Source organism: Panthera uncia (assembly GCF_023721935.1).
Source record: "Panthera uncia isolate 11264 chromosome A3 unlocalized genomic scaffold, Puncia_PCG_1.0 HiC_scaffold_11, whole genome shotgun sequence".
Classification (NCBI taxonomy): Eukaryota; Metazoa; Chordata; class Mammalia; order Carnivora; family Felidae; genus Panthera; species Panthera uncia.
This window is the reverse complement of record NW_026057578.1, coordinates 26,829,401-26,899,723: the sequence shown is the minus strand read 5'-3', so window position 1 is coordinate 26,899,723 and position 70,323 is coordinate 26,829,401. Positions and strand designations below refer to the sequence as shown.

The following is a 70,323-nucleotide window of genomic DNA, read 5'->3' as shown; positions in this document are numbered from 1 at the left end:
GCCCTCCTGCAGGTTGCTGCACCACCCTGACCCCGTTTCCTCTTCTGGACAAATGGAGTAATATATTTCAGGGGGCACCTTGTTAAATGCTGCTCACCTCGAACTTCATTTCACCCTGAAGAAGGTACTGTTATCATTTTCATGTTATTCATATTGAGAGAAGAGTCAGGGTGAAGTGAATTTGCTCAAGGTCACACAGATGCTCAGTGGTGGTGGTGCTGGGGCTTTTGAGCCCAGACGATGTGGCCCGACCCTTCTTAATTCTCATGAAGGGCAGGGTCAAACGGGCCCCCTTGGGCCAGGGATGCCTGCGACACTTGTTTCATTTGGTCCACGAGGATTTAAAGAGAATCGTGTCAAAAAAATGAAACAAATAAAAATAAATAAATAAAGATAACAGAGTCAGCTTTCATTTTGTAGTTGAGATGTTCACAGAAACATCCAGATTTCTACCTTCTCTTGAAAAACCAGGCCACCGTGGGTTGCCTTCCCACAAGGTCACAACTGGCGGGAGGAGAGCAGCTGTCCCCGCAGAGTGTCTACCCAGACTCTCTCATGGACATTACCTGCCTGGCCCTGTGGGGAATGAATGTGTCACCCTTAATCAAGACCAGGGAGTCCTGAGACAGAGGGAGACAGAGGCCTAAAGGGGCCAGGTGCCTTGCCCAGCGACCCCCAGCTCTTTCTGCACATGGACTTCAATCTGGCAAACTGTCTGGGGGAGGGTTGAGGAAAGGCACAGACATGTAGAACCACAGGGCAAGGTCGGGGCAAATACACTTTATTCAGTCCTGGCATCAGACTGGCGAAGTCCTGCTGTGGGTGCCAGTGCCCCAGATCGGGGGACCCCTCCCCTCAGCTACTAGACTAGTTCTCCAAGACCACAGACAGTGACATCTCTTCACTCACATGACGTTTTCTGGGTTTTTTTCATTGTCTTTTTGTTGTTGTTGTTTTTCTTAAAAAAAAAAAAAAAGAGAGAGAGAGAGAGAGAAAGAGAGAAAGAGAAAGACAGAGAGAGAGCGCGAGAAAGGCCCAGAGCCGGAGCACCAAGCTTAAAGGAGGCAGCTGGTGGCTTTGTCAGCGACGGGAACGCGTGGGGCAGAGACCTGCAGAGACCCTGGGCAGGGGTCCAGGAGGACTCTGGGACCGTTTGTTCCTGAGATTTGTGTGTGTGAATGAGAGTGTGTGCACACCCAGGAGGATGAACACACGCCGGTGAGATACAGGTAGTGAGGGCAAAAGGGGGTATGGGGAGGCCGGAGGGGCGGGACTTGAGCGGAGAGTTGGGGAGCAAGAGGGGGAATTTGGGGCAGGGGTCCCCGAGGGCACCTCGAACCGGACACAACCTCCTCCGACAGCAGCGCTATCCAGATTTTTCACACGGAAAAACAGGCGCAAACAGCACACCTCCACTACTCTGCCCCTCCCTTCGGTGTCACTGGCCCAGTCGATGGTCTCAAGCCAGCTGTTCAAAAGTGGGTCTCTTCTTGTCACTCCGTCTGCTCTCATGCCTCAGTCTCAACACCCCCGCCCCCGTACCAACGTGCCTCAGCTTCTCCCACTGAATACGGTCACTGTGGGCACAGGACTTGAGTGATAGAAAAGGGCGGTGGGCTTAAGGGAGGAGTCCAGGCTGGGAGTGTGCCTTAACGTGAAGGGGCACTTGGGATGGGGGTGGAGAGCAGCAAGGCCCTTGTCCCCAAATAGACTGATAATTGCCTTGGTTCAGAGCTTTCTTGGGCGGTCCTCTCGTGGTGCAGTTCCAGATGAAGACCCTATTCCCAATTCCCGGATGGGGGAAAGAAAAGGCAAGTTTCTGGGTGCCAAGGTAGACTGTGGAGGCAGTCTAGCGGTGTGTGTCTAGCAGGCGGGAGGGTGCACGTCAGTCTGGGTAACCCCGCAAGGAAAAGGGGTTATGCCACTTAGGGAGAGTTCCAAGCGCCAAACCCAACCCTTCCGGGCCAGCTAGTCTCTTTCTCCCCTTTCCTAGTGCTCCTCCCATTAAGGCAGAGACGCCCCGTCGGGTTGAAAGGAAGCCGCGGCTCCCGGATCAAAAGATTTCTTAGGATCGCTCAATGCCCGCCCCACTTCTTCCCGGAGCGGGCCACAGAGGCTTGCGGTTCAACTGGGACCGGCCCCCTCCTCCTAAGAAGCATTAAGCATGCGCGAGAAGGGGGCGGGCCCCAGCGCTCGGGGGAGGGGAGCGAAGGGGTTTGGGAGGAGCGCGCGGTGCCGCCCAGCCGCAGCGCCCCCCTAAACCAGAGAGGAGGCGGGCTGGACGAAGGCGGAGGGATCGGGAGCAAGGGCAGGGGCGTGTCCTCCGGCCACGAGGAGGGGCGTGTGCGAGGTGGGGGGAGGGGTGCAGGTCTGTAGGAGTGGACGGGAGGTGTAACGGAGGGGGGCTGGCTGCTGGTGGCTGTGCGGGAGGGGGCAAGACGGGGCGGGGCTTGGACGTCAGGGAAAGAGTGGGGGTTGGGCTGCCTTGGGGTGTGTCTGCGGGGGAGGGGCATGTCTGGGTTTGAGGGGGATGGGCACGTCTGGGAGGGGGGAGGCTGCGCGGGAGATGGGGTGCCAGCCTCGGCCTCCGAGGGGCCCCAATACCTGATTCCTGTATGTAAACAGCTGGTTTGGGGGCGTGCGCGCCCCGCTGACGGTGGGCTCAGTAGGTGAAAACCAGGTCGGCGATGCTAGACGGGCGCCAGTCCCCCGCGATCATCTCGGTAACTTCGGGGGTGCAGTAGTCCGGGAACTCGAAATGCGACGTGCCCGAGGGGGGCGGCAGGTCCGGGTCGCGGTCCAGGGCGCTGCAGTCCAGGCCGGCGGGGCCGGGGGGCAGTCTGGACAGAAAGCCCAGCGGCTCCTCCCCCGACGCCACCGTCTCCTCTTCGCCTTCCTCCACCGCCGCCGCCTCCTCCTCTTCTTCCTCTGGCTCCTCGTCCTCCGACGGAGTGGGGGAGGCGGCGGTGACAGCCGCCCCCTCGCCCGACGGCCCCTGGGCGCGCTCCGCGGGTCCCCGGGCAGCCCGCCCCGCTGGGACCATCCTCCACAGCTCCCTCCCTGGGGTCTCGACCAGGCGCACTTCCAGCAGCTCCTCGTCTTCGTCCTCGTCGTCGTCCTCGGGCGCCGCCGCGCTGCCCCCCAAAGGCCCGCCCGCTGCTCGGCGGCCCCCGCGGCCAGGCAGCTGCGGCCCGGGCTTGAGCCGGCTGCCGCCACCACCGCCGCCGGGGGGGCGGGGCCGCGCCTTGGCGGGCGCCCCCTTGCTCTTTTTGCGCGGCCGGTACTTGTAGTCCGGGTAATCCGCCATGTGCTTGAGGCGCAGCCGCTCCGCCTCCCGCACAAACGGGATCTTCTCCGAGTCCTGCAGCAGCTGCCAGCGGCGGCCCAGGCGCTTGGAGATCTCGGCGTTGTGCATGTCGGGCCACTGGTCCATGATCTTCCGCCGCTCGTGCTGCGACCACACCATGAACGCGTTCATCGGTCTCTTAATGTGGCCGCTCGGCGTCTTGCACCAGCCGGGCTCACGCGCCCCCTCCTCGGCCGGCCCGGGCCCCGGGGGCGGCGGCCCGCCGTCCCGCTTGGCCCTCGCGCCCCGCTGCTGCACCATCGCGCCTGGGCCCGGGGCCGCTAGACGCCGCCGGGGGCCGTCCGCATCCTCCGCGGCTGGGGGTGGGGGAGGAGGCAGCAGCGACGGAGGGGCGGCCCCGCCCCGCAGCTCGGCCCGGCCCCCGCGAGCTGGGGAGCGAGGAGCTGGGCGCTCGGGCCCAACGGACGGCGGGGGGAGAAGGTCAGCGGCGCGGTCTCAGGCGGGCTCGGCGCGCCCCCGCCGCCTCCGGCAAGTTGCGCCCAGCCGCACGCTGCACATTGTTTTGCGGGGGCGGAGGAATCGCACCCTCCGGCCCCCGCGGGCTCTCCTCTCAGTCTCCTGCTCCGCCGCGGCCCGCGCGCGCCGCTCCCCGCCCCGCCGCCTTCCAGTGTCTTTCTCCCCGCGCGGCCCCGCCGGCGCGCGCGCCACCCCTCCCCCTCGCCGTCTGCGGGCCGCTGCGGCGCGCGCGGGGCCGCCCCGTGTAAACACCGAGGTGCCCGCTTGGGCTGCGGCCGGGCCACGCCTCGCGCTCAGGCGGCGCGTCACCCGTTGCTGGGCAGAGAAGCTGGTATTTGCATCTCCCAATCGCTGGCTGCCGGGGCGGGGCGGAGCTCGGGCTGCGGGGCTGGGCGGTCTCGCTGGGTTGGAGGGTGTCGGATGAGGTTGGTTTCTTTTCTTAGGCTGGGGACTGGAAGGAGGGTGGGGGAACGCGGAGCGTGCTTCCCATCTGCCTCCGAAAGCTCCCGCCCCACGTTGCCTTTGAAATTTTAGCTTATTCTGTGACACCTGCCGCCAGGTGGGACGTCCGCCCCCTCCTCTTTCAGGAGCGTCTTTCTGCACAGTCCCAGGACAATGTGGGGGCACTCAGGCTCGGGAAAGCTCAAGAGTACAGTGTCATCGTTTCAGAGATGTAGCCCCTGCCTACTACACATAGGGTCCAGCCACACAGAGGCTCGACAAATGCTTTGGACTCAATGAACGAAGCGCTTTCATATTATTTTAAACCTCGTTTGAAGCCCCACAAGAGTCCTGAGAAAGAAAGGAATAGGACGCCTATTTTCCGGATTCAGAACAAGAAAGACACGCAGACTAGTAAGGTTCGAATCCTAGGCTCGCAGTCCCTCCCTCTCTTCCCAGCTCAGCGCATCTCGCTGGAGCGAGTCGCTGGATCATCTCGCCTACCAGCCAAGGGTCCTGAGCAGGGCTGACTAACTGATTTTTCACAGTCCTCAGGCGAGGTTCGAGGATGCGTGAGTGTCCCATCCCCAGGTCCCAACCTACACAGCCACCCGCCGGGTGCGGACAAGGGCGCGACGCCCCTCCTGGGTCTGGAGAAGCGTGCGCGGGCACGGGGGCGGAGCCAGCGCGAGGGGCGTGTCCGCGACGCATGCTCTAGGCGCGTGGCGGGGAGGGGCTGCGCGCTCCCAGTTCACCACGTGTGAGCCGGCTCGGGAACCGCGGGCCCTGTGCTGCCCCCGGGGGAGGTCACCTTCACGGCGCCATGGGCCTGGGCGATGGGAGGGGGCGCGTAGGCCTCGCCCCTCAGGACTAGGAGCTGGGAGGGATCGGGACGAGGTCCTCTAAAGTGTCTTTCTGCTGGGGCGTAGTGGGCACTGTCCGGGGCGGAGAGTGGAGAGCCTGGCGACAGACCTCACCCACCACTGGGCGGGTTGGGGCAGAGAGCCCAGTTGGAGGGTGTAGAGCAGGGAGGAAGGGCTGAGGTGCGGCTCCGCAGACGCGGGGGGCGGGGTGATGCTCTGGGTGCCCGGGAGGGAAATGGGAGCGTGTGGCCGGCGGGAGGGGGCGATTCTTAAAGGCACAGGGCTCTGGGAAGGAGAAGGCCGCGCTCCCGACCAAATGGTCCTTCCTCGGATTTACTGGACGCTGAGATTCGGAGCTTCCCTGAGTTTGAACCTTCAGAACTGGAGCCTGGCCTGTTCCATCCTCCATGGAGTCAGAATTACAGTATTCGTATCCCGATTCCTCCTCCTTGTCCTTGAAATGGAGGAAAAAACCATTTCTCCCTCATATGGTTGTTTTTTACAAGTTAAATGGGGATACTGGCTGTGAACAAATCTGACACCTAGTAAATGCGCAATAAATATTAGTTATCTGGGACTCTGGGCACCAACAACGTAGAGACACCAACATAATTTTTTAAAATTGGCGAGGTGGGGATGGGTTTATTTCAAAAAGGGCATCCGGGCACTTGGGGGGGGGGGGGTGCACAGTTAGTTAAGCTACTGACTTGATTTTGGCTCAGGTCGTGACCTCCGGGTTCCTGAGGTCCAGCCCTGGGTAGGACGCTGCACTGACAGCACGGAGCCCGCTTCTCTCTCTCTCTCTCTCTCTCTGCCCACCCCGTGCTCATGCTCTCTCTCAAAGAAACATTAAAAAAAAAAAAAAAAAAGTGTGCAAGTGCACTGCAATCAATTTTAGAATATTTTCATCAACCCCCAAGGAAATTCTGTGCTTGTTTTCCATATCTCCACCTCTGTCTCAATGGATTTGCTGCACCATTTTATATTCCTACCAGCATGTGTGAGGGATGCAATGTCTCCTTGCTCTTACGTTTGAAAATACGGCTCTTAAAAATGTATTCTCTTGCCTCTAGCTTTGTCAAAAAGGTATCATGCTGTTATATATCCTGGTATTTACTTGCTCATTCAGTATTATAGTGCTAAGGTTCACCTAAAGTATTGCACGCATATGGGGTTGGTTCATTTTCCACTGTGGGGATATGCTACAATTTTCCTATCTGTTGTCCTGTCCACGGACAGTTGGATTATTGCCAGGTTTTTGCTCTTATAAGGAGTGTTACTGTTAACAATCCTAGATGTGTCCCTGGAGTTCAAGTGCAGGGTCTCCAGAGTGTGTATCATGGAAAGTGTGATGGCTACATCTGAGGACATGTGAATGCTAACTTTTACAAGGTAATGTTGTAAAACTGCCAACTTGCACCAATTTACTTTTTCACTAGGAGCAGAGAAGAGATTCTTTTCATCCACATCTTGTCCAAAGTTTGGTATTATCAAGCATCTTAATGTTTGCTTGCATTATTCTGTCTCATCATGATTTCTGTTTGCTTTGTGGCACTTACCACCTTCTGGAATTATTTTATTTGTTCACTCGGTTTTTGCCCATCTTCCCTCCACTAAAATGTAAGATCCACGAGGGCAGAGATTTTTGTCTGTTTTGTTTTATGGCTCTATCCCTAGGAGGGTGCCTAGCACATCATAAGTACTGATTAAATATTTATTGAGTGAATCAAAGTCAGTGTTCTATCAAGAGTACACTCAAATTCCTACAGGAGCCCAGAGAAGAAGTAAAATTTTGAAAAAGAAAACCTAAAACTCAGATCCGCTGCTGAGATGCAGCGGTTATCAGTGCATACAGACTACCTTGAGTCCTTTCTAATGGGTGCCCCAGAGTCTAAATCTTGTAGGCCACGGGTGTTCAAGGTTGGGCTCACCACTGAGCTGTTCAGTGTAGACTGCAGTAGGAAGACAGTGAGTTTCTTGGAAAGATGCTGACCACCACTACCCAATGGTCCAGGCCACCATCACCTCTCATCGGGCACCTGTCCAGCCTCCTTTCTGGGCCCTGCACCCACCAGGTCTCCTTCCATTTCATTCTCTTTCCTGAAGCCAGAGCAATGGTATGTTTTACTCACAAATCTGATTGTGTATCTTCCCTTTTTAAAAACCTTCATTGGTTTCTTCATTACTTTCAAGATGAACACCAGGCTTTTATCGGCCCAGCAGGCTTGGTCTGACCCCTCCTCACCAATTTGACCTCCTCTCTTACTTTCTTTCTCCTGAGCCAGTTTCCAGCCACACTGGCCCTCCTCCCTTTGTGGAACAAGCTGGGCTGCCTCCCCACACAGGGTGTTGAGAAGTCCGTTCCCTCACCCTTCCAGCACTCCTACCTCTGTCTCCCTCCTTGTAGCCCTCCTAGCCCCATGTCCCTTGCCTTCAGTGCACCAGTGGCCTACCTGGCCCATGTGACACTTGGGATAGAGAACTTTTTAACACCTCTATCCTCTAAATGGCAGTATTTTCAATAACAGTTATAAAATATAATAAATAATATTAATGATAATGGCCAGAAAAGAAATGTAGATGGTGAAAATATTCTTTGAACTTTTTATATGTAAGCATGTCAGCAAAAATAAACATGACAATACAAAAAAGGGAAAAGAGTATTGAATCGATAGTTTTCAGTTACATTAATATATTTCTTTGAAAAATAAAAGAAAATAAAGAACACACCTACATAGTCGTCTATTGCAATAATGATTATGTTATGTTACAGTTTAAAAACACGAAAATGCTTTAAAAATAACAATCAGGGGCACCTGGGTGGCTCAGTCAGTTAGGCATCCGACTCTTGATCTCAGCTCAGGTCTTGATCTCAGGGTCGTGAGTTCAAGCCCTGTGTTGGGCTCCATATTGGGCATGGAGCCTACTTAAAAAAAAAATTTTTTTTTAAAAGATTCAATTTTAAGATTAAATATATTATTCAAGTTTGGTAAAACATAATTTTACCAGGGGCACCTGGCTGGCTCAGCCAGCAGAGCGTGAGACTCTTGATCTCACGGTTGTGAGTTTAAGCCCCATGTTGGGCAAGGAGCCTACTCAAAAAATGCCACCGAAAAAACCCACATAATTTTACCAAATGAAAATTATAATGTAATGTAATATAATATAGCATAATAATATAATTTTACTAAATAATAAAATCTGCAGTTACCACACAGCGATTCACTCTTTGTTTCCCTGTTTCAGCTTAAATACGAAAGCTTCAAGTGGTCACATAGGATGACAGAATTGAAGCAACTCAAGCTTCATAATCACTGTGCTATCATTGTTTATTTTGAATCTATTGTTTATTTTTTTTTAATTTTTTTTTAACGTTTATTTATTTTTGAGACAGAGAGAGACAGAGCATGAACGGGGGAGGGGCAGAGAGAGAGGGAGACACAGAATCGGAAGCAGGCTCCAGGCTCTGAGCCGTCAGCCCAGAGCCCGACGCGGGGCTCGAACTCGCGGACTGTGAGATGGTGACCTGAGCTGAAGTCGGACGCTTAACCGACTGAGCCACCCAGGCGCCCCTGAATCTATTGTTTAAACAGAGACATATGTTGTACCAAAGGGGCTACAGACACAAGTGCTCAGGAAGCTAGCTGGAATAATTCTGTACTGTTACGAGCTTATTTTCAAAACTAACATGTGTAGCTGCATCTGACTCGGCATGTGTTAGGGGCTGACTGAACGGATAGTGCTCTGAATTAACTTCCTTGTAGAATATAATGTTTATGAGTGCACAAGTAATTAAAGTAGGCTGATTTGAAGCTTACAAATATATTATTAAGACTCCAGTTAGACCAACAAATTGATCTTCGGGGAGGAGTATTTTACCACTGACAAGGTTTAGAAGGGTGGGCCCATGGAGGAGATAATAAAAGGCAGGCTGACTTTCAATCCGTTTTATTATTGTTTTTAAATTCTCTGCAGACGACACACCCTCTCGTTGCCTGCACAGCCCCACTTGGAACGCTACGGCAGAGCAGAAGCTCCATGAGATCAGAAGACCCGCCGAATTTCCGCTCCCACCATTGTGTCCCCAGCACCTAGCAGATCTTGACACAACAGAGACTCTGAATATCTGTTCAAATAAGGGAGGAAGGAGCCAACCCAGACACCATCATGCAACTCCACGCACCCCAACTCTATCTTGCTCCAAAACATCAGTGTGTGAACTGGCATGATCATGAAGGATGTTCCTAACGAAGAGAGAGGACAGTAAGAACAAGGTAATTCGCTTTTTGATTTACCTGTCTTCTTTAAAAATTCAGAGATTAGGGGCGCCTGGGTGGCTCAGTCAGTTAAGCATCCGACTTCGGCTCAGGTCATGATCTCACGGTCTGTGGGTTCGAGCCCCGTGTCGGGCTCTGTGCTGACAGCTCAGAGCCTGGAGCCTGTTTCAGATTCTGTGTCTCCCTCTCTCTCTGACCCTCCCCCATTCATGCTCTGTCTCTCTCTGTCTCAAAAATAAATAAACATTAAAAAAAATTTAAAAAATAAATAAATAAAAAAATAAAAATTCAGAGATTAAAGGCATGCCTGGGTGACTCAGTCGGTTAAGCGTCCGACTTCGGCTCAGGTCATGATCTCACGGCTTGTGGGTTTGTAAGTTCGAGCCCCACGTCGGGCTCTGTGCTGACAGCCTGGAGCCTGCTTCGGATTCTGTCTCCTTCTCTCTCTGCCCCTCCCCCGCTTGTGCTCTGTCTCTCAAAAATAAATAAATGTAAAAAAATTTTTTTTTTTTTAAATTCAGAGATTATGATGGTGAGTGTGAGTGTGTGTGTGTGTTTGTGTGTGTACCATGTCTCTTTCTTTTACCAAATAATAGTATAGATCTGCACATGGGGCTCTTGATCGCTTAAAAATGGCTGGTGCAGGGGCACCTGGGTGGCTCAGTCAGTTAAGTGTCTGGCTTCGGCTCAGGTCATGATCTCACGGTTTGTGAGTTCGAGCCCCGTGTCGGGCTCTGTGCTGACAGCTCAGAGCCTGGAGCCTGCTTCGGATTCTGTGTCTCCCTCTCTCTCTGTCCCTTCCCTGCTCATGCTCTGTCTCTCTCTGTCTCAAGACTAAGTAAAACATTAAAAAAAAATGGCTAGTGCAAATCGAAATGTGCTATAGTGCAAAATTTTCACTGGTTTTCAAAGACCGCATAAAAAATGTAAAATATTGCATTAACATTTTTCTCTTGATTTTGTGTTGAGATTATAATATTTTGTATGTATTAGCTAAATAAAATACGTTAAGATTAATTTCACCTTTTTTTACCATTTTATTTATGTATTCATTTATTTATTTATTTATTTATTTATAAAAATGTTTTTTTAACGTTTATTTATTTTTTTTTGAGACAGAGAGAGACAGAGCATGAACGGGGGAGGGTCAGAGAGAGGGAGACACAGAATCTGAAACAGGCTCCAGGCTCTGAGCTGTCAGCACAGAGCCCGACACGGGGCTCGAACTCACAGACTGCGAGATCATGACCTGAGCCGAAGTCGGACGCTTAACCGACTGAGCCACCCAGGCGCCCCTCATTTATTTTTAATTAATTAAATTTTTAAATTTTTTTTGAGAGAATGCAAGTAGGGGAGAGGGGAAAAGGAATAGGGAGAGAGAGATTCTTAAGCAGGTTCCACACCCAAGGTCAGGGGCTCAGTATCACGACTGTGAGATCATAACCAGAGTCAAAATCAAGAGTCTGACGCTCAACCCACTGAGCCACCCAGGCACCCACTTTTTTTAACCTTTTTAAATGTGGCTTCTGGAAAATTAAAAAAAATAATGTTTATTTATTTTTGAGAGAGATAGACAGAGCGCAAGCAGGGGAGGGGCAGAGAGAGAGGGAGACACAGAATCTAAGGCAGGCTCCAGGCTGTGAGCTGTCAGCACAGAGCCTGATGTGGGGCTCGAACCCACAAACTGTGAGATCATGACCTGAGCTAAAGTTGGTTGCTTAGCCAACTGAGCCACCCAGGTGCCCTTGGAAAATTTTAAATTACACTTAAGGCTTGCATTATATTTCCAATAGATAAGACTAATATAGAAGGTGGAGGTTTTTCTCATTTTATTTTATTTATTTTATTATTTATTTTAAATGTTTATTTTTGAGCGAGAGCGTGAGCGCGGGAGGGGCTGAGAGAGGGAGACAGAGGGCCCAAAGCCAGCTCCGCGCTGACAGCGGAGAGCCCGATGCGGGGTTTGATCTCAGGAACGGTGACCTCATGACTTGAGCTGAAATCAAGAATTGGACACTTAACCAACTGAGCCACCCAGGGGACCCAGTTTTTCCCATTTTAGCAAAATTAAAAGTGGGCCATCTTTTGCCTATCCCCCAATTTTAAAATGTGTGTTTTGAGTTTTGTTTTGTTTTGTTTTGTTTAGGTTTTGTTTTGTTTTTGTTTTTTTAAACTTGTCTGTGAAATTCCCAAGTTTTAAAAATCCTGCTGGAATACTGGATGGTCAATCCATGAGATGTAGTGTGAGATTCAGAAAAACACAAGGCAGAAAGGAGAGACCAGAATTGGGGATAGGTTTACGGAGAGAAGAAGACAGCGGGAGAGTCATTTTAACAGCACCAGCATGACTGATGGAATGGGGAATAATCATATTGGAGAAGGAAGGGAAGGTGACTGAACGGGGAGGGGATTTTATCTGGGTAGTGGGTCCCACCTGGTGACTCTGAAATCACACACCACTGGTAAATCCCCACATCTCCTGGAGTATAATCTTTACCCCCACAACCTGACTCTGAAATTCATCAGACTTTTTCTTTTGGGGGTGACCATATTATTTATGATGAAAGGGACACTGTTAATAATTATGCTGGAACAACAGAAATAAACTGGGTAAACTGGGAAGCAGGTTATCCTCATCTCATTGGCTAAATGTAGGGGACTCCCCTTCGATGAGTTAGAAGTCAAGCAAGCAGATACTGGGGTTTTAAACAATCAAAGTGTCCAGGGTTTGAAATGAAAATTTGTTCAATATTATTAATCTTTGGGATGTTATTTCAACTCCTTTGTTTAGATTTTCTCATCTGCAAAATGGGAGAGTATAATAGGTTAGGACATGGGACGTGATAAAAGGCTCAGTAAATGGTAGCTATAACAAAAGCAACAAAAAGATACAAAAGGCAAAACTATAAAGATAGTAAAAAGATCTATGGTTGTCAGGGTTTGAGGGAGAGAAGGTTGACTAGGTGAAGCACAGAAGATTTAAATCCTAATGCATGAGAATATTAAAAAATCATTTTAAACATCTGGAGAATCTCAAGATGGAATGAAGAATTCGACAAAATAGTTGAATTGTATTAGAAATGTATGAAGCGGGGCGCCTGGGTGGCTCAGTCGGTTAAGCGTCTGACTTCAGCTCAGGTCACGATCTCGTGGTCCCTGAGTTTGAGCCCCGCGTCAGGCTCTGGGCTGACGGCTCGGAGCCTGGAGCCTGCTTCCAATTCTGTGTCTCCCTCTCTCTCTGCCCCTCCCCCGTTCATGCTCTGTCTCTCTCTGTCTCAAAAATAAATAAACGTTAAAAAAAAAATTAAAAAAAAAAAGTAATGTATGAAGCAACCCCACTGAAGAGGGTGGGGAAAGGGTGCCGACTTAAGTAATTTTAGAAATGAGTGGATCCTGTAAAACTAAAGAGTAATGAAGTACTGTCCTCTAGTTGATAAAGTTTCCCACAGGGCTATGGGTTAACAATGCTGATACTGCTGTATATGTATACTGGAAATGAACAATTAGGTAAATGGATGGTGGAGAGTGGGAGCCAGGTCTCTCATTGGTGGAGTGGGAATGTACAGGTAGACAAGGAGAGAAGGCTATAATGACTTGTGGTAACGGATTAGAATTGGAAATAGAAATAGGAACTCATGTTTAGCTTACTACAGATACAGATGGTTACATGCAGAAATGTTTATAGATGTGTGTACACACACAAGTTAGCATATACACATATACTTCTTTGTTCTGTTAGTTGAAAAGGCTTCAAAGAAATGACACTTCAGTAGCAATGAGCACCCTTAGCGTCCCAGTCTTGGTTTCTAATATCATTCTCCAATGGGAGGAATCGGGCCTTTTGAGAAACAGCTGATTCTAGGACTGGGGCAGGAAATATGCAAGATAAGCCTGGGGCGAAGATAAGTGCCCCAAAACAACAACAGTATGAAGGAAAGACACACAAAGACGTGGGATATGTCAAAGGGACACAGGAGTTAACTAAAAGAGCCCCCAAAGGCCAAAGCTGGAACAATTTGAGCAACAAAATTAAGTAGTATTGGATTATAGCCTAATGTATGAAATAAATATCTATGAGTCCATACTGGTATAAATAAATAACTGAATAAATCAATAGAAAGGACAAATCTTGAGTGCAGAAAAACTCCAAATAACTATGTATATACTCTACTCTTTTTTTATGTTTGTTTATATTTAACAGAGAGAGCCCCAGATGCAGGGGAGATGCAGAGGGAGGGACAGAAGAAGCAAGCAGTGCACTGACAGCAGAGAGCTCAATGGGGGACTCAAACTCATGAATGGTGAGATCATGACCTGAGCCCAAGTCAGGCACTTAAACCACTGAGCCACCCAGGCACCACAAAATACTCCACTCTTAAAGGGTTGGAACAAAAATCCCACCCTTACGTGTGGCCTGAGCATAGTCACTTCATTCCAAAGAGGACAGTATGAAAAAGGGTGAAAGTAACTTTCCAGTGGAGAAATCTGACAAATTCCTCTTCATCCAGGTGTTCGAGGTCAACACCAACAGTGATAAGTCATGTTGATGTCTGAGAAACTGCCACAGCCCAGAGGAACCTAAGGGGTCATGAGATAAATGCTAAGTGACATCCTGGATGGGATCCTGGCATAGAAAAAAGACATCAGGGGGGGCGCCTGGGTGGCTCAGTCGGTTAAGCGGCCGACTTCGGCTCAGGTCATGATCTCGCAGTCCATGAGTTCAAGCCCCGCGTCGGGCTCTGTGCTGACGGCTCAGAGCCTGGAGCCTGTTTCAGATTCTGTGTCTCCCTCTCTCTGACCCTCCCCCGTTCACGCTCTGTCTCTCTCTGTCTCAAAAATAAATAAACGTTAAAAAAAAAAAATTTTTTAAAAAGACATCAGGTAAAAACTAAGGAAATTTGAATAAACTATGAACTTTAGCTACTAACAGTGTATCATTATTTAACAAACCTATCATGTTAATATAATATGTTAATAATAGAGGAGGGAGGGTGGGTGGGGGATAAAGAATTTTGTATTATCTTCACAATTTTTCTATAAATGTAAAAGTGTTCTAAAACATAAGGTTTATTTTTAAAAACACGGCACAAGGCTTTATTTAGTTTATTTACACTTTAGAGTGTCAAAGCCATTACACTGCCTACCTTGAAAATGGAATTTCCTCAATGGATTAAAATAAATATTCATTTATCCTACAGTTTTAATATGTTTTGAATCCAGGAATTAAATTGATCAATAAAAGTTGGCTACCAATTACTTAGGTCAATGTCTTGTGAACTCAGCATCAAAAAAAAAACCGCAGCGTCGTTAATTTGTATGTAGTTGTAATACAAACAAGGAAAGACGACTGGTTCCTTGATCATTTTAACTTCGATGAAAATACCTGTAATGAAAGAAATCCACATAGAGCAGATATCAACCCCAATGCTTGCATTTTGCTTGCCTAAAATTGTTTAGTACAGAACGACTTATATTGTTGTGTAATTGGAACAATTTTGTTCTCCTTAAATAAAATACGAGCCAAAGATCATTCAGGCTGCAACTGACAAAAGGCGTTACTACTAGTTTCTTCTAATTTAGAGAATTCCCTTTTTTTTTTTTTTTTTTTAAATCGAGAGTCTTGTTGCTACATTGAAGCTAAAAGGAGAGCGGGGTCGAAGCCCATTGGTGGTGTGCCTGGGCCGAGGGCAGGACTCTAAGCCAAGGGGCCTGCCCATTGGTGGGCTGCCCGGCAGCTGTGGGGCAGGGGCGCCTGGGATGGAGCTCGGAACCCATTGGCTGCGTCGCTGGAGGATGGTGTAATGGACCGCCAAGGCCTGTGCAGCCGGTTTCTACAGCAACGGAGGCTTGAAAGAGCCACTCAGATTTCGGCGTTCACCCCCAACTCCCCCTTCCGGAGGGGGCAGGGCGGCCTGGATTTGAGGGCCGGAGAGGAAGGCGTGGGGGATGGGAGTTAAGGGGCCAGAGCCTTCCTCCGACCAAAGCTACCTTGCAAAGCAACATTTGAACTGGGTTCGAGGAACCTGGCCTGCGTGTTCACTGGGGGGGGAAGGGGGGGAAATCTGCCAAACAGCCATAAAGAAGAAAGCGGAAAATGATATATAATACCGTCCCTCCCTGATTTTTCCATTGGTAATATCTTGCATGTGAACGAGCACAAAGCCCGGCACAGAGTAGGGCCTCAATACTTAATGGGAGGGAGAAAGAAAAGGAAGGGAGGAAGGAAGAGAAAGGGGAGACGGAGGGAGGAGGATCCATGATGTGGGCAACGTGGCGTGAGACAAAGTGCCCGCCCTACTGGGCTGAAATTCCAGTCAGACCCCGAGAACTGAGGGGGAATGATGGCCTTAGGAACGGGAGCTTGAAGGAGAGTGGGGTCGCCGGGGCGCTGGCGGAGGGAGGGGGCGGCTTACAGGCTCCTGGCTCTGGATATTTGGAAGACCTGACTCTGCAGTAAGACGCCCTGGGTTCACATTCCCGCGAGCTCTGTCACTTGCCAGCTGCCAGTGCTTCAAACTCTCCGAATCCCGGCGTCTTTGTGTTGGGGGAGTAATAATACTTCACTGAGTTGGTGTCAGAACTGCGTTAAGATAATGCATGTCAAATTCTTAAAACAATGCCTGAAACATAATAAATGTGCAATCACCAGTAGCTGTTTTCACAATTGAAGAGGGGTGGGATCTAAGTGGAGAGAACAGGGCGGTTGTCATTGTTGGGTAAGGAGGGAGGCGGGAGGAGCAGTGTGGAAATCCTACAAAAGAGACCAGTTTGGATGTCATATAGAAAAATCACCGGAGATGATAGCCAGCGGGCAAAAAAGGAAGAAAAATGAAAACAAACAAACAACAACAACAACAACAACAACAAACAAGGATGGTGGCTACTGTTTGCTGAGGGTCTGGCATTCTGCCAGATCCTTTGCATGAATTGTTTCATTTCATTTTCTCACCAGCCCTGATGAGACAGTTATCATTAAACCCATTTTTCTGGTAGGGAAACAGGCCCAGAGAGGTTATGTGGCTTGTCTGAGCTAAGAAATGACAAAACCAAACAGGGGCAATTGTGAGGCCCGGGACGAGAGTGCAATTGGAGGTCTGTATGTCTCTAGTTAGAAGTTATACATCAGTATAATGTGCTGAATGAAATATGTTTAATTCTCCTTCTTGATGAATATACCTTCAGAAAAACCTGGAAGGCCAGGTTCGAATTAGAATTACAGGACTGAAGGCACCTGGGTGGCTCAGTCGGCTAAGCATCAAACTCTCGGTTTCTGCTAAGGTCACGCATGATCTCAGGGTTTTGTGAGTTCGAGCCCCGAGTTGGGCTCTGACCTGATGGTGTGGAGCCTGCTTGAGATTCTCTCTCTCTCTCTCTCTCTCTCTCTCTCTCTCTCAGTCTCTCTCTCTCTCTCTCCCTCTATCCCTCCCTCTCTCTCTCTCCCTCTCTCTCTGCCCCTCCCCTGCTCATGCGGTCTCTGTCTCTCTCAAATATATAAACTTAAAAAAAAAAAAACGGGTGCCTAGGTGGCTCAGTCCGTTAAGCACCTGACTTTGGCTCAGGTCATGATCTCATGGCTCGTGGGTTCAAGCCCCACGTCGGGCTGTGTGCTGACAGCTCAGAGCCTAGAGCCCGATTTGGATTCTGTGTCTCCCGCTCCCTCTCTGCCCCTTCCCCACTCACAGTCTGTCTCTCTCTCCTCTAAAAATAAACATTAAAAAAATGTTTTTTAACCTTAAAAAAAAAGAAAAAGAATTCCAGGACCTTTGGAATTCTGTGCCAGAATGTGTTGGCCCAAGGAGCAACTGGATCCTGCATCCTGCCCTTGTCCAGCTACCTCCCCTGCCTCCCATCCCACCAGGGAGGGACCCAGCATGCATGAGTGGACAACCCAGCCCCCACGTCCGAGCTGCCTCTTACAAACAGCTACTTTAAGAACTGCCTCCGGTCTATAAGGTGTGCATTAGGCAGTGTAGTTTGCCCTCAGCTGAGCAGGACCCAGGGATGAGACCCCCACGGGTGAGACCCGTGAAGGCTCTGTAAATGAGCTCAGGGATATTTTGGAAGGGAATTCTGGGGTCTTGGGAAATGTTCTAGAAAGGGAGGGCACAGACTCTGGTGGGCAGGTCCTCTTGTGCCCAGGAATCCTCACCCCCACCTCCTGGGGAGGAGCAATCAGGCCTCAGGGCAATGGCTATTCTTGCCGGTGGTAAGGGAGTGTTGAACCGGGCACTTGGAATCCAGGAACTAACTGCGTGCTCTCCCTGGTCCTCACTGTGCCAGGGGACTGGCAGGCGGTGTCAGTGATATGCCCTCAGAGAAATAGGGGAGGAGGGGCCAGACCTCTCAGGCTGAAGGAAACCCTTATCCAAGGTGAAGACTGAAGGAGTGAATTAGCTTTTTAAAGATGAAATAATAGGGGCGCCTGGGTGGCTCAGTTGGTTGAGCAGCCCACTTCCGCTCAGGTCATGATCTCGCGTCTGTGAGTTCGAGCCCCGCGTCGGGCTCTGTGCTGACAGCTCAGAGCCTGGAGCCTGTTTCAGATTCTGTGTCTCCCTCTCTCTGACCCTCCCCCATTCATTCTCTGTCTCTCTCTGTCTCAAAAATAAATAAATGTTTAAAAAAAAAAAGATGAAAGAATAAGTCCTGGGGTTCCTGGGTAGCTCAGTCGTGTGGCGCGACCAGCTCTTGATTTCGACTCTGGTCCTGATCTCAGGATTTGATTTGTGAGTTTGAGTCCCGCCTCGGGCTCTATGCTGATAGTACAGAGCCTGCTTGGGATTCTCTCTCTCTCTCTACCTCTCCCCCTCTCCCATTTGCTCGCTCTCTCTCTCTCAAAAATAAATAAATTAACATTAAAAAATAGATAAGTGTACTCTTAATCCCCTTCATTTATTTCACCCATTCCCCCAACCACCTCCGTAATTCTAAAAAAAAAAAGAAAGAAAGAAAAGAAAAGAAAAAGATGAAAGAATAAGCCCTTTTTCAGGAGACAGTCCGTGCAGGTGTGCTAAGGGATACTTCGAGTACCATTAAAGGACAAGTAGATACAATGTCTTGATCTGTAACCTTAGCCAAGTAATTTCTAGATCATTCATGCAATAAATATTTATTGAGCTTTTCCTGTGTGCCAGACCCAGTGTTAAATGCTGGGCTACAACCAAGAGCAAAAAAGTCATGATTCCTGCCCTCTGGGAGCTCAAAATTGAGAGATAGAGGCAGATATTAATCAAACCATGGCATAAATAAACATATCATTGTACTTGTGGGAGCTGCTGGGAGGAGGGAGTGTTAGAGGGTCTGGTCTAGAAGGTTAGGGAAGGCTGCAGTTAGAAAGTGGCATTAGAGCTGAACACTAGGAAAGGTAAGGGTTAACATGGGTCGAGTCTGGGAGGGTGAATTCCTGGAATGACTAGCAGGAGCCTAGCCGGGGTGGGGGGTGGGGGGTGAGGCCCAGAAGAGGCAGGACTCTAGCAGGGCCTGGTGGGCCCCAGGGAGAGGACACAAAGTCTTTGAAGGTCTTTAAACTGGGGAGTAATGTGATCAGATTTCATTCTGGGGACTGTTGTCCAGGATTGAAGGAGAGCGTGTTAGGAAGCAGAGAGACTAGTGAGTTGGCTGCTTGAGAGTCTTAAACTTTCCCATCAAAATTTCTTATTTTTAAAGATAAAGGAGGTGAACTTCAGGCTCTGTAGAATCTACAGGAATTTCTTTGAAGTCTTGTGTTGTATTTTGCATTTATTGTTGTTGTTGTTGTTGTTTTTGCCGCAGACAACACGTGAAATCATTAAAACAAAACAAAACAAAGCCTCCAGGGACATACTGCGTAAAATTAGTTTTCCTTTCACCTCACACTCCAAATATCCCGTTCTTCTCCGAAAGCACAACAGTTACCAATTTCACTAATATCCTTCCAGAGTTGTTCTACATATAAATAAGCATTTGCACATATTAATTCTCTTAATTTAAATATAGGTCTATCAGATCATTACCATCGTGCACTTAAATCTTACAGTTTGATTGTCAGCTATAACTCAAAGCTGACAAAAATCAGAAATTTGAAATAGTAGCATACTGTATCTTGCTTTGTTCACTTTAAAATATGTCTCAGAGAGCATTCTGTATTAATGCACAAAGAACTATTCTGTTAAACAGCTGCGTAGTGGTCCACTATTTAAATGTGCCATAGTCTATCTGACTAGTTCCCTATTGATAGGCAATCAGTTTCGTTCCAGTCCTTAGTACCCTAAGTAATTCTTCAGTGAACATCCTGGTACACGGGTATTGTTTACACACGTCCAAGTTTAGCTATAGATTCATTTCCTATACATGAATGCTGTGTTACAGATTATGTAAATTAAAATTTTTTCCCCAATGTTTATTTATTTTTTTTAAATTTTTTTTCAACGTTTTTTATTTATTTTTGGGACAGAGAGAGACAGAGCATGAACGGGGGAGGGGCAGAGAGAGAGGGAGACACAGAATCGGAAACAGGCTCCAAGCCATCAGCCCAGAGCCTGACGCGGGGCTCGAACTCACGGACCGCGAGATCGTGACCTGGCTGAATTCGGACGCTTAACCTTAACCGACTGCGCCACCCAGGCGCCCCCGTGTTTATTTATTTTTGAGAGAGAGAGAGACAGAGCATGAGCAGGGGAGGGGCAGAGAGAGAGGGAGACGCAGAATCCGAAGCAGGCTCTGAGCTGTCAGCACAGACTCTGTCGCACAGACCGAGAGATCATGACCTGAGCCGAGGTCGGACGCTTAACCGACTGAGCCACCGGCCCCACCCCCCCTCTCCCCCATCCTCCTCCATATTGTATCTGTGTTTACTTTCATGAAACATGTCCTCCCCCAAATATTCCCGGTCATGTTGATAAGCCAGTAAGGGGCACTGTATGGATACACTGGCATTGCACATGTCTGGTACACTCTCATGAAACTCCACCTTAAACTCGGGATGATCTGAGCCGTGCTCACCCGTAGCTTCCTCTTGTATCCCCCCCACCCTCCACCATACTGAACTCCTTCTGCTTACTCTTTGTTGGCCATACCTGGAGCTGACATGAACAGATATGATGGGCACCCTGGTTGTGAATGAGGTCCCAACAGAGCCCAGGAGCCTCTTGCAAAAGGAGGTAGATGGTTGGCTGAGTCCCTGGAGCAATAGGGAGCCCCAGAGGGCGTGCCAGAGCACTGGATTGGCATTTAGGAAGATGATTTGTTCCTTGGTCTGCCTCCTCCCATCACTCTGCCTCTATAAGGCCCTTATCAATGACCTTGACATTACTCAGGCCAGTGGGCACTCTTCAGACCTGACTTTGCTTGACATTTCTCAAAGCCAGTTTTACTTGGTCTCTTGCGGCACTCAGTTCGGGTGTTAACCCCTCTCACTGTAACTTTCCTCCTTTGGTTTTTATGTCTCTACACCCTGGTTTCTCTTCTCCTTTTCTGGCTGTCCTTCATTAGCGTGTCATGATTTCCTTTTCCACCAGGTAAAACTCGCATGTCAGAGCTGCTTAAGGTATGCTCCAAGTTGCTGTAATCTTTCTTCCTTATGCTTTTTCTCCTGACCCGTTAGGAGACTGTAAAATCAGTTTAACGGGTCATGTAAGCATTTATAAAAGAACGAAGAAAATGTCAGGGCACCCCATCCACAGGGTTAATATTATTTCCTTATATACATAAATTCTTTTTTTTTTTTAACGTTTTTATTTATTTTTGAGACAGAGAGAGACAGAGCATGAACAGGGGAGGGGCAGAGAGAGAGGGAGACACAGAATCGGAAGCAGGCTCCAGGCTCTGAGCCATCAGCCCAGAGCCCGACGCTGGGCTCGAACTCACGGACCGTGAGATCGTGACCTGAGCTGAAGTCAGCCGCTTAACCGACTGAGCCACCCAGGTGCCCCTCCTTATATACATATAAACTGGTTTCTTTATAGGTAAGTACATATATGCATATGTCTTGTGGCCACGATATAAAATGCATATCTTATTATGGGATGTGGTTAAAGAGTTTGAAGACCATTGCTATAGGACTCCCGTTTATTTCTCCAGCCCAGAACTCTCCTTAGAATTTAAGACCTTGTATATTGAGCCACCTGTTCCACACCTTCTCTCAGACATCCTCTATGTCCCACAGCTGGAAACCTGGGAGTCCTCTTTGGCACTTACACCTCCCCCAGCCCATGTCTAAGTCTTGCTGCTTTAAACTCCTAAATATGTTTACCCTGCCTACTTGTCTTAAAAAATTTTTTTTTCATGTTTATTTATTTTTGAGAGAGAGAGAGGCAGAGCAGGAGCTGGGGAGGGGCAGAGACAGAGAGGGAGACACAGAATCCAAAACAGGCTCCAGGCTCTGACCTGTCAGCACAGAGGCCAATGCGGGGCTTGAACTCACGGACCGCGAGATCATGACCTGAGTGGAAGTCGGACACTTAACCAACTGAGCCGCCCAGGGGCCCCTCCCTGCCTACTTTGCTTATTCTGTCTTCATCATCCAGGTCCAAGGTACCCTCGTCGCTCACCTGGGGAAACTGGCCTTTTTTCTACTTGTGCTCCCCACTGACTCATTCTCTACAAAGTATCCACAATGATCTTTTATTTAAAATTTTTTTTCCTTTTATTTATTTTAGAGAGAGAACTAGTGAAAGCATGAGTGGGGTTGGGGCACACACAGAGAAAGAGAGACAGACAGACAGAGAGAGAGAGAGAATCTCAAGCAAGCTCCATGCTCAGCACGGAGGCTGATGAAGGGTTCTATCCCACGACCCTGGGACCATGACCTGAGCCGAAATCAAGAGTTGGACACTCAGCCGACTGAGCCACCCAGGCGACCCATGAATGATCTTTTAAAAATACAACCATGAGGCGCCTGGGTGGCTCAGTCGGTTAAGCATCCAACTTAGGCTCGGGTCATGATCTCACAGTTTGTGGGTTCGAGCCCCGCATCGGGCTCTGTGCTGACAGCTGGGAGCCTGGAGCCTGCTTTGGATTCTGTGTCTCCCTCTCTCTCTCTGCCTTTCTCCTTCTCCCACTCTGTCTGTCTCTCTCTCTAAAATAAATAATAAACATTAAAAAAAAATAAAAAAGATACAACCCTGATCATGTCACTTCCTTGCTCAAAGATCTTTCAGTGGCTCCTCATTAGATTCTTACACTCAAATTCTAAACATGGCTGACCAGACCCCAGGGTCTGTCGCCTTATTTTGTACCATCATCTCCCTCCTACCTCTGCACTGGCCACACTGGCTGTTCTGGATAGGGTTAGATGTCAGACAATATCTATTCCCACTGCTTGTTTTTGGTTTTTATTAAGTAAACTCTATCCCCCATGTGGGGCTTGAACTCACGACCCCAAGATCAAGAAGAGTCCGATGCTCTACCGACTGAGCCAGTTAAGTGTCCTCATTCCCACTGTTTATGTGCCTTACTGTGCTATGCATGCCGTAAAGCTAAAACTTTCTGACTCCCTTGCAGCTAGAGCTGCAGGAATTAGATATACTTGCATGAGGTTTGAAGGTGGAAGGAAGTAAGGCAGAAGTCAGATAGTTTTGGCTGTTTCTGCTCCTAAGTAAGGTTGTGGAGACACCAGTGTCATGTCTCTGACTTCAAAACCTCATTTTACTGTCCTGGCAGTGGAATTGGCAGTAGTTTTCCGATCCCAGCAGCCTGTCCTTGGACGGTAGCTTCAGTAGTATGTCCTCAAACTCAACCCTTCCAGTGATGGCTCCTGGCTCTTTTCTGTGAGAGGCAGCAGCTCCTCTGGTAAGTCAGTTCAGTAGTGTTCTAGGAGTCATTCCTAATACCCACCCTAGGTCCCATTACCTTCTTTGACACCTAGAGTGGTTTCTGTTTCTTTCTCTCTTTCTTTTTTTAATATTTTTGAGAGGCAGGGGAGGGGCAGAGAAAGAGGGAGAGAGAGGATCCGAAGCAGGCTCTGCCTTAACAATGGGAGCAGGCGCAGTTCATGCAGGGCTTGAACTCACAAACCGTGAGATCATGACCTGAGCCAAAGTTGGAGGCTTAACAGACTGAGCCACCCAGGTGCCCCAAAGTGGTTTTCTAAACCTGGACTGATACACTGGGCTTCATTTGGTTTTAGTCATGCCTCCTCTCACCATAGGGTTATTAAACTTGTTATCTCTGCTGCCTAGGCTGCCCTTGTCACTGGTTAACCCCCATGCCGTCTCTCAACTCCTTATGTATTTTTTTGATTTCAATTCAAACGTTTTTTGGGGACGTTATCCCTGACCCTGACCCCTAAGATCAGATCCATCTCTGTATGTTTCTTGCAGTGCTTTTTATCACACTTTGTAATTATGTCTTTGTGTGGTTCTAGAATTTGAGCCCCAGGGAACTTGACTATGTTGCTGTATTCCATTTCCTAGAAAGAGTTGGTGCTTAATATATATGCTAAATAAGTGAATGGAATGGAGGCGGCCAGACTGGAGGGGGTCAGGACAAAATAAAGCATCTTAAGTAACACTGACAAGCCCTGGGTCACCTCCTCTTGGCCTTTTCCCAACCACATCTTTCTGTGACTCTGTAGCCAGCGTGAACAGCCTGTGTACTCTGGCCTCCGGGCCTTTGCACAGGCTGTTCCTGTTGCTTGGATCTCTCTTCCCTCTCCACCTGACTTATTCATCTTGTGGGTGTCAGTCATGACATCATCATCTCTTCCAGGAGACCTGTACTTCAGACAATTTTATATGCTTTCTATATACTTTTTTCAGAGTATTAAAAAAATTATTAAAAAAACTGCTCATCCCTTATCTGTATCTCCTTCTGCAAGTAACCCTCTCATTCCCGGGTGTGTGCAAACTACCCTGCAGAAGGGCTTGGCTCTAATGGCCCTCAGTATCTGTTGAAAGCTGAATGAAAGAAATGTCAGCTAATCAGCCAGCCTCAGCTTGGGGATCTCTGCACACTCTCTAGGAGCCCATGAACAGTGAGGGATTGTAATTCGGAGGTAGCTAGATCAGGAGGAAGCTGGGGGAGGTTTGTTCCGCTTCAGCCCATGGCTGAGTCCCCAGACCGCCAGGCAGGAGGCCCTGGAGTAGATCCTGTGGGGGATGGGCAGGGAAATAGTTTCTTCCTCTGCTCCCTCCAGGAGACTTGGAGGGGGAGGGAAGGCAGAGAGAGGGAAGATTCCTTCCAAGGAGGCTCCTTGGCACGGTGCCTGCTTGGAGGGAGGGCGGATATGATGAATGCAGGCTTTCTCTCCGCCTTCAGCCCTGTGAAGGAGGGAAACCCAAGGCAGAGAAGGGAGAGCTGATGGGGGAGGGACAGGACTGGAGGGAGGGATCGAGGAGGGAAGAGTCTGTTTGCTTTGGGAGACAGGAAGGAGGGGCTATACTGGCTTGGCAAGGCGGGGCTCTCAAGAGCCACCCAGGCCTCAACCGCACCTGATCAGCTCTGGAAATATCCTGAAATCACTGAGTTAGAGAATCAGTACACTGAGAATTTTAATTCTTAGGATTGGATCATTTCAACATCTCTGAGCTGAAAATCCTTCAGTCAGTTGTGTCTGGGGTCTTCAGGGCTGGCTTGGAGGAGTGAGTCAGCTCTCTGGGAAGTTTCCCAGACTCTTTCTTACTCCCTAATACCTGGAAGAGATGGCGTTTTTTAGAAACCTATGAATACTTTGCATCCTATTTGTGGCACTTCCCCATTGTAATCTGAGGGCAGAATCCCTCTCTCTCACTTTAATACCATTCAGAACTATAGTCTCAAGCCTGGCTGCCAATCAGAATTGTTGGGGGCGGGGGTGCTTGCTAAAAATGTTTTCATTCACACCAGTGATTTTGATTCCTTGGAGCAAAGTTAGGACTTAGAACTTGAGTTTTTGCCATGTGCCAAGTGAGTGTAACGCATACATAAGGTTTAGGAGACAATGCCAAAGGGTCTGGCACAACATAGTAGGTGCTACGTGTTGCCTACAGGGGTTGGAAATGCATTTGCAGGGTAAACAAATGATGGGTAAGAAGCATGGATTAAACTAGTCTGTGTGCCCTAGCATCTTCCACTCTGAAAGGAAACAGGGCAACAGTGTTAGCAATACAAAAGATAAATATTTATTCAGAACAAAACTTTTAACAATCGATTTTACATTCTAAGCCACAAGGAAATAGCAAAACATAAAGCGAAGGAAAAACAAAAACTAAAAGAAAAGCAGTGTACTGTCTTTTCTACTTTAACTTGATAACACTTAGTTGACCCAATGCCCTCTTGCAAGTGGTCTGTTTTGCAAGTACATTTTAGAGTTAACAGCTCACTTACGATTACAGGTTAAAATCACCTTTCTCCTGTGAGTGAGGAAGCTATAGATGAGCTCCAGTCAGATGCTTCTCTGGGGTTTCTAGCTATTGAGGCTAAGGTGCAAATGTAAACCTCCGGTAGGTTTCCTTACTGAGGAGCACCCCCATTTCTAAGCAGTGGCAATGAGTGGTGGAGGGTGAGGTCCCAAAGGACTTGGTACTTCAATCCAGATACAGTACCCCAGGGAGCAGTAAGTGCACCCTGGATTATGTTCCTTTGTCCCTTCCTGATCTCCCAAGTATTCAGAAGCCCCTGCTAAATGTCTTTCTCCCCCGGATGATTTCTTAGCATTCCTCTGGGCTCATCATTCTGGAGAGATCAGACTTTCTGGGCCCTCAAGTGTTGAGGAAAATGTTGTGAAGTGTGAGAGGTAGTGGAATGAGCACCGGGCTTGGGGTCAGGGAACTCTACTCTAGGCTAGCTCTGGAACCAGACAGCTATGTGATTTTGACCCAGTCACTGACCCTCTCTGGGCCTGTTGCACCTGTTGGAAATCCAGGGGATTGGCCTAAACCAATTTTTAGGTCCTTTCCAGCAAGAAAATTCTAAATTCCATGATTCTGTGAAAAATGGCTTCTGAGCCACTGAACAGCTGTCCCAAAGTCCATGCATTTTAATGCCATAAGAGAGGCCCTTGGCCACCATTCAGAGCTTATTGACTCAGATTACATACACTTCTAACAACACTGGTTTCACAAATTCTCAGACCACATAGATGAGAAGCAGCAAATTAAAAGGGGGAGGGGAAGAGCTGTAAAAAGTAGACACCCTGACAGAAGCCACAGTCAACAATGTTCTGGATTCAACAAACACTGACGGAGTGCCTACCACGTGGTGGGCCCTGTACCTAGGGCCGGGGCATAAAGATGAGCAAGGCAGCCCAATGGGTGAAAATCCTGGGAGAGGACAAGGCGTGGGGAGTAAAAAGTACAAAAAAAAAAAAAACCCCACAAAAAAACCCACAAACCCCCCCCCCAATACAACCCAGGTACAAAAACGAAAAACAAAATCTTAAAAAGAGGCGACACATCTGCACACGACAGTTCTCGGTAGTCACTGATGACAGAGTCACCAATTCAGAAAAGGCTGAAATGGAGTAAACTCGGTTTAAGAAGGCAGAGAGAGAGATGTCTCTTGTACGTTTAAAAAGATCTCCTTCAAAAACGATAAAAAATGGTTTAAAAAAAAGTTTTGGCACTTAAGAGGGGGTAAGCTGGCTCTGGGTTCCCCTGGCAGGCAGGCGGGTATTCAGTGCCCAGCCACCCCGGTTAGCTGAGCTGCCACGGAATTGTGAACTGCTTTGGGACACTGGGCAAAGGCGTGTCCTCGCTTGCCGCAGAGGTTGCAAACGATGCCCTTCCGGCAGTAAGGGCTAAGATGCCCCTCCTCCCCGCACCTGAAGCACCTGTCCTGCGTGCAGCTGCCGCTCATGTGGGTCCGGGAACCACATTTAAAGCACGTCTTGGGCTGCCCCTTGTACCAGCTGTAGCCCCTCTCGGCCCCCAGGAAGAAGGCCCCGGGCAGGTGCCTGACCCCGCCCTCCCCCTGGCGCAGCTCGATCTCACACTTGTACTCCCCGGTCCAGATCCCAAACCTGTCGGTCACTTTCACGGGCACGGCCAGGACATCGCAGTGGCGCTTGAGCCAGGTCACGATGTCCTCCACGTCCACTGTCTCGTTCCGGAAGAGGATGAAGAGCGTCTTCAAGCTGGACTTGCTCCGCCCCAGCACCACAAAGTTCTCCCAGCAGTCCTCCTGCTCGCGCTTCTCCTCGTAGACGCGTAGGAACAGGGCCAGCTTCTCCGCCGAGCGGAAGCTCACGTCGAACTCGCGACTGCCCGGGATCTGGATGACCGCGTAGATGTCGCTCGGGTCCATGCCGATGGAGCGCAGGATGAGCGCGCCCACCACGAAGTCCCGAGTCGGGCAGGCACCCTCGTCTCCCTGGAAACAGATGCGCACCAGGAAGCGGCCTTTGCCCGGGCCCGCCGCGGGGCCCGTCGCCACTGCCTGCTCGTCCTGAGCGGGCCGCTCGGCTGCGTCCTCGGCCGCGCCAGGCCTGGCCGGGCCCGCCATGGCCGCCGCCTCGGCCTTCTTTCTCCGGGCCGCCTCGGCCGCGCCTTTCTTCTTGCGCGGGTCCGCCGCCTCGCCGGCCGGGTCTCTCCGCCGGCCCTTCGGGTCCCCGCGGCCGGCCGGGGGGAAGTCACCGAGGCCCGGCGCCGCCAGGCCCGCGGGGGCGCCTAACCCGCCGCCCACGCCGCCCACGCCGCCGCCGCCTTCCTCCTCCCGCCGCGGCGGCCGCGACTCGCGGAACTCGCCCTTCTTCTCGGCCAGGTTCTTCACCACCTGGGCCCACCCCATCTTCTCGCGGCCGCCCTCGGCCTCCTCGCCGCGGGCCGCGGGCCGCGCGGGGGGCAGGAGCTGCGGCCGCCCCCGCTTCCTCTCCTCCTCCGCGCCGCCGCCGGTGGCCATTTTACCTCCTTCCCAGCATCCTCCACTCGCTCCCGCAGCCAAAGGGCGCCCATCCGCGCGCCCGCCCGCCCGGGGCTGTGGGGGTTTGGTGTGTGTCTGTGTGTGTGTGTGTGTGTGTGTGTGTGTGTGTGTCTGTGTGTGTGTGTGTTTTTTGAAATTCGACGCTTCTCCCCCCCGCCCCGCCGAAGGTATTTACCCGCGGCGCGCAGCGGCCAGCGCCGGCCCCGAGCCCTCGGGTAACGGCCGAGCCGCGTCTCCGCCAGCGCGCGCTCCGGCCCCACCTCCTGGGCGCCCGGGCGGGATGCGCCGTTTGGAGCGCGTCCCTGTCCCTTGCGAAGGCTTGGCAGCCCGGGGCCACGCTCTCGAGGATTCGCTCTTTCGCAAGCGGTCCTCGATGATTTCATTCAGGCAGCATCGCGAACGGCCCACGGTCCCAAGACGAGCCTATTTTGTTTTCTTTTCTATACCTCTTCTGTTTAACCAGAAACAAACGAAACTTAGCTCTCCCTCCTTTCAGAGCCTACGGCAGTGCATTGTTTTTCCAACGTTGGGTTATGGACATTTTCAAACACAAAGTTGAAAGAATTTTACGGTGAACATCTTACCTTTACCTTTGGAGTATTTTAACATCATTAGAATTTTTACTGTGCCTTATCACAGTACACCTCTATTCATCAGTCCTTTTGATACATTCCTAAATGATGCTGCATTTTTTAAAAAGACCCATTATACTCATGATGACAATTATAATATATTGAGCTCTTCAGTGCCCGGTACTGTACTAAGCTCATTAGCACACTTTAAGCTCTATCACGTGGAATCTTCCAAAACCACGCTGTAATGACACCCCTATCACAGGAGGCAGGGGCCTGGAGACCGGGTTAAAACACTTGCCCGAGTGTCAGAGTAATAGGCGACCGCATGTGTAGGTGGCTTATATTTCGAAACTGCTTTGCTTCTGACATTGTGGATCAAGGACTATTTGCATCAGACTCTCCGGAAAATCTGGTTGACACGAAGATTCTCAGCTGAAGTTCGCACTGGACAGAATTTGTATTCCTCCATCTGTCTCAAATGGTGCTTTGGAAGCATTAATAAAATCTGGGTGTTTGAGGGGATGGGTTAACAATACGCTTTGTCAGCTTTGTTTTCTTTATGCAAATCTGTGTGCATCTCAGGGTGTTTCAGTGACCATTGTGACTTTAGTGAAAGAAGAGGTGGATTGTGGAGTCAGGGAGACCCTGGTGTGAATCTGACTGCTTTGAATCTCAGCCTTGTCACATGGAGCCAATGACCTCAGTTTTCATAGGCTCAGTTTGCTCATCCATAACAAAGGGATATTAATGTCTACTCTCAGAAGACTAATGTTGGGGTTCAAGGAGATTGTGTGTCAAAGAGCTTGGTCCACAGGGGGTTTCCAAGAAAGGCTATTCTTCATTCTGTTGGTGTTTATTCTTTCTGCTTGACGGCTCAAGTCTTTCCACTGGGAGGAGGTTTACAAAACCAAATAGAACCTATATAATTTTAATAATCTCTCCCATTCCTCTTACCCTAACTGCTCACCCCAGGCAACTATCATACAGATATTTACAAGGATCAGGCAGGTACCTTAAATAAGGACAGTGTGCTGGGTGAACTGGAGAGCAGGTATTCTGTCTGAAGGGGCAGCCGCCAATCATCTTCCAGCTGATTATTGCTAGGGCTCACTGTAGCCACATATTCCAAATTCTAAAGGAAAACCAAACTATTTTATTTGTGGGAAACATTCTTCCTTCTCCTTCTACAAGGCTGTCTCCGCTATATTTGGATCCTCTCTACAAAATTTAGAACCGGCTCACTAAATTCCAAGAAACCACTTTTTGGGATTTCAATTGGAATTGCATTGCATTTGTACAGAACTGCCATTTGATAATACTAAATCACCTCATCTATGACCTCACTGGATTTCTCGTTTATTTAGGTCTTATTTGGATAAACTTCAATAACATTTTATAGTTTTCTTCATACACGTCTTGCATAATTAAAAAATTCATTTTGGGACACCTGGGTGGCTCTGACAGTTAAGTATCCGACTCTTGATCTCGGCTCAGGTCCTGATCTCACAGTTTGTGAGTTTGAGCCCTGCACTGGGCTCTGTGCTGACAGCTCAGAGCCTGCCTGGAATTCTGTCTCCCTCTCTCTCTGACCCTACCCCACTCATTCTCGTTCTCTCTAGAAATAAATAAATACTTTAAAAAATCAATTAAAAAAGGGAATACAAATTGAATTTTGTGTATTAACAACGCTGACATCTTTTAAAATTTCCAATGGTTTTTAAAATCACTTAAAAAATTTTTTTTAAGTTTATTTATTTTGAGAGAGACAGAAACAGCATGAGTGGGGTGGGCAGAGGGAGAGGAAGGGAGAGAATCCCAGGCAGGCTCCAGTGCAGAGCCCGATGGGGGGCTCAAACTCACAAACCTGTTGGATCATGACCTGAGTTGAAACCAAGAGTCAGACAAGACGCTTAACCGACTGAGCCACCCAGGTGCCCCTCACCTTGCTTTTCTATGTTGATACGTTCAGCCATATTGTCTGAATAACAAAGGTTTTGGTCTTTCTGTTCAGATCTAACAGTTCTTCTTGGGGGCACCTGGGTGGCTCAGTCAGTTGAGCGTTCGGCTCAGGTCATGAACTCGTGGTCCGTGAGTTTGAGCCCTGCGTCAGGCTCTGGGCTGATGGCTCAGAGCCTGGAGCCTGCTTCCGATTCTGTGTCTCCCTCTCTCTCTGCCCCTCCCCCGTTCATGCTCTGTCTCTCTCTGTCTCAAAAATAAATAAATGTTAAAAAAAAAATTTAAGGGGCGCCTGGGTGGCTCAGTTGGTTGAGCGCCGACTTCAGCTCAGGTCACGATCTCGCGGTCTGTGAGTTCGAGCCCCTCATCAGGCTCTGGGCTGATGGCTCAGAGCCTGGAGCCTGCTTCCGGTTCTGTGTCTCCCTCTCTCTCTCTGCCCCTCCCCGTTCATGCTCTGTCTCTCTCTGTCTCAAAAACATAAATAAACGTTAAAAAAAAAATTTAAAAAAAATAAATAAAAATTTTAAAAAACAGTTCTTCTTGGCTTACTGCACTATCCAGGACCTCTCATCTAACCAAACATATATTAAGCATATTTGTTTTACTTCTGACTACAAAGAAATGTTTGTATTTTGAAAAGATTTGACCTGTGGATTGGGTTCTGGCTCCATCTGAAATTTTACTAACCACATCTTATATTGTAAGATTTTGTCGGTATGTGTATGGCCATTCCTTCCATCAATTCCCTTTTTCTCAGGTCAAATTTTGCAGATCCAAGATTTCTGTAGTCTCTTTTGGTCATTTTTAGCTTTATTTCTTGTTGATTATCACTGTCAGCAATCTTCCCTAAGAGTTGGGTAAAAGACTGAAAATGTATATTTATTTCTCGGTGAATTTTTTTAGAAATTGTCAGCCATTCTCCTTAGCAGTCAGATTGGCCTATTGCAGAGATCATTTTTTTTTTTTAATTTTTTTTTTCCAACGTTTTTTATTTATTTTTGGGACAGAGAGAGACAGAGCATGAACGGGGGAGGGGCAGAGAGAGAGGGAGACACAGAATCGGAAACAGGCTCCAGGCTCCGAGCCATCAGCCATCAGCCATCAGCCCAGAGCCTGACGCGGGGCTCGAACTCACGGAACGCGAGATCGTGACCTGGCTGAAGTCGGACGCTTAACCGACTGCGCCACCCAGGCGCCCCTATTGCAGAGATCATTGAACCAGGAGCTACAGGGGCCAGGCAGGTACTCTGAAAAACTCCGTCCAGATGGGCACTGAGGCCATCTACAGAGGGGAGACTTTACTCATTTCTGGCAAATTATTGCCATGGAAGGATATCAGAATTGGTCAGTTTGGCACCTCAGTCTGGGTTCTTATTGACAGACTTCTGGCATTGCACTTTTTTTTAAAGGTTAGTTAGGAGACTGTGACAGAGGCATGATTTGAGATGGACCTTGAAATAAGAAGCAGGTTTTGGAGAGGAAGACAGAGAAAAAAAAAAAAAAGTCCGTGGGCCAGGCAGGTCTCTCTGTGCTGCAAGGTTGTAGATTGGGTGTGAGAGGAAAGCAAAGTATGTGTATGTGTGGGTGGTGGTAGTAAGCGGTATAATTCCAGGTATACTTTGAAGGTATTGCTGACAGACTTGGATGTGGGGTGAGAGGTAAGTCAAAAGATGAGTCAAGGGGGAGGGGTGCGCATGGGTGGCTCAGCCAGTCTTGATTTCAGCTCGGGTCATGATCTCAAGGTTCGTGAGCTCAAGCCCTGCATTGGGCTCTGTGTGGACAGTGCAGAGCCTGCTTAGCCCCTTCCCCTGCTCGCACTCTTTCTCTCAAAATAAATATATATATATATTTAAAAAGGATGGGTCAAGGATGACTCCAGGAAGAGAGTTGCTATTTTGAGTTGGGGGAAAGAGTTGCATGTCAGAGTTGCCTATCAGGCACCCAAGTGGAGATGCTGAGTAGGCAGTTGGATGTATGCAGCTGGAACTCAGCGTAGAGGCTGGAGATACGAGTCTGGGAGGCATCTAGGTAGAGATGACATCTGAGGTCACAAGACTGGAAGGGAACGTGAATGGAGTGTGAGTGGATAAAGAAGAGAGGGCTGGGTTCTAGCCCCGAGACACTCTAAAGGGAAAAGAGGAAGAACCAGCAAAGGAGAAGAGAAGGGGTCAGGAAGCCACTCAAGAGAGTGGTTTCCTGGGCACCAAGTTTAGAAAGTGTTTCTACCCCAATGTTTATAGCAGCACTCTCAACAATAGCCAAATTATGGAAAGAGCCTAAATGTCCATCAACTGATGAATGGATAAAGAAATTGTGGTTTATATACACAATGGAATACTACGTGGCAATGAGAAAGAATGAAATATGGCCCTTTGTAGCAACGTGGATGGAACTGGAGAGTGTGATGCTAAGTGAAATAAGCCATACAGAGAAAGACAGATACCATATGGTTTCACTCCTATGTGGATCCTGAGAAACTTAACAGAAACCCATGGGGGAGGGGAAGAAAAAAAAAAAAAAAGAGGTTAGAGTGGGAGAGAGCCAAAGCATAAGAGACTGTTAAAAACTGAGAACAAACAGGGTTGATGGGGGGTGGGAGGGAGGGGAGGGTGGGTGATGGGTATTGAGGAGGGCACCTTTTGGGATGAGCACTGGATGTTGTATGGAAACCAATTTGACAATAAATTTCATATATTAAAAAAAAAAAAAAAAAAGAAAGTGTTTCAAGGGAGGAGTGATCCGCTGTGTCAAATGCTGCAGATAGGTCAAGAAAGATGAGTAGAAGTGACTGTGGTGTTAGTACAGTGGAGGACACTGGTGGCCTTGACAGGGGCAGGTTCAGTGGAAAGGTGGAAATTCCTGGGGCAGTATCTCAGAGAACAATGAAGGAGGGTAGAATTCTGTGCACAGTTGTAGGAAGCGGTCTTAACAGGCAGTTCATACAGTCATAGGAGGGAGGCAATTAGGTGGGTCCATGAGATGATACGAACCTGTGAATTTACTGATTCCCAGGATTTTTCTTAGTGAAATAGGAAGCAAAATCATTAGCCAAGAATAAGGATGAAGAAGAAAGTGATGGAGGTTTCATGAGAAGAGAAACATGACGTAATTCTTTAGGATGATGGCTGGGGCCAGCTTAAGGATGGTATTTAAAACCCAGTTGAGCAGAATGTGGCGAGCTACGTTTCTGCTTGAGAGGTTAGTCCCTCAAGGCGCTCGGTAGTCCGCGTCCGTTTCCTTGGAGACGGACAGCCCGGTCTCGCTGGAAGTTTGAGCGGCCTAGGTTACCACGTGGTCCACGCTCAGACAAAAGAGTTGCAGAAGCCGAATAAATAGGCATCGCAAGAGATCGGAGCCCCGCGGACTCACAACTCTTCTTCCATTTTCCCCAATGGCCCATGTCTTTCCAAAGTAAGTAAAAGGAGCATCGATGGGTGGTGAAGTGCGCATGCGTCCCCCCCCCCCGCCCCCGGCTTCTTTTGGTCTGGGCCTGGTTGTCTTTTGACCCCGCCCCCTCCCCCGCCCTCATCTCCCTAGCCCCGCCTCTCCCTCGGGCTCTCCCAGCTCCCGCGCGTTCCAGTGGTAGTTAACTGGGAGACCCTGTTCGCGTTTGCTGTTACAGTCCATGGGTTGGGAGTGATGGACGTTCTTTCCCGCCCCAACTCTTTCCAGACCCAACCGCTCTGGGATTCGCTCCACAGTCCACAACTTCCAGATTCTGGTGAGTCCGGGAGCGCTAAGGAGCAGATGGGGGCTTGCTGACCCTGGGCCTGCAGTCCTCCTGCCCTGAACCCCCAGGCTGTGACTGTCCCGGGTGATAGAGTCTGGAGACCTGAATTCCAGGCCTGCCTGTGTCACACAGTCGCTGTAGGATCCGGGGGCGATTCTCGGAGCCTGTTTTTTTCTCATCACCTTATCGGAACGTGAGGGTATTTTATACTGCTCTCTTATTTATCTCTGATCGCTACTATGGTTTTCTATTGGGTCTTTTCCATGCCTTCTGTTTCTCACAGTTCTTAGCACCTCACAGCCTGGATATGCTTAGTAAATTCTGGCTGGCTGATAAAAAAGTGATAGCTAGCATTTCTGAAGCTCTTACCACATGCTTCACAAATATCCCTTGGAGTGCTTGCATCAACCTGCGGAGGTGGGTTTTATAATTAGACCTAGTTTACAGATGAGAAAAATTGAGGCTCAGAGGAGTAAAGTCACTTGCTCAGGGTCACAGATATCTGTAAGGGGTGAAGCTGGGATTTGAACCCATCAGGCTGTGTGACTGATTGTGTTGTATCTGATAGGATTATGTTCCATGGCAGCGGTCCAAGCAGAAAACCAAGCCATCTACTCTGCCTCCAGTCCTACAATCCAGAGGCCACAAGAAGAGCAGAGTGAAGGCTTTGACTAGTGTCCCGCCAGGTGGGCAGACACCCTTGAGGGCTGGTATGTGGATGGGAGACGGGACAGCGTGTTTGCCCTCGGCCTTTGGTGACATCAACTGTATTAGAGTAGGCTAATTGCGGTAACAAACAATCCCCAAGTTTCAAGGGTTAATATTCAAGCCTATTTCTCATTTCTGTCAAAGAACAATTGTGGATCTGCAGGGGAGGAGGTAATCTTGTCCACATGGTCATTCAGCGATCCAGGCTTCTTCAGCCTTGTGGCTCTGACAGTTTGTGAGGCCTTGGAGTCCTCTGCTAGATACTTCTGCACTCAGAGAGAGAGACAGAGAGAGAGAGAGAGAGCAAGGATACGGGTAATTTTGTGGACTTTTTTTTTTTTTTTAGACTTGAAGTGATACATATCACTCCCACTCATGTTCCGGTGGCTGTAGCTCAGTCGTATGACTACCCATAACCACAAGAGGAGAAATGTCCTGCTGTGTGCCCAGGAGGCCAAGAAAACAGGGTTTGGTCAACTCAGGATAATCTCCACCACATTGTTGTTATGCCTTCTGAGGGAGTTCTCAGGCCCTTGGCTCAGGCAGACCTGGGTTCACTTCTTGGCTCTGCCCTTTACCATCTTGGAAAAGCCATTCATCTCTCTGAGCTTTAGTTTTCTCATTTTTTAAAAAATGTTTTTTATTTATTTTTGAAGGAGAGAGAGAGGCAGAGCATGAGCGGGGGGAGGAGTAGAGAGAGAGGGAGACATAGAATGCGAAGCAAGCTCCCGGCTCTGAGCCATCAGCACAGAGCCCGACGCGGGGCAGGAACTCATGACCCACGAGATCATAACCTGAGCCGAAGTCGGACGCTCAATCGACTGAGCCACCCAGGCGCCCCATAGTTTTCTCACTTGTAATATGAGGACCTGATAGGATGGCCGCAAGAATTAAATGAGAAGATCTGCGTCAAGCATTGTTGCTTAACCTTCTCAGACCCAACATTCTTTTTAATAACAAATATTTTGTCATATTCCTTTAGTATCTGAGATAAACTTCATAGATAATATAATTGACCATGTATGTAATTTTAAAAATTAATATAATGCCCTCAGTGTAAAGTAAAGGAAAAGGAAAAGGAAAGCTGTTTATAGTTAAATAACTTCTATTTTAGTATGTAAATACTCAGGGTGAACTCTATTAGAAGATATGACAAAGTAGTCAGAAGCTTATTCACAGATGCGGAGTGACACGTGGTGGGATGTTAGGGACTCATGTCCAGAGGGATTTTTCATTGCAGTCACGATTTCCAAAGTGATGCCCCTCTCTTGGTAAAGTTCTTAACAAAACAGAGCACAATCTTCCCTTGATTGTAGCTGCTTTCTTGGAAAATTCAGCATTACCATAAACCCCTACAAAATACTCTTTGTGTTTAAATTTTTTTCTTTAACGTTTATTTATTTTTTGAGAGACAAAGAGAGAGACAGAGCATGAGCAGGGGAGGGATGGAGAGAGGGAGTCACAGAATCCGAAGCAGGCTCCAGGCTCTGAGCTGTCAGCACAGAGCCCGATGCGGGGCTTGAACCCACGATCTGTGAGGTCAGACCTGAGCTGAAGTCGGACGCTTAACCGACTGAGCCACCCAGGTGCCCCCTCTTTGTGTTTATATGTGAAAGAGAGTCAGGTTCTGGGATCAGATCATTATAAATATGGTTTTTACCTACATCAGTGTCTGATAGGGCTTTGGAAAGTCATGCAGGAAGTAGGAGAATTCTGTGTTCTGTGGGGCTGTCCTATTCTGGGGCTATCTATCGAGCATCCCTGGCCCCCACCCACAGATGCCCATCAGGACCCCCAGTATTTGTGAGAACCACAAATCCTCCTTTCCAATGTATCTAAAACGCCCCTGTCAAGAGATTTGGATGTTAAGTGCTGAGCACAAGGCCTGGTGGTAGTGACAGAATTTGTGTCTTCGGCTTTAGATCTATTCATACAGCATCCACAGGGAAACTCCTTTCCTTCTGTCACTGGGGAGACAGTGAGATGTGTAACATACAACCACAGTAAGAACCAGAGTAATTAACACAGGCCAAGCACTTATTATGTGCCAGATACTGTCCTCAGCACTTTGCCCACATCACTTCATTTAGTCTTCTCAACAACCCCGTGAGGTGGGTGCTGTGACGATCACCTCTTCTTCTAGATAAGGCATGGACAGGTGTAACTTCCAAGGTCCCACAGGTAGGAGGGGGCAGGGCCAGGCTGTGACAGTCGGCAGTTTGTCTCCAGGGTGGACAGTCTTAATCACAGGTCGATGGAGAGTCTGTGGGCACCGGAGAAACATGGACCCGAGTTGGTGTTCCTGTCTCCCTTCCTGCAATTCCATCTAGGTTATCTCTCGCAGCCCTCGCTACAGAGATTCCTGCTTTACGCCCGGTGAAATCCTCTGTGTAAATTACAATGATGAAAATAGTTACCACTTGCTGAGGACTTATGTTAGGCTCTGTTGCAGAGGCTTCATTCATTCATTCATTCATTCATTCATGTATTCATTCAGCAGCATCCATTTGCTGAGTACCCACATGCCCCAAATTGGGCTGAGTGTTGTTGACTTATGGTGACGGAGACAGATTGGGTTTCCAGCTGCATAGAGTTCACAGTCCCAACCTCAAACATGTAACTACACAAAACTTAAAAAAAAAAAATTTTTTTTTTTACACTTATTTTTATTTATTTTGAGAGAGATAGAGAGAAAGCAGGGGAGGGACAGAGAGGGAGACAGAATCCCAAGCAGGCTCTGCGCTGGCAGCACAGAGTCCGATATGAGGCTCGAACTCCCAAACCGTGAGATCATGACCTGAGCCGAAGTCATGTGTCAGAAGGTGTACTGACTGAGCCCCCCAGGAGTCCCTTTTTTAATTTTTTTTATGAAAAAATGTTTTTTATGCAAAACTTTCAATACACTTGAGATAGACGGGTGCAAGGAAGTCACCACTTCATTCATTCCTTCTGACCTGGGAGATAAAATCACTATTTTACAGATGAAGGAACCGAGGCTTCGGTTGGTGAAATGTCTTAAGCAAAGTCATGTCCTTGAGGGCAGCTTTTGTGTCTTCAACAAGATGCATCAGCTGATTCCCCCAAGACGGGATGACACCATTCCTTCTTGTTCCTCCCTTTTGCAACTAAAAAAGCCCTAGATGTAACACAACAAACGTAAGAAGACTTTGAAAACTGGAAAGAATAACGTGGGTTGGTTGCTAAAGGGGTGAGCAGTCATCTGGCCTGTATGCTATGTCTCAACAGGGGACGGACTGTCTGCTAAAATGAAGATTAAGTAGGACCCAGAGTATTATTTAAAACTTGGGGGTGCTTGGGTGGCTCAGTTGGTTGAGTATTGGACTCTTTTTTTAAAATGTTTTTATTTTATTTATTTATTTTTTAATTTTTAATGCTTATTTATTTTTGAGAGAGAGAGAGAGAGAGCGAGCATGAGTGGGGAAGGGGTAGAGAGACAAGAGGGAGACACAGAATCTGAAGTAGGCTCCAGGCTCTGAGCTGTCAGCACAGAGCCTGACCCAGGGCTCAAACTTGTGAACCGCAATATCATGACCTGAGCCGAAGTCAGACGCTCAACCACCTGAGCCACCCAGGCACCTCAAACATCCGGCTCTTAATTTCAGCTCAAGTCATGATCTCACGGTTCGTGAGTTCGAGCCCCATGTCGGGCTCTATGCTGACAGCGCAGAGCCTGTTTGGGATTTTCTGTCTCCCTCTCTCTGTGCTCCTTCCCTGCTCACTCTCTATCTCTCTCTCTCAAAAATAAATAAGTAAGCATTAAAAATAAACATCAAGGATACGACAAAAGCACTTGTCATACCCAGAATAAGGAAAATCACAACATGAAGGAGAAAAGACAGACATCAACACCAAGATGAGTCGGATAGAATGATTTGACTGTTTTTATTTACAGATGGTGTGCCTGTCTATGTAGAGAATCTTAAGGAATCTACTAAATCTCAAAGAAACTAGAATTAATAAGTTTGTCAAGGTTGCAGAGTACAAGTACACAAAAAAATCAATCACATTTCTATGTTCTTACAATGAGTATGGGGAAACCAAAATTAAAAATACATTTATAATCCAAAGAAATTGAAACATTTAGGCATAAACTTAACAAAGAATGTATAGGACTTGTATGCTGAAAATTACATAATGCTAATGAAAGAGATCAAAGAAGACCTAGATAAATGGAGAGACATACTATGTTCACAATTATAATACTCAGCATAGTGGGGGCCCCTGGGTGGTTCAGTCGGTTGAGCGTCTGACTTCGGCTCAGGTCATGATCTCACAGTTTGTGGGTTCGAGCCCCACGTCGGGCTCTGTGCTGACAGCTCAGAGCCTGGAGCCTGCTTCAGATTCTGTGTCTCCCTCTCTCCTCCTCCCCCGCTCACGCTCTGTATCTCAAAAATAAAGAAACATTAGAAAAAATTTAATAAAATTAAAAAAAAGATTCTCTCTCCCTCTCTTAAAAATAAATAAAAACATTAAAAAAAAAAAAAGAACACTCAGCATAGTAAAGATGCCAATTCTCCCCAATTTGATTTCTGTGTATAATGTAATTCCTATCAAAATCCCAGGAAGGTGTTTTATAGACATAGGTTTAATCTAAAATTTATATTGAAAAGCAAGGCCCTAGAATAAACTATTTTGAGAAAGGAGGATAATGTGGGAAGAATGACTTTACCTGATACTAAGGCATACTATACAGCTACAGTAATCAAGACAGCATAGAATGGGCAGAGATAAACACCTACACCAGTGGAACAGGACAGAGAAACCAGAAATAGAGCCACATAAATATGCCTGGCTGATTTTTGACAAGGGTGCAAAAACAGCTCAGTGGAGGAAAAGGAAGCCTTTTCCACAAATAGTGCTGGGGCAAGTGGACATCCATAGGCAAAAAGAAAAAACAAACAAACAAAAACAAAAAAAACAAAAAACAAAAAGAGAGAAAAACAAAAAGAACCTTGACTTGAGTTTCAGAAGTTAGACAAAACTTAACTCCAAATTAATTGTAAAATGAAATAAAAATTAAATGTGTTCATGTAAACGCGTACACCTTTTAGGAAAGAAAATACAGGAGAGAAAAATCTTTGGGACCCATGGCCACGTGAAAAGCTCTCAGACTTTATACCAACAGCTTGATCCATAAAAGAAAAATGAAATAAATGGGGAAGTTCGATATCATCAAAAGTAAAAACTTGTTCTGTGAAAGACTCTGTTAAGGGGATGAAAAGACGAGCTACAGACTTGGAGAAAATATTTGCAAACTGCATCTGACAAAGGACTGCTGCGTAGAATATACTGAGAACTCTCAACAGAAGAACAATGCAGTTAGAAAATGGGCAAGAGACATGAAGAGACATTTCACCGATGAGGATATCCAGATGGTAAATAATCACATGAAAAGATGTTTGACATCATTATCCATTAGGGCCGTGCAAGTTACACCACAGTGACTTGTCACCACACGCCTATCAGAATGGCTAAAATGAAAAATAGTGATAACACCGAATGCCGGCAAAAAGGAGAAGCTGGACGATGCATGTGTTGCTGGTGGGCATGTAAAATGCTACAGCCGCTCTGGAAGAGACTTCGGCAGTTTCTAATGAAACCAACATGCAGTTCTCATCACGGTTCAACAATTGCACTCTTGGGCATTTATTCCCGTGACGTGACAACTTAGGGTCACACAAAAACCAGTGCATGAATGTTCCATAGCAGCCTTATTCATAATACTCTCAAACTGGAAGCAATCCAGATGTCCTTTAATGGTTAATGGTTAAATAAGCTATGGTACATCCATACCACGGAATACTATCCATTGATAAAAAGGAAAGGATTGTTCAGATTCTGTGTCTCCCTCCCTCTCCCTGCCCTTCCTCTGCTCGTGCTCTGTCTCTCTCTCGCAAAAATAAAAGGAAAGGATTGTTGATACAGTCAATAACTTGGATGAATCCACAGAATTTTGCTGAGTGAAAAAAAGCCAATTCCAGAAGTTATATATTCTACGATTCCATTTATGTAGTATTCTGGGAATGACAAAATTGTAGAAATGGAGAACGGATGAGTGATCACCAGGGGTTAGGGACACAGGCTGGGGGAGGGTGGTAAGGGGAGGGGAAGAGGGTATGGCTATAAAAGGCAACATGAGGGGCGCCTGGGTGGCTCAGTCAGTTAAGCGGCCGACTTCGGCTCAGGTCATGATCTCGCGGTCCGTGAGTTCGAGCCCCGCGTCGGGCTCTGTGCTGACAGCTCAGAGCCTGGAGCCTGTTTCAGATTCTGTGTCTCCCTCTCTCTGACCCTCCCCTGTTCATGCTCTGTCTCTCCCTGTCTCAAAAATAAATAAAACGTTAAAAAAAAAAAACATTTAAAAGAAGGAACATGAACTATGCTTGCGGTGATGGAAATGTTCTATATCTTGCCTGTCTTAACATCAATTTCATGGTTCTGATATTGTAGGTGATTTTGCAAAATGCTACCATTGGGAGAGACTGGGTTAAGGATACAGAAGATCTCTGTGTGTGTGTGTGTGTGTGTTTTTAATGCTTTTTATTTTATTTTTGAGAGCAAGAGAGTGTGAGCAGGGGAGGGGCAGAGAGAGAGGGGAACGGGGGATCCAAAGTGGGCTCAGTATGGACAGCAGCAAGTCCGATATGGGGCTCAAACTCATGAACCTTGGGATCATGACCTGAGCCGAAGTCAGATGCTTAACTGACTGAGCCACCCAGATGCCCCAGTAATAAATTTAATTAAAAATAAAAAAAAGATATATCAGGGCTACTGCCATTAATGAAAATAAATTGTCATTATTAAAGCTACAAATCTCCCTAACTATTTGAGTTCAACTTGCTAATCTTATAATTTTTACAAACACTACAAAGGGGGATTTTGGAAGTTGGTTAATTAATTTCCCCTAATTCTTTTAAGCCACATCTTAAAATTTCATATATTGAATTTTCATTTTCAAAGAGTTCGCTTGTCTGATTCACAAAGACCATCGAGCATTTAAATAATGCTTGTACATCTAATAAATAAACTTCGAGATATGGGTAATCTTATGTCCTCTCATGTTTCGGTAATTTATACACATTTAATAAGAACGTCTTAAACTTTTAATTTGAAACAAATCTAAATCAAAATCTCATTTACACATTTTAAATTAGAACCACAATATTAATCTATTAATCATTCCATCTTTTAAACACTACAATTAAATACCCGGCGTATACAGATAACTCATAACTTTAACACAACATTATTGTAGTTTACTTCATCACTTCAGCAGTTATTACTAACATCTTCCAGGGTTAGCTGTGTCGATGCTTTGAAGAAATAATATTTTTCTGAATTGTACTGGGTTGCACCTGGAGTAGGGATTTGGGGGGGTGGGCGGGGACGAGAATGTGGCCACAGCATTCATGATGATTTGGGTGATTTTTTTTTTAATTTATTTTTGAGAGAGAGAGCACAAGCAGGGGAGGGGCAGAGAGAGTGGGGGACAGAGGATCTAAAGCAGGCTCTGTGCTGACTGTAGAGAGTCCGATGCAGGGCTCGAACCCATGAACCATGAGATCGTGACCTGAGCCAAAGTCAGTCCCTCAACTGGCTGAGCCACCCAGGTGCCTTGATGTGGGTGATTTGTCCCGGGCTGGCACATGACACGCTGTGAGGAAGCAGGGGTTCTGAGAACACGTCCTCCAAATGCCTTATTCTGATTGGAACTATTTTCTTTCTTTTTTATTTTTTTTTTTAACGTTTATTTATTTTTGAGACAGAGGGAGGCAGAGCATGAACAGGGGAGGGGCAGAGAGAGAGGGAGACACAGAATCCGAAACAGGCTCCAGGCTCCGAGCTGTCAGCACAGAGCCCGACGCGGGGCTCGAACTCATGGACCGTGAGATCGTGACCTGAGCCGAAGTCGGACGCTTAACGGACCGAGCCACCCAGGTGCCCCAGATCGGAGCTATTTTCGTATACTCCTTATCTGGCAGGGCCACAGCTTTTAGAGGTGTTTCGGACAGCCAGTCGGGAGTTTTGCACAGCTCCTGTGCCTTCGTATGGTGCTGTGGTTCTGATGCCAATCCTCAGGTCATCAGTAACAGCAGTGACAACGAGAAATGCATATTCAGCACTGAGTATGGATCAGGCACTTCTCGACACACTTTAAAGCAGAATAACATTTAATCTTCACGACAACCTGATGAAGTAGGCGTGATGATGACTCCTATCTTATAGGTGGGAAAACTGAGGGATAGAGAGGTCATGTGACCCGCCCCAATTCACGGGCTAGTGGAAAGCAGTGTCTGGATTCGAACCCAGGCTGTCTGGCTGATTAGTTCCTGCCCTTAACCCCCGCCCTGTCTGACTCTGCTACTGGCCAGGTTGGTGGGAGAGATTGCGGGCACCTGGCCGTCTCCTGTGCTACTCTTCTCGCTCCTCCCCTCTGTCCATGCCCAGGGTCACGGGGAAGCCTCCTGCACTTCTCTGTCCCTTATATCAAGGCCCAAAGTGAGGCCTGGGAGCTTACTGATAGATGTGAGTTTCATGCTCTGCCTCACTGTCACATATTATAAGGTCGAGAGTGGGTGGGGCTGGGGCCTGGGCCACCTCAATGGATGGTACTGGGCCTGCCTATATCCTTACTCCCTCTCTGCCTTTTCCCATGCCCTAGCGTTGCATTCCAAGTCCTCCACGTCGATGACAAGCCAGCTGAGGCAGCCACAAGAAATGCACAGAGAGAAGCTGGACTCTGGGAAGGCACAGGCCAAAATCCGGCTAATGAAGGTAGGAGCACCCTCCCACAGGCACCGGGGCCCAGGATGGGGGCAGAGGGGTGGGGGGACAGCGATAGCAAACACGCACTGAACATTTGGTGGATGCTGGGCTCATTTCCTCGTTAGCAATGCCATGGGCATGCTTATCGTCACCCCCATTTTACAGATGGGGAAACTGAGGTGCAAGGCGATGAAGGACTTGTACCAGGTCACATAGCCAGAAAATGGTAGTACCAGAGCCACTTAAGCAAAGTGTTTGCCTTTGTGTTTAAGACTAGGAGGGGCGCCTAGATGGCTCAGTGGGTTAAGCGGCCGACTTCGGCTCAGGTCATGATCTCGCGGTCCGTGAGTTCGAGCCCCGCGTGGGGTTCTGTGCTGACAGCTCAGAGCCTGGAGTCTGTTTCAGATTCTGTGTCTCCCTCTCTCTGCCCCTCCCCTGTTCATGCTCTGTCTCTCCCTGTCTCAAAAATAAATAAAACGTTAAAAAAAAAAAAAAAAAAGACTAGGAAAATGATCAGAATCGCTTTTTATTTCACTGCATTAGGAACACAATCTGGTGGCTTGTCCATTAAGACATTTCTAGTAAATGAACTTTTCGTGGAATACGATGCACCTTGAAGCAGAGCTTAGATGCTTACTAGTACATTTTTCACACCTCTGATACAATTTTAGATAAGTAATTTTCTCACCGTCCATTGTTTTCTATGGCTTCAGAACAACGTTTCAAAGTATTTGAAATGACAAAAAGAAGAGTCTTTGTGTCCACAGAAGAAAGTAGAATACTGAATACTATAAATACTACAAAATACCGTAGAAGAATTATTAACATCTTCGAGAAAGTTTTTTTTTTTCCCAAAAGTTTTTTTTTTTTTTCCCCATGAAATTTCATGGATTTGGCTATCAATAAATGTCTGGTAATACATTTCAGATGTTTGTTCATCTTCTGCTTTATTTTTTTATTTTTTATTTTTTTTTCAATATATGAAATTTATTGTCAAATTGGTTTCCATACAACACCCAGTGCTCATCCCAACAGGTGCCCTCCTCAATACCCATCACCCACCCTCCCCTCCCTCCCACCCCCCATCAACCCTCAGTTTGTTTCGAGAAAGTTTTTAAGAGCTCAGTGAACAATTACTAAATAAAGAAATAGGGAAGAATGCTATGAAACCTTTTCTTCCCTTTAACCTTCAATTTTGCAAAAAGGTTCAGAGGTGGCCCAGCGTTCTTAAAGGAGGAACTCATATTTCTGGTGTTTATTGTTATTGTTTTATTATTTTCTTTCTTAAAAATTTTTTTAAAATGTTTTTATTTATTTATTTTTTAAGTTTATTTATTTAGAGAGAGAGAGGGAAAGCGTGTGCTTGGGGAAGGGGCAAGGAGAGAGAGAGAGAGTGAGAGAGGGAGAGAGAGAGGGACAGAGAGAATCCCAAGCAGGCTCCACGCTGTCAGTGCGGAGCCTGATGTGGGGCTCGAACCCACCAACTGTGAGATCATTACCTGAGTGAAATAAAAAACCCAATGCTTGGGCCGCCTGGGTGGCTCAGTCGGTTAAGCGTCCGACTTTGGCTTAGGTCATGATCTCACGGTTCGTGGGTTCGAGCCCTGCATCGGGCTCTGTGCTGACAGCTCAGAGCCTGGAGCCTGTTTCAGATTCTGTGTCTCCCTCTGTCTCTCTGACCCTCCCCTGTTCATGCTCTGTCTCTCTCTGCTTAACTGACTGAGCCACCCAGGCACCCTGTTTTTATTTATTTCTGAAAGGGGGAGGGGCTGAGAGAGAGGGGGACAGAAGATCTGAAGCCAGATCTGTGCTGCAGAGAGCCCAATTTGGGGCTCAACCTCATGAACCATGAGATCATGACCTGAGCGGGAGTCCAATGGTTAACCCACCGAACCATCCAGGCGCCCCTCTAGTGTTATTTTTATCCTGACTTTAGAACTTGGACAATTTGGCTCTGAAACCTGGGCTCCTAAACAGTTCCTAGTGTTGTCTCTTGTAACCATTCACTCATTTAGTCAATAAATATTTATTGAATGCCTCCTATGTGCCAGGCTCTGTTCTAAGGATTCACCAGTCATGTGGCTGGCCTCTGACCTTAGGGAGATTACATTCTACTTTGGGAGACAGACAACAAACAAGACAGATAAATATATAATATGTGCCGTGATGATAAGAGTAATGAAAAAGTGTAAAGATAAGGTTAGGGGCTAGAGAGGCACAGAGGAAGAGTGGCTGTGACTGTTTCAGACAGGGTAGTCAGAGAAGGCTGCTAAAGTGATATCTGAGGGAGAAATGTTCTAGATAGACGAACTGCAAGTGCAAAGGTCCTGAGGTTGGTATAGCTGGAGATGAGGAAAGATAGTGGGAGTAGGGGTATGGGTGGTGATTTGTTTGCAGCTCTGTTTTCCCTGCTCTGGCTTTTTTTTTTTTTTTCCTTTTAATGTTTTTATTTTATTTTTGAGAGAGAGAGAGAGTGCGTGCATGAGCGGGGCAGGGGCAGAGAGAGAGAGGGAGACACAGAATCTGAAGCAGGCTCCCGGCTCCTAGCTGTCAGCACCGAGCCCGACGTGGGGCTCAAACCCGCAAACCGTGAGATCATGACCTGAACTGAAGGCTGACTGAGCCACCCAGGCACCCCTGGGCTTTGTGTTTCTATGCTGAGTGAGACAGGAAGACCCTGGAGGGTTCTGAGTAGAACCGGGAGATGATCTGACCTACGTTTTCACAGGAGTCCTTGGGCTGCTGCTGCTGTGTGGAGAATGGACATGGAGACAAGGGGGGGAACAGGAAGGGAGCGGAAACTACCCAGTTGATTTGCTCTCGGAGACAGAAGAGGATCCTGACTCTGCCCCTCAGTCTCAGGACAATATGCCTCTACATTTGAGAGAGGGAAAACTATGTGCCAGGTGCCATCCCCGGTGTTGGGGACACAGCCGTGAACACAGCACTCAGAACCTGTTCTATTATGGAGCTGACGCTGTGGTGGTGGTGGTGGGGGGGGGACCTGTAATAAATGGATCAAAAAACCCCAAAGAATAGTTACTCCTCAGTTTATTCAACCCATACTTGTGGAGCCCAGGCACTGTCCTATGTGCTGTGCCCTACAGCTGTGACGACACATGGCTGCCCCTGCCCTCCTGGCTGCGACATTCTAGTGGGGGAGGCAGGCAAGAAGTAAGAAAAATAAGATAATAAGAAAAAGATATAATTACAGGTTGGGGTGAGGATCAGGAAGGAAACAAAACAGGGGTTCTGCACTAGATCTGGTGGCCAGGGAAGATCCATTTCTAGGGCAGAGGTCATGAATTCTACAGTCGATTCGAATCCCCTGGGAGTTGGGTATGTGCGGGGAGCACAGCTTCCTGAGGCCAGCCCCGGCGACGTTGGCTCGGCGGGCTTCTGGGAGACGAGGCTGATCGTCGTACCAAGTGAAATTGAGCATGTGAAGTGCTTAGCACAGTTTTGGGCACGTGATAAATACTCTGTACGTTTGCGCCGTGACTCATTCTATGAGGAGTATGGGAGCCGGGGGCCAGGAGAGGGTGATTTCTAGTAAAGGACAGAGAAACGAGGAACAACAGAGGAAGAGAGCACGTAGGTATGGCAGAGGTGGAGGGCTAGAGCCCGCGGCGATAGTTTCAGCTCCTGTTCCTGAGTCACACTGGGTGCCAGGCACTGCCGCCAAGGGGCTTGATTGTGAACGTTACCGCCTGTGTTTTCTACAGCAGCTCTCTGAAGCAAGTATGTTTCCTGACCTTGAGAAATATTAGCAGGGCTCTCGGAGGCTAACGCCTCTGGCCAGGTTCCCTGCGGCCGTAAGTGGCCGACTTGGTATTTGAACCAAGTGTGTCTAGACCTTACATCCAGCTTTTAATCACTGTGGGGCTTGGCCACATCTCGCAGCTTTAAGCCCACTCACTTCCTGGTCTTGGTGTCGTGAGAAGACAGACATCGGGAATCACAAGTCTGGCTTTCCAGTGCCGGTGCCATTACCTTCTGGCTGCGTGACTTGAGGCAAGTCCCTTAACCTGGCTGAGTCTCCGTTTATCAATAAAATAAGAGTTAGTTGGGGTGCCTGGGGAGGCTTAGTGGTTGAGCATCTGACTTTGGCTCAGGTCATGACTGGGCTCGCAGCTGACAGCACAGGGCCGGCTTCGGATCCTCTGTCCCCGCCCCGCCCCCCCCCTGCCCTTCCCCCGTTTGTGTGTGTGTGTGTGTGTGCGCGCGCGCGCGCTCTCTCTCTCTCTCTCTCTCTCAAAAATAAACATTAACAAAATAGCATGTGTTTAAACAAATGAAATAAGAGTCAACATAGGGGATGACCTGATACCGTGTGCCATGTTTGGAGTGAGGCACATAGTAGGCCCCCAACAATTCTTACTGTTCTTATTGTAGATTCTGTGTACCTGCTGGTGGCAACCTTAGGCAAGTCCCTTAACCTCTCAGACCCTCATTGTTTCCACGGGGGAGCGATGTACGAAATGAGACGCTACTCATTCAGCTCAGCTGCCTGCAGAGAAACGGCAGCGATTTTTCTTGCTTCCCCTGCTTCTCCACACAAGGCCCGTCACCTCTGCCACCTTCTTACCTACCTGGGGTGTTTTTTATTTTTATGACAATTGGTATTACTGTATCTTCTTGACTCAAAGAAGCTAGCGATCATAAGGTGCAGCTTTATCTTATTTACCCACGAACAGAATTTTGTCAGATTGTGGCATGCCGCCGGTTGGAAGAGGCACCCCCCCCCCCCCACCTCCGAGGTGTAAAATTAGGGGAAAATGGGCGATTCAGGATGGACGAAGTAGTTCCGCGGCTCTGACCCTCAGACAATGGGGTCGCATTTACCAGTCGCGACCACAAGGGGGCGGGCGTGCGGCGGGAGGGAAGCGGTCCCTCGGCTCCGGGAGGCTCCAGCCTTCCCGCGCAGCCCCGCCTCCCATCGCTGCCCTCCCCTCCGCCCGCAGACGTTGCTCAGGAACGAGCGAAACTCACTCCAGGAGCTGTGCAGCCATGAGGTCTTCCTCACCACGCTCAACTGGGAGCTGGTCAAGGCCATCCAGGACATGGAGGACAGCTCGGCCCTGAACGCGCGCGCGATGCTGCAGCAGCAGGACATCCTCGCGGTGAGGCCTAACTGCACCCCCCTCGCCTCCGCCCTGTGCACCTCCGTCCAGCTCTCGGCGCCGCCCCGCTGAGCGCTCGGGTGCCCTCTCCCGGCCTCTCCCGGCCGGTTGCACCAGCGGCTTCCTTCTGGCAGATGCATCTCTCACACTTGGCCCCACCTCCCTGGGTTTTGGAATCAGACCCAGATGGGGGCTCATCCCAACGCCAGCACTAATTGGAGTTAACCTCTTAGCTCTGTGAAGTAGAGCACAAAGCACCCACCCCAAACGCGGGGTTGTACTCGGCACACAGTAGGTGTGCAAGAGAAAGCGGCTGCAGCCCCCACCCCAATCAGCAAATACACAGTGTAATACTGAGTGCTCTGTATAGACTCATATAATCCTTACAACAACCCCCTGGGGTGGGCACTATTATCTTTATTTTACGTCGGAAAAAATGGGAACAGAGAGGCTGGGTAACTTGCCCAAGGTCACCCTCAAGCACACCCACCTAGCAACTGGGATTTGAACCCAGGCAGTCTGGCGCCAGGGTCTGGCTTCCTCCCAGCATGCTGTGATCCGCGCTCTCAGCCCGTGGTGGCACTTATGGTCTATTGATGGCGCTTATGGTCTATGGGTGGTGCAGCTTTTCAGAGAACCCAGGGGGCATCCTCCGCCTCCTCTGGGAGAGGCTTGGAGAAGCTGCTGGAAGAGAGCTGAAAGTTCACAGGGACCCAGGAGTTTGGGCTGGAGAAGAGTCAGAGAAAATGGCTTCATGGAGCCGTTCTGGAGTTCCCTCTGGCCGCGGTCTGCCCCGGGAGAAGAGGGACTGAGCTCACTGGAGCCTGTGAGATGAAGAGAAAATGAAGTCTTGGGAACTTGGTCTGCTCAGGCTGCCATAACAAAATGTGATAGACCAGGGGGCTTAGACATAGACATTTTTTCTCAGGGTTTTGGAGGCCGGAAGTCCAAGATCAGGAGGCCAGGAGGGTTGAGGTGCGGTGCGGCCTTTCTCCTCGGGGTGCAAATGGCTGCTTTCTCTCTGTGTTCCCAGATGGCTTTTCCTCTTTGCTCACATGGAGAGAGAGATCTCTCGTGTCTCTTCCTCTTTTTTTTTTAGTAAAATTTATTTTTAAACTTTTTAAAATATAATTTATTGTCAAATTGGTTTCCATACAACACCCAGTGCTCATCCCAACAGGTGCCCTCCTCGATACCCCTCACCCACCCTCCCCTCCCTCCCACCCCCCATCAACCCTCAGTTTGTTCTCAGTGTATAAGAGTCTCTTATGGTTTGCCTCCTTCCGTCTCTAACTTTTTTTTTCCCTTCCCCTCCCCCATGGTCTTCTGTTAAGTTTCTCAAGATCCACATAATGAGTGAAAACATATGGTATCTGTCTTTCTCTGCCTGACTTACTTCACTTAGCATAATACCTTCCAGTTGCATCCATGTTGCTGCAAATGACCAGATTTCATTCTTTCTCATTGCCAAGTAGTATTCCATTGTATATATAAACCACATCTTCTTTATCCATTTGTCAGTTGATGGACATTTAGGCTCTCTCTTCCTCTTCTTATAAGCACACTAGTCTTATCGGGTTAGAGCCCCACCCTTTTGACCTCATTTAACCTTCATTACCTGCTTGAAGCCCCTATCTCCAAATACAGTCATATTGGGGGGTAGGGCTTCAACATGTGAATTTGGTGGGGGAGAGGGGAAACAATTCAGTCTATAAGAGAAGCCAAGGACCTGCAGAGTTATTCATCCCAAACTTAGTAGAATATTCTCTAAACTTAGACAAAGTCATTGTTGATTTTCTGGCATTGATCCATTAATACATTTTTCTGTTCATCCTGAGTGCTTCCTGTGGGCCCTTGGGAAACAGTGATTAGTGGGGCACTTTGTCTACATCAAGCTCTCCTCGTGGGGTCACGGGCAATTAGAAAGCCATTTATGTGTACTGCCGTGGGGACAGGGGATGTGGGGAGCCCTCTCACCCAGAGGGGCCCTCTCACCCAGACATGGGAAGGTCAGGAAGGCTTCCTGGAGAAAGGGATGCTTGGGTTGAAACCTGCAGAAGTAGGTGTTCACTGGTAGAGGGCTGTTCCGGGCAGAACGAATGGGCATACAAGGCCTGTGGAGAGAAGGAACACAGCTCAAGGAGCCACATGTTGGCCCAAGGTCAGGCCAGGGCCTTGTCAGCTTAGCTAAGGAGTTTGGGCCTTATTTAAGGGCAGAGGGGAGCCACTGGAGGGTTTTAAATAGCAAAGGGATGAGGTCAGCTTTTATTTATTTATTTATTTAAAAAAATTTTTTTAAATGTTTATTTATTTTTGAGAGAGAGAGAGAGAGAGACAGCACGAGCAGGGGGGGAGCAGAGAGAGAGGGAGACACAGAATCCGAAACAGGCTCCAGGCTCCGAGCTGTCAGCACAGAGCCCGACGCGGGGCTCGAACTCATAAGCCGTGAGATCACGACTTGAGCCGAAGCCGGACGCTCAACCGACTGAGCCACCCAGGCACCCCTATTTTTTTTTTTTTAAAGAAAGATCATCCTGACTGCTGTGTGGAGCATGGATCTAAGGACAGCCCGTTAGCAGTAGCTGTTGTAGCATTGCAGGCAGGAGATGAAGAGAGCTTAAATAAGACAGTGGCAGTGGGGATGGGGAGAAGGACATGGCTTTGCAGGCTGTTGGGTGTTTTTTTTTTTTTAATATTTATTTATTTTTGAGAGAGAGAGGGAGAGAGACAGAGCATGAGCAGGGGAGGGGCAGGGAAGGAGACACGGAATCGGAAGCAGGCTCCAGGCTCCGAGCTGTCAGCACAGAGCCGGACGCGGGGCTTGAACCCGTGAACCGTGAGATCCTGACCCGAGCCGAAGTCAGACACTTAACTGACTGAGCCACCCAGGCACCCCAAGGCTGTTGGGTTTTAAATCTGTAGCACTTGGTGACATTTCAAAGGAAGGGGGTGTGGGGACCGCAGCCTGGGTTTGGCCCGGTGCCTGGGCGCGCGGCCGTGCCATCGGCGGAGGTGGGTGGTAGAGGGGACGGTGTGGAGCGGGTCGGCCAGCCTCCGGGCAGGTTGCTGGGGCTGGGGCTGGGTTTGGATCTGGGGGCTCCTCCGAGGAAGTGCCGGGTCCCCCGAGAGCCCATGCTTCGGCAGCGCCAGGAGACGGTGGGGGGCGAGCTGACCCCACCCCTCCCACAGACCATCGTGGACATCTTGGAGTGCTCCAACAAGAAGAAGCTGCGGCAGCTGACGTGTGAACTGAAGGAGTGGGAGGAGAAGGAGGAATCCAAGATGAAGCGTGAGGATCCCTGGGGCGAGCTCCCCGGTCCCCTCTCTGGCTTCTGGGAGGTCAGCAGGGCGCCCACCTTGCACCTGCCTTTTGGAAACCAGCAGCCCCGTCATCCCCCTGGGTCGGCAGGTGGAATTGCTAAGATGCAGAGCTTAGTGGCTTACTTCTGGAGCACTTGGCGCTTCGAGGCCCCGCGAGGCTTCCCCTTTACGGGCACTCTCGGTCACTGCGGCTCCCTGTGAGGCAGGGACCGTTCACCCATTTTACAGATGGGAAAGCCGAAGCGAAAAAAGTAGCCCGCCGAAGGTCAGATAGCTGGGCGCCAGAATCCAGCCCCAGCTTGCCTCTGTTTCCTGCCAAGGTCCCTCTGGGAGCCGGTGGCTGGGTCCCTCTGGTCCCGGGTCTTCGATCGTGTTGAGCCCGTGGTTTCTTTCCCCGGAGCAGACTGGAAGCCTTCTGGGGGAAGGGGCGGTGTGTCGGCGAGCCTCAGACCCTGGGACACCACCCCCATGGAGGGCGGCAGGACAGACTTTGTCTTAATGGTTGTTTCATGGGCCCGTTGCCCTGGGAGCAGGTGCATGAGGAGACGGGTCCAGGGAGGGACAGTCTTGGCGAGGGTCACACAGAAAGTGGGCCTCCCGCATCTCCTGGGAGGGGTCCTTGAGAGAGGATCCTGCCTCCTGTCCCTCCTGACCTCTCCAGACCTGGAGCAGCAGGTGGAACAGCTGAACGCCACGATCGAGAAGACCCAGAAGGAAGTGAACTTCCTGAGCACGTACATGGACCGCGAGTACCCTGTCAAGTCGGTCCAGATTGCCAACCTTGTGCGCCAGCTGCAGCAGATAAAGGACAGCCAGCAGGTAGGTGGGCCCTTGGCCCTGCTCCGCCATACTGGATCATACTGGAGACAGGGCTGGTGGCCAACACCCTCCTGCTGGCCCCTAGGATGAGCTGGATGACCTTAATGAGATGCGCAGAAAGGTCCTGGAGTCTTTGTCCGAGCAGATTCAGAGGAAGAAGAAAAACCTTCTGAGATCTCTGGTGGTGGTGAGTAGGCAGCTGCTGGGGTAGGTATCCAGGTCCTGCCCCAGCCCTGCTTTCTTCCCCGTCCTCTGCCTCCAGGCCCCCTGCACCCCCTCTGGTCTCTACCACGCACTGCTGCCCAATAAGAGGCACTGGGGGGCCAGACCTCTCCTCCCTCCACAGAAAAACCAGCAGCGCCATCAGGAGGCTCTTCTGCAGAAGATCCGGGATGGGCAGGACATGCTGAAATGCAGGGGCAAGTTCAGAGAAGTGAGTGGGCACGGAAGGTGACGGTCCCTCCGGGAGGGAGCAGAAGGGTGGGCGGTCCCCAGGACCTGTGGGAGTCAGGCTTGTCTTGATCTGGCGCTCGGGTCTCCAGCCCTGGTATTGGCCTCCCTCCTAGCCAGTGCCTTACTGTCACCTGCCATTCATCGTAGGAGGAGGTTAGTGCCGCCTCAGCCTTGCCTCGTTGACCAGCATCCCCGGTGATGACCCATTAGCAACATCACCAGACATTGTCTGCGCGGCCATCATTTTACTGTCGTTCCCACTCCCTCTGTTCATCCTCTCATTTTTGTCACTCACCATCACCTGTTAGCCGTGTTAATGAACTTCACCGTCACCCCCCTCTCGCGTTAACTTTCATTATCATCTTCCTTCATCCACTGTCGGCGAGAGTGGCCTTTGCTGCCGGCCCCCGTTAAGTCTCATTACCAGGTACCGCCCCCCCTTTGCCACCTGTCGCCATTCTCCGTGATGTCCTGGCCGCTTTCAGCGCCATCAGAGGTTGGCACTGACTGGCGAGCCCAGGAAGCCCTGTGACGAAGCCGCCCCGATTCCCTAGATGTCCTCGTTGCACCTGCATTCTGCCCCGGTCTCCCTGTTGTTGGGGGATGTTGGCTTCTCACTCTCCCCTGCTGCACTTCTGTCCTCAGTTTATCAGCCAGTTTGAGGAGGAAATACCCATCCTAAAGGCCGAGGTGGGGCGGCTCAAGGTCCAAGTCCAAGAGCCCCGAGAGACCGTGTTTGCGGATGTTCTGCTTCGGAGACCCAAGTATGTGATCTTTTTGGCAGCTGCCTCTTAAACGCGCCATGCCGTGTGCTTGAAGAGGCTCTCTGTTCCTGGGGAAGGCAGAGCCCTGCACAGGGGGCCGGGGAGACCTGGGTCTCGCCTCGCCTCGCCTCTGCAGCTGACCACGTGGCAGATGTGACGTTGCCCGTCTGGGCCTGCTTGTCCCACCAGTGCACGGGCAGCTGACTTACATCGTCTCTTTGGAACCCCCTTCTGGTTCCCAGATTCCGTGTTCCCACCAAGTGGGTGCACCCCTAAGCTTCTTGGTTGTTCAGGAAGGTGCAGTTGAGTGGGGTGGTTGACGCCAGGGAATAGCCTGGAAGACACTCTGAGGAGAGAAGGATGTCCTCTCTGCTTGGTACACCGCTGGGCTTCAGAGGAAGAAGTTCCTTCCTTCCAAAGCCAGTTCTCTGCCATTTTTCTTGTGTCAGGCCCTTTGTGGCGGAGCTTGGGGGGTCCTACTAGGTCTGGCCTCTCCATGATGGCACGCAAGACCTGGGGCACCTCCATGTGGAGGCCTCAGGTAGGCAGTTGACCTCAGAAGATGGATACTGGCTAGCGATGGAAATTTTGGTATTGCCAGTATAGAGATGCGTTTCTTTTTTGTTCTTTTTTAATGTTTACTCATTTTTGAGAGAGAGAGAGACAGACAGACAGACAGAACACGAGGAGGGGAGGGGCAGAGACAGAGGGAGACACAGAATCCGAAGCGGGCTCCAGGCTCTGAGCTGTCAGCACAGAGCCCGACCTGGGGCTCGAATTCACGAACCGCGAGATCGTGACCTGAGCCGAAGTCAGACGCTTAACCGACTCGAGCCGCCCGGGTGCCCCTAGAGATGCTTTTTCTTTTTACCATTATTATGAAACATTTCAAATAGACAGACAGTAGAGAGAATATTAGGATGAATAGCCGGTTGCCCGTGTAGTTTTAGGAGCGGTTATATTTTTGCCATATTGGCCTCATCGTCATTCCTTCTTCTCATGAAGTGTTGTGAATTGCAGACAAGCCTGACATGTCACGTCTAAAGACGTCCGTGGGCACCAGGAGATTAGGGAAAGCGTGAGCGTGGATGGGAGAATTGGGACGGGGTGGAGACAGAGTGTCATGTGTGGCCTCGTGGGTGTGCTGATCACTGGGGGGCGGGGGGGATGTGTTGTGGATGCAAACCCATGGCTCTGGCTACTTGTGTGGAAAGAATGATGCTTGTCAGTTACCGAGTGCTCTTTACGAGCCGGCATGGTCTCATTCAGTCCTCCTGCCAACCACGGAGGCTGTGAGTCTGGCGCCCTGCTTGGCTTCTCACACCTTCTTTGCTCTTCCCTACCAGGTGCCCCCCAGACATGGACGTCATCCTCAACATCCCTGTGGAGGAACTGCTCCCCTTCTAGATGGCGGGCCATGGGCCACCCTTCCCTCCCTGCTCTTTCCCCCATACCTGGAGCCTTGACTTGTCTCCTTCCACGGCCACGTGTCCACTCAGACCCTGGTCTGCCCTCTCTCCCTTCCTCCCTCTCTTCCTTCCTTTCTTCCTTTCTCCCTCCCTCCCTCTCTCCCCCCACCCTTCCTCTCCTTTCCTTCCTTCCTCCCTCTCTCCCTTCCACCTTCCTCTCCTTTCTTCCCTCCCTCTTTCCCCCCACCCTTCCTCTCCTTTCCTTCCTCCCTCTCTCCCTTCCGCCTTCCTCTCCTTTCTTCCCTCCCTCTTCCTCCCCACCCCTCCTCTCCTTTCCTCCCTCCCTCTCTCTCCCCCTCCCCCTCCCCCCTTCCTCTTTTCTTTCTGGCTGGTGCAGCTGCTTGGGCCAGGTGTGCATTCCCAGTGAAGCGTGCCATTTCTTTTTACCAATAAAGCTGGCTTTGCATTTGCTCCCTTGCCTGGAGATTTCCGGCTAGGCCTGGAGAAGATGTGGTAGGCACGGACTGTCTTAAGATAAGGGGTGGGTAACTGTGCTGACCGTATCTGGGGGCACAGAACATCTCAAGAAGGGCTCCTGACCCCCTGCCTGAGTCTCGATGGCTCTGTGGCTCTGGGCTGCCCCGCCCCTGGCATCTCTGGTGCAGTGGGAGCCCAGCTTCCCTCTGGATTTGTACCCAGACCTTTTGAGGCCAGTGCCAGGGCGGAGGGGAGACCCCCCGAGTCCGATGCACCTGGGATGTTGCTGGGCTTTCATAGCCGATGGCCATCTCTATTCTCGCGCAGCCGTCTGTCTGTCCACTGCCTGTGCCCCAGCTGTGCGCGGACGTGACACCCACCCAGGTGCGTAGTTGGGCACAGCCCCCAGCGTGTGCTCCTGGATCCCCTGCATGCAAGGACTGTCCCTCCAGTTACTGGGAGTGCTGTTAGCACACATCCCTCGGCCGTCGGACCCTCAGGGGCTGCCTCAGCTGCAGAGGCCACTTCACCGAAGGTCACCTGTCCTCCCACATGCAATGACTGCTCCGGGTGCAAATACCGAAGTCCCGGCCGTCTTGGCCTCACTTGGGACAACTCCGAAGGCCTGTTCTGGCTCCAGAACTCCCTGTAGGGTCAACTGAAACAGTCCTTGGGCCTGCCTCGCAGCTTGACCTCTCCCTCTGCCTAGTCCTGCCTGCCTCTCCCTTCCTCAGTTGACTCCCGGGTGCCCATTAGTAAACATCCTGCACTTTATACTCTGCCTCAGACTTGGCTTCCCTCGGACCCAGACTCTGGCTGCTCACTGATCCACTCTATCGAGGGACTTTGGGCTACAGGTTACAGAACACCTGACCAAACTGGCCTAAACAACAAAGGGCTCAGGTAGATAAGTGTTCTAGGTGAGGCGAGGCTTTACCCGGAAGTCAAGCGAGGACGCCTTCCTCTACTTGGTTCTCCAAAGTGTTCTCCTCCCCCTGAGGCTGGCACTCCTGTGGTCACGGCGTGGCTCCCAGCATCTCCTGGCAGGGCGGGGGTTACGATCCGTTGTTCACGTCCTACTGGAAAGAGTGTCTCTCCCAGAATTTTCAGCCAAAGTCATCCATCTTCACTGTGACCGGACCGGCTTATACCGTGTGCCCACCTTGAAGCAGTCAAGGAGGTGGAGAATGCCTTCGGGTTTAGTCTAGGGCATGCACACCACCCTTGGAGCAGGGGAGGGGTGGTTGGGGTGGAGCACGTGACCTAGGCTAAGGCGGTAGGCACCTCCAGAACCACACAGGTCCCCAAATTGAAATGGAAAAATGTTTCTTTAATATTTTATTTTATTATTTTTTAAATTATTATTTTTTTTTAACGTTTATTCACTTTTGAGAGACAGCACAAGCGGAGGAGAGGCAGAGAGAGAGGAGACACGGAATCCGAAGCAGGCTCCAGGCTCCGAGCTGTCAGCACAGAGCCCGACCCGGGCCTCGGGCCCACGAACTGTGAGATTATGTCCAACTGAAGTTGGACACTTAACTGACTGAGCCACCGGGTGCCCCTAAAGATTTTGTTTAAAAGTAATCTCTATACCTGGGGCGCCTGGGTGGCTCAGTCAGTTGAGCAGCCAACTCCAGCTCAGGTCATGATCTCACAGCTCGTGAGTTCGAGCCCCGCGTCGGGCTCCGTGCTGACAGCTCAGAGCCTGGAGCCTGCTTCGGATCCTGTGTCTCCCTCTCTCTCTGCCCCTCCCCTGCTTGCGCTCTCTCTCTCTCTCTCTCTCTCTCAAAAATAAATAAACATTAAAATTTTTTTTAAAGTAATCTCTATACCTAACATGGGGCTTGAACTCACAACCCTGAGATCAAGAGTTGCATACTCCACCGACTGAGCCAGCCCGGCGCCCCGGAAGTGGACAGTGTTGAACATAATCCGAACAAACATTTAGCTAGCACTCTATCAACCCTATGAGGTATGTGTTGTTAGCATTTTCCATTGTACAGAGGAAGAACCCAATACGTGAAGGGGCAAAGGGATTTTTCCAAAGTCACCAGGCTAATCAGTGGTAGAGACCGGTCACTCTCACTTAACCACTGTACCGTCAGGAGCTCAGCTGAGCCGGAGAGCTGAGGTGTCCCAGCAGCCGGTTAAGTCACGACTAATGTGACAGTCAAGCCTTTCGTTGCTTACCCAGTGCAAGGAAGAGGCTAAGCCAGAGAAAGTGCCCACATCCGCCCTGTGGCATTTTCCCCAAGGAATGGCCCGCTTGGTCAGGTGGATCAGTGCCTGGGGGTGGTCTTGCTGCTGAGGGAGCCCTGAATGAAAGGCTCTTGGAGTTTTGTGAATCTGCCACACACCCCGCCCGCCCCCCCCCAAGGGGTTGAGTGGGGGAAGGGAGAATGGGAGGGGCCAAGAGAAGGAAAGTAAGTGCTGGGTCCTGAGGCAGACTGGAGACAGTATCTTCAGGGGTTCCCCTCCCCCCTGATATGGAGGCCTTGGCAGAGGTACCTGAGGAGGGCCTTGGTGGCTGAGTCCTTGGTTGCTCCCCATTCAGAGACTGCCGTGCACTGGCGGGGCAACGAGGCTGGTGGGGGGAGAACTTTCCCCGGGGAGGCCTACCAGGGAAAGCCTTCGTAATGGCCTATGGCCTAAAAAATCACATGGGTTTTTTGGCTCGGATCACGATCCCAGGTTCATGGGATCAAGCCCTGCCTGGGGTTCCGCACTGAGCGTGGAGGCTGCTTAAGATTCTCTCTCTTTCTCTCTCTCTCTTTCTCTCTCTCTCTCTCTCGGCACCTGGGTGGCTCAGTTGGTTGAGCGTCCCGACTTCGGCTCAGGTAATGATCTCGCAGTCTGTGAGTTCGAGCCCCGCGTCGGGCTCTGTGCCGACAGCTGGGAGCCCGGAGCCTGCTTCGGATTCTGTGTCTCCCTCTCTCTCTCTGCCCCTCCCCCGCTCACACTCTGTCTCTCTCTCAAGAAATAAACATTAGAAAAACTAAAAATAAAAAAGATTCTCTCTCACTCTGCCCCTCTACCCTGCCCACGCTCTTTCTCTCAAAAAAAAAAAAAATAAATAAATAAAATAATATTCTAATGGGTGTAAAGTGATATCTCATTGTGATTTTGATTTGTGTTTGTCTGACCACTAATGATGTTGAGCATCTTTCATGGGCTTATTTCAAAGAGCCTTTTGTGTGACTGAGTACTTTGAACTTTTGATCTTCCTGAGGTATTTATTAGCAAAAGCCCCAAACCGTCTTTTTTTTTTTTTTTTTTTTTAAGTTTATTTATTTTGAAAGAAAGAGAGACGGCATGAGTGGGGGAGAGGCAGAGAGAGGGGGAGACAAAGAATCCCAAGCAGGCTCTGCATTGTCAGCACAGGGACCCGAGGCGGGGCTGGAAGTCACGAACCTCAAGATCATGACCTGAGCCGACATCAAGAGTCGGACGCTTAACTGAGCCACCCAGGCGCCCCTACAGACAAAAACGCTTAGCGTTTTCCCTAGAACATGTTTTCCTTACAGTGAATCTCTTAATGTATCCTTCGTCATTGCCTGGTGTATTTCCCAAACCAAGCAAGTCCTGGTTGCTTTTGGGTTGACGGCTTTTTCCCTCGCTTTATCTCTCTTCTCTCCCTTTTACTCTCAACAGCAAGAAAAAACCAGGCTTCACCTTCAACAGGTTCTAGTTTAGGTGACCGGCAGGAATTAGGAGGGATTTGGTAAGGCCCTGAAGGGTAGGGTCCCACCCGGAGGACCGCTGGTTCGCAGTAAGCCAGTGAGGATCGACCGTGGCGTGGGCATACCGGATATCGCCAGCAGATGGCGGTAAAAGGCCAATAAAAATTAACCTTAAGGGCCGGCTCCCTCGGAGTGGATGGCCGCTTTGTAACTCGCCAGTGGCGCGTTTTATCGTAGAGTTCGCAATTGCAGACGATCATTTGCACCGTGAGAGTGGCGAGGGGGAGACCTCGGTTATGTGCCTGTTGCCATTGCCTGCTCCATGCATCCAGCCTCACCCCTTCCTATTCTTCTCCGGTCCCGATTTCTAGTCCCACTTTCCTTGCCTCCGTCAAACAGGCTGATTTCCCGCTCAGCCTTTGCGCTGGCAGGGTGCTGGTCTGAATGCTCTTCTCTCCGTCTTATCATGCGGTGGTAGTTCAAATTTCCTTTCTCAGAGAGGTCTTGCCTGACCGCAATTTCTAAGGTGGTTCTCCTTGCCCATCACATCGTTCTATTTTATTCTAATTAATCTATCATTTTATTTTATTTATAGCACCGACTACTGCCGGACATTAACACATTCATTTACTTCTTTTTATATCTGTGGTCTGAGTCCCCCAGCTATAAGGTAAGCAGCAAGAGGATAAGCAATTTGTCATTCTGGTTTATGGCTACCCCTGGTGTGGGGCGCAGCGCCTGGCACATAGTTGATGCTCAACAAATACTTATCAAATTACTGAACGAGTGAACTGGCCCTGCTATTCGTAAAGCTAGGTTTCAGCAGTGACACTTGCATCGTCATGGAAACAGAGCCCCAACCCAGGGAAAAGGCTCCAATGAAGAAGCAAAAAGGAGTATAAGGCAAACTGCATTATAAGACTATCGCTGCTCTGTGAGCTTCCGATGGCAGGACCTGGGTGCTTGGCCACACCCTCCCATTGCGCTGAGGCGACAAACAGGACGTCTGTAACCTCCACGTCACCTTTTATCTTCACGCAGGCGTGTCCCTGGGTTAAACATTGCACAATCTTTTTGTGCAGCGTTTTTTTTTTTTTTTTTTTTTTTTTTTAACTGGTTGGCTTGAACCTGCAAATCCTCTCTTAAGAATGCAGCCGCGTTGGGGCGCCTGCGTGGTTTAGACGGTTGAGCGGCCGACTTCTGCTCGGGTCATGATCTCACGGTTGTCGAGTTCGAGCCCCGCTTCGGGCTCTGTGCTGACAGCTGGGAGCCCAGAGCCTGCTTCGGATTCTGTGTCTCCCTCTCTCTCTGCCCCTAACCCACTCGCATTCTGTCTCTCTCTCAAAAATAAATAAACATAAAAAAAAAAAAAAAAAAAAAAAGGAATGCAGCCGCATAGGGGCGCCTGGGTGGCTCAGTCGGGTAAGCTCACAACTCTTGGTTTCGGCTCAGGTCATGATCTTGTGGTTTCATAAGTTTGAGCCCTGCAACGGGCTCTGCACTGACAGTGCTGTGGAGCCTGCTTGGGCTTCTCTCTCTGCCCCTCCCCCACTTGCGCTGTCTCTGTCTCTCTCAAAATAAATAAATAAACTTAAAAAAAATTAACAAACAACAAAAGAATGCATAGCATTCACACACACACACACACACACACACACACACACAAAGAAAGAAAAAAAGAAAGAAAAAAAGAAAAGAAAGAAAAAATGCAGCAGCAACTAGGGACGCCTGGCTGGCTCAGTGGTTGGTGCATGCAACTCTTGATCTCGGGGTCGTGAGTTCAAACCCCGTGTTGGGTGTAGAGAGGACTTAAAAGTAAAATCTTTAAAAAAAAATGCAACGGCAACTCGTGCCCACCCCACCTGAGCAGGGTTCAATTACCTCCATTTCCCATGAAAGTGCATCGTTGTGACTAGCGCTGAATGGGCCCTTGTACTCATGGAATTTCCGCAAAGTTCTGTCTTAGGCAAAATAGAATTTGCGTAGGGGGTTAAGTAGGGAAGATGATGCAAGATGCAAAGGCGACAAGTACAAGCTCTCACGGCTTAAGACAGTGGTTTGGTTATTACTAGGTGATATCTTAGGGCTGCGTAGATTCTTTTTAGTAGAAGCACATGAAAAATATAGATTCAGTGTCTAAGTAGCTATTTACATAAGTTTAATGTAGATGTGCATAGTTATGGGCAGGGTCCTTTCGAACAAGTGACAGAATACTGGTATAACATTGAACAATCTTCTCTTTTTATTTTTTTTATTTTTATTAAAAAAAATTTTTTTTTAACGTTTATTTATTTTTGAGACAGAGAGAGACAGAGCATGAATGGGGGAGGGTCAGAGAGAGGGAGACACAGAATCTGAAACAGGCTCCGGACTCTGAGCTGTCAGCACAGGGGCCCAATGCGGGGCTCGAACTCACGGACCGCGAGATCGTGACCCGAGCCGAAGTCGGCGCTCAACCACTGAGCCACCCAGGCGCCCCTCTTCTCTTTTTAAATGTTGACAATAGGGGCGCCTGGGTGACTCAGTCGGTTAAGCATCAGCTCAGAGCCTGGAGCCTGCTTCAGATTCTGTGTCTCCCTCGCTCTCTGCCCTTCCCCTGTTTGCACTCTGTCTCTCTCTCTCAAAAATAAATAAACATTAAAAAAAAAAACCTTTAAAAAATGTTTACAGTAAAAACAATCCTAAATTAAAGAAAAAAAAAATCTGAATACACTCACTGTCCTGAGCCAGTTTTGAGAACTGCAAGGGTGTATTTCATCATGGAGCATCTCAGTTTGACTCTAGATACATGTACCTAATGCTGGCTCTCAGCTTTAATTTCAGTTGCTTAACGGAGAGAAAAAAAAAGACGCTTTCAGAGACTCAAATGGACCTGTGGCCCAGAACACTGAAACACAGCCAGTGGGGCGCCTGGGTGGCTCGGTCAGTTAAAAGTCTGACTCTTTATTTTGGCTCAGATCATGATCTTGTGATTCATGAGATTGAGCCCCACACGTGGGGCTCCGTGCTGACAGTGCAGAGCATTCTTGGGATTCTCTCTCCTTCTCTCTCTGCCCCTCCCCTGCTTACACTCTCTCTTTTTCTCTCCCCCTCTTTCAAAATAAATAAATAAACTTAAAAAAAAAAACCCACAGGGGTGCCTGGGTGGCTCAGTCGGTTGAGCGTCCGACTTCGGCTCAGGTCATGATCTCATGGTTTGTGGGTTCGAGCCCCATATTGGGCTTTGTGCTGACAGCTCGGAGCCTGGAGCCTGCTTCAGATTCTGTGTCCTCCTCTCTCTCTGCCCCTCCCCTGCTTGCGCTCTGTCTCTCTCTCCCAAAATAAATACATATTAAAAAAAAAAAAACCCACAGCCAGAAATTTCAGGATGTTTCATGACTTCGTATCTCTTCTCTAAGTTTCCAGGGACACATCTTCGTGGTAGGGATAGCTTGCTTTCTGCTTGTGATGGACAAGCAGGAAGCTACTCTACTTTCTGTAATAACAACTCCAAAACTTCCTTTTGGGGAATCCACCCCAATCCCTGCAGAGGCTGGCTCTATTTCTGGATTTGGGGGTGAGATTTGTGACCAAGACAATCAGAGGGTCCCATCCCCCAGCCACTGATCGATTTAGAGATGGGCACAAGATCTAAGTAGGGTCAGTCGGGTCTACTGAGGCTCGGGTCTTGGACTTCTATTTGTGCTGCTGGGGTAGTGAAATCTCTTTCCTCCTGGACTTCTTATTGGAGTTGATGTGTAATTGCAGTTGCTTGAGAGCAGTATGCATATACAGCTATCAATGAATCCACGGCAGCAGGAGGTAGCATATTACCACTGGAGGTGAAAGAAGACAGGTTCTAATGACATCATGTGACCCCTCACAAACAGCTTTGATGATTGTCCCTGGTCTTTCGGTTGGGTGAGCCAATAAATTACCTGAGGAGTGTTGACTGATATGTAACTAAATGGCTCCTTTTTGTATGGAAGCCTGGAATTGACTTTGAAATACATCAAGAAAGGAAGATGTCTCGTTAACAGCACTTTCTAATGTTCGCCCTCTTAGGAAAAGGAAGATGCATAAGCTTAAAATAGAATTCTTACTTATCAAAATACATGCACGAATTCTGGAAATGTGGCTTCAGGGCTGTTAAAATCTGTGATTAAGTCAATCAGTATTGCACACCTTGGGACCCCTGGCTGGCTCAGTCTCAATGGAGTGTGGGACTCTTGATCCGGGGTCTGGAGTTTGAGCGTGGAACCTACTTAAAGAAATATTGTATGCCTACTCTGTCTGTGCCAGGTGCCCACTCCAGCAAGGTTGGGGCAGCTCGGTAGTGGGAAATAACGCAGACCCTAAATGTTTTTATTTGCTCAGTTGGCACGCCTCACTCAGTGGGAATATCAGCACTGCCTTGAAGAAATGAACAATTCTCATCCTCCATCAGCTTCGAGTTCAAATTATTCTGTTGTTCTGTCGCATCAGTAAAAATAATCACCTGATTTACCATGGGAGGCAGGGGTGGCTTGATGGGTGTGTGATTTGTGCAGTCACACAGGTCCCTATACTCAGAAGGACTCTCTGCTTGGTTTAATATTCTATGGTAGCTGTCTTGAAATTCTTAATAATTTTGGAACAAGTGACCTCATATTTTTATTTTGCACTGGGCCCCGCGAATTATGTATCTTGTACTGACTGCGGTCCGTTAAGTTGAATCTCAGATTCCTTAAATCCCACCCCCCCCCCGCCATTTTTTGATTTGCAGAAGCAGCTGAATGCATTCTTCATCAGATTTATGCCACCAGCCTGCCTTTCTACCGTCTGATTCCATGAAAACGAATGAATTTCTGTACTATGTTTCATAGCCTCAGGACATACCGCGTGATGATTAAAGGCACAAACACGGAGAAATGTCATATCTTCTATTTCTTTCATCCTGTTATCTGACTGAGAAATGATGCTGTGGGAGAGGAGCATGAATAACTACTGGAACATTCTCTTCTGGTCTGCATTGCTCTAGTGAACCCAGCTTTTTCACATTCGTGACAAATTTAAAAAGTTATTTACTAGCGAAAGAGCCCAAATACAGGTGCTAAAATTAGGCCCAACGTTTTCTGCTAAAAATATCAAGACGGATGCACTTTGTTCACAATTCATGAGTTGGATCCTTCTTAGAGGGGTCCTTTGTCTAAGTAAAAATGGCTCCAAGGATGGGACCAGGGAGAGGTTGAATGCCAGGAGGGGGAAATTTCTTACTATCTGTAAGATACATGGGAGGGACTCAGCAGACATCTTTTCCTCCTTCCCGGCAGCCATGACACCTTCAAATTAAAGAAGGTTTGGCGGGGCAGGGGGCGCCTGGGTGGCTCATTTGGTTCGACTGGTGTCCGACTTCACCTCAGGTCATGATCTCGTGGTTTGTGAGTTCGAGCCCTGAGTCGGGCTCTGTGCTGACAGCTCAGAGCCTGGAGCCTGCTTCGGATTCTGTGTCTCCCTCTCTCTCTGCCCCTCCCATGCTCCTGCTCGGTCTCTCTCTGTCTCTCAATCATAAATAAACATTAAAAAAATTTTTTTTAAGAAGGTTTAGGGGATAGTGATCAAAGGCAGCTACCCAGGAGGCAGAGGGAAAGCATGTTAAGTGCCTCGGGAGAGCTTCAAACTCCCTCTGACTTGAAAGGAAGAGATACTCTTGGACGAGAAAAAACGTAAGTGGTTAGCCCATTCCCGGTCTCCATTTCATAGCAGACTCATTTCCCCAAAGTTTTCTTATGAAACATTTCAAACATATAGCAAAGTGGAAAGAATACCCTTTCCCCACCACCTATATTCTACTCTTAACAATGTGCCATACTTGCCTCATCTCATGTCTGTCCATCTGTCCATCCTCCCACCCAGCCATCCACCCATCTTATTTTCATGATATATTTCTCTCTTTTTTTTTTATTAGGAATTTGGTGTGAGGGGCAGAGAGAGAGGGGAGACACAGAATCCAAAGCAGGCTCCAGGCTCTGAGCTGTCAGCACAGAACCTGATGTGGGGCTTGAACCCACGAATGGTGAGATCATGACTTGAGCCCAAGTCGGATGCTGAACCGACTGAGCCACCTAGGCAGCAACCCCCCTCGACTGCCCCCGGTCTTAACCATTTCCAAATGTAGAATTTAGTGGTTTTAAGTATGCATACATTGTGGTGCAACTCATCTTCAGAACCTTTTCAATTTATACAACTAAAATTATACCCATTAAATCTCAGCTCTCCATTTTCCTGTTCCCCCAGTCCCTGGCAAATGCCACTCTACTTATTGTTTTCCTGAATTGGGGTATTCTTGGTAGCTCAGTTCAGTGGAATCACACAGTATTTGTCTTTTCTGCAACTGATTTTTTTTTTTTCACTTAGCACAGCATCCTCCAGGTTCATCCATGTTGTAGCATCATTCAGAATTGCCTTCCTTTTTAGGGCTGAGTAATATTCCATCGGACAATTATGCCACATTTTGTTTTCCCATTCGTCCGTTAGTGGATGTATGGGTTGGTTCCACCTTTTGGCTATCGTGAATAGTGCTGCTGTGAAAATTGGTGTGCAAATGTCTCTTCAAGATCTTGCTTTCAATTTTTTCCAACTTTATTGAGGAATAATTGGCAAATATAATTGTATATATTTAAAGTGTATTAAGGTACTATTTCTATTTCACCTATCCATCATTCTTTCTAGAAGTTTCTTTTTTACTAACAGAACCCCAAATTTTAAAGACTCATTGCCTCTGGGAATAAAGATAACATTTTCTAGCTTCCCTTAAAGATGGTGTGGCCATGAGACTAAGTTCCGGCCGCTGGTATGTAAGCAGAAGTGCTGTGTGGGACTTTTGGGAAAGTTGCCTAAGGATGAGGATCCTTTTGTCCTCACCCATTCCTTCTGTTCTCTGAAACAAAAGCATGATGGCTGGAGGCCCAGCACCCACTTTGTGCCATGAGGTGACCTTGAGTATGGAGGCTATTCACTAGGGATGGTGAAGCAGCAAATTAGCAATCTGGGTTGATGATGACATAGTGGGCCTGTCAAACCAAGTCCTGAACTACTTCAAAAAAAATTTATTAAAAAATTTTTAATGTTTATTTATTTTTGAGAGAGAGATAGGCAGACTGTGAGTGCGGGAGGGGCAGAGACAGAAGTAGACATAGAATCCGAAGCAGGCTCCGGGCCCCTAGCTGTCAGCACAAAGCCCGACATGGGGCTGGAACTCACGATCTGCGAGATCATGACCTGAGCCGAAGTTGGACACTTAACAGACTAGGCCACCCAGGCGCCCCTCGCCTGAATTACTTTCTACAAAAGTCTTTTGCGTGAGAGGAATAAACTAAAAAAATAAAAAAATAAAAAAAAGTTTAAAGCTTATTTATTTTTGAGAGAGAGAGAGAGAGAGAGAGAGAGAGCGAGCACAAGTGAGGGAAGGACAGAGAGAGAGAGGGAGACACAAAATCTGAAGCAGGTTCCAGGTTCCGAGCTGTCAGCACAGAGCTTGATGTGGGGCTCAAACCCACGAACCTTGAGATCATGACCTGAGCCAAAGTCAGATGCTTAACTGACTGAACCACCCAGGGTCCCCAAGAGGAATAAACTTCTATGTTGCTTAAACCCTTTTGGGTTTTTCTATTATATGAAGCTGGATTTAAGTAGGACAATAAAGAAGCTTTCCCACCTTCTGTTTCTATCTACCGTTTTTACAGCCTCCAATTTTTCAGACACAACTCTGTAATAAATTCCACATCTTTACAATCTAAAGCTCAAAACATTATTTTAATTTTTATGTTTTATAATTTCCAAGAATTTGGTGTATGAACTTTGTGGTAGTAATTATTGTTGCTTCTGTGTCCATGGTAGGTTTTTCTTTCTTTGTTCCCTTGCGGCTGGATGGAACCATGGGACTCATTCTTTTTTTTCTTTTTTAATCTTTATTTTTTTTGAGAGAGAAACAGAGCATGAGCAGGGGAGGAGCAGAGAGAGAGAGAGAGAGAGAGAAAGAGAGAGAGAGATGGAGACAGAATCTGAAGCAGGCTCCAGGCCCTGAGCTGTCAGCACAGAGCCCGATGCGGGGCTCGCACTCACAAACCCTGAGATCATGACCTGAGCCGAAGTCGGACGCTCAACCGACTGAGCCACCCAGGCGCCCCACCATGGGACTAATTCTGACCAATGAACTGTAAGAAGTGGCTGCTGTCACTTGAGAACTGGAGCATATAGCTGCCAGTGTGAGGGCCTGCAGGGTTCCTTTTCCTTCCGGAACGGTGGCTGAGAATATTAGCAGCCAGCCTGGGTCCTGGGGACAACGAGGAGCAGAGCACCCCATTGACATGTGATGGTCAGGTAGCATGAGCAAGAGAGCTTTTTTCCTTTAAGACCATTGAGATTTCCTGCTTGCTCTTACCGCAGCAGTAAGCACCCTAGCCCAGCTGTCCTCAGATGTGGTCAGTGGACTCCTAGGGGCCTCCAGAACCGCTTAAGGTGGTCCTCAGGGGGTGGTCAAACTATTTTCCTATCGACACAAAGGCAATTGTTTTTTTTATTTTTTATTCTATTTTTATTTTTATTTTATTTTATTTTATTTTATTTTTATTTTTATTTATTTTTATTTTTATTTTTTAAATTTTTATTATTTTTATTTTTATTTTATTTATTTTTATTTATTTTTATTTTTATTTTTAATTTGCCGTGTTGGCATTTGCACGCCTGGTTCACAAGCAGTCGTGGGTAAAACTGTTGGCCCCGTAGCATGAACCAAGGTGGTGGCCCCCGAGCTGTTCTTCCTCACCTTTGATTCACAGTAAAATAAAACGAGCAAACAATACACCCAAAGGAACAGCAACCACCACCACAACAAAAACTTAGCTGTACTTAAGAATGTCCTTAATGACAATCAGAATTTTGATCAAATTTCATCCCATGAGGCCTAAGAGGCACCAAGGGCAGGCTGCTCCCACACGTGCCATTTTGGCACACTGACTGTTTGAAATTAAAGTTACGTGATAATAGGGCGCCTGGGTGGCTCAGTCGGTTGAGCGTCCGACTTTCGGCTCAGGTCATGATCTCGCGGCTTGTGAGTTCGAGCCCCGCGTCGGGCTCTGTGCTGACGGCTCAGAGCCTGGAGCCTCTTCAGATTCTGGGTCTTTCTCTCTCTCTCTGCCCCTCCCCCGCTCACACTCTGTCTCTCAAAAATAAATAAACATTTAAAAAAAAAAAAGTTACGTGATAATAAAAGTTACGTAGCGCAGGGACGCTCAGACTGTTCTCTGTCCCCTTGAAAGCAGGAAACCAGTAAACCAGTCTTTCCCTGTGAAAGATACCACCCCTGTACTAGAAAGTTAAAAGACCTCTTCATCCTCAGAGGCAGGGACTTCAAAGGAGAGAAAGCTTAGAAGCACATTTTATTTTTTCAAATCTACTACCCCAGCCTACACTCTGCTTAGAATTCTCTATGAATTAAAGCTCCCAAACACCTGTTTTCTATATCCTGTCAATTCGTCACAGATTTATTGCCCAAAATGTATAAAAAGTGCCTGCCTTGGTCATTTCTTTAGGGCTCACTCTTCGGCTTCTGTGCACATTTAACAGAATCTTGGGTTTTTTCCCTCCCGTTCACTTGTCTTCTGTAAATTTAATTCTGGGTTGGCTGGAAGACCTTGGAGGATAGAGGAAGAATTTTTTTCTTCCGTACAGAACACATTCTTTTTCATCTTCTGTATGATGAAGCGGGAAGTACATCTAAAGCAGTTTGGAAGTATACTGGCGTCTCAAGGAAAAAAACACTTGTGCCGCTGAATTGTGAGCCACTCTTCGTGAAACACCATTTTAATTTGGATGAATGACTTATAGACAAATTATGGTTATCCAGACTTTGGTATGGTATTAACAAGAATGTGCGTCATTGTGATTTATAAGAACTACATATTTGGTCTTTGCCTGTAGATCCTGGCTCACAGCTTCCCAAACCCTTGGAATTTCCTAAGGGTGGAGAGTGATAAAGGTGTCTTTTCTTATGTTAATGAGGCGACTTTTGGATTCTACCTAAGGGTCGGGGCTGGTTGCCAAGGGAACCCACCCAGCAATTAAGGGGTTGGGATTTCCAAATCCCCCCACCTCCCATCCTGGGGTTAGGGGAGAGGGGCTGGAGGTTAAATCAGCCATTGGTCAGTGGCTTAGTCAATCAGGACTATGTGATTAAGCCTCCATAAGATCCAAGGGGACAGTTTTTTGGTCTTTTTTGGAGAAAGCTTCCACATGCCATTGAGTTGGACCCCATACTCCAGGAGGACAGAAGCTCCCTTGTTTGGAACCTC

At 48.6% G+C, this 70,323-nt stretch overlaps 3 protein-coding genes across 3 annotated transcripts; 1 reads left to right on the top strand and 2 right to left on the bottom strand.

Moving 5' to 3' along the window:
* Positions 1-764: 764 nt before the first annotated feature.
* On the bottom strand, positions 765-3,986 carry SOX12 (SRY-box transcription factor 12). Its single transcript, XM_049651004.1, has one exon. It carries the CDS (start codon positions 3,605-3,607, stop codon positions 2,663-2,665), a length of 945 nt encoding a protein of 314 aa, XP_049506961.1. The 5' UTR covers positions 3,608-3,986; the 3' UTR covers positions 765-2,662.
* Positions 3,987-25,454: 21,468 nt separating this feature from the next.
* On the bottom strand, positions 25,455-28,485 carry ZCCHC3 (zinc finger CCHC-type containing 3). Its single transcript, XM_049650993.1, has one exon. The coding sequence runs from the start codon at positions 28,191-28,193 to the stop codon at positions 26,970-26,972; it is 1,224 nt and encodes a 407-aa protein (XP_049506950.1). The 5' UTR covers positions 28,194-28,485; the 3' UTR covers positions 25,455-26,969.
* Positions 28,486-33,858: 5,373 nt separating this feature from the next.
* On the top strand, positions 33,859-56,329 carry CA3H20orf96 (chromosome A3 C20orf96 homolog). The gene is made up of 11 exons (XM_049651003.1): positions 33,859-34,156; positions 34,418-34,466; positions 35,044-35,161; positions 43,864-43,976; positions 48,932-49,090; positions 52,280-52,379; positions 53,073-53,230; positions 53,316-53,417; positions 53,577-53,663; positions 54,329-54,447; positions 55,794-56,329. The coding sequence occupies exons 1-11, from the start codon at positions 34,137-34,139 to the stop codon at positions 55,852-55,854; spliced, it is 1,086 nt and encodes a 361-aa protein (XP_049506960.1). The 5' UTR covers positions 33,859-34,136; the 3' UTR covers positions 55,855-56,329.
* The last annotated feature ends 13,994 nt before the right edge of the window (positions 56,330-70,323 follow it).

Coding starts and splice junctions, on each gene's coding strand:
- SOX12 (XM_049651004.1), bottom strand. CDS start 3,607: ATGGTGCAGCAGCGGGGCGCGAGGGCCAAGCGGGACGGCGGGCCGCCG.
- ZCCHC3 (XM_049650993.1), bottom strand. CDS start 28,193: ATGGCCACCGGCGGCGGCGCGGAGGAGGAGAGGAAGCGGGGGCGGCCG.
- CA3H20orf96 (XM_049651003.1), top strand. CDS start 34,137: ATGGCCCATGTCTTTCCAAA. Junction 52,380..53,072: donor GGAGGAATCCAAGATGAAGC/GTGAGGATCCCT, acceptor TGACCTCTCCAG/ACCTGGAGCAGCAGGTGGAA. Junction 53,231..53,315: donor AGATAAAGGACAGCCAGCAG/GTAGGTGGGCCC, acceptor GCTGGCCCCTAG/GATGAGCTGGATGACCTTAA.